Here is a 72,089-nt window from a genome sequence, read left to right on the forward strand (position 1 = left end):
CCAAGTCCAAACATGCAACTCATTTTGATGGAGTAAAAAAGATGATTCAACTTGAGCATCCAAGTTGTAACGTGGATAATGATGTTGATCAAATGCTAGCATTTATTTATTAGGGAAAAACATCAAATCTCTCTTATTGTCGTCTTTTATCGAGTCATAAGTGAAGGTTTTACACACGTTATCTTCACGTCAGTATTGCGTTGCGTTGCGTTGCGCCTAGGCAACATTGCATTCACCGATCGGACAGAAGACGTTATATACTCTTCTTCTTCCTGAAAGAGCTCAGAATTTTGGTTTCTTCTGATCCACTCCACTTCAATCCGTAACAAGTTATATACTCTCCACCCATCCGTAACCAGATGGCCGGCCACCTACCAATGTGGGGTCCGCCATTGTATGTAATATGGTAATCTTTCTAGTTCGGATAAAACGGGGTCCACCACGCAACGTGAGAAATTTTGTTTCGAGTTGTACAAAAAATAATGCTTCGTCACCAATCCAATTAGGATCCCAAGCTCTGATCCGATTGCATCTCAGCATATAATATGACATGCAGTATCATAAATTAGCCTTTATATGATCACACATATAAAACAATTAATATGAGCTAAACTATTTGTCCTAATTACAAGAAAATTAATATAACTAAGTTATATCATATATTTAATAATAGTAAATATTTCGGGCCCACTCCAGCTGAACTTACTTCCTAAAAATGGAATCCATCAAATATTTCACGAACCTTGATGCATTTCCTAGGACAAGTCACCGTGTGACAGGATGACTGGCCCACACCTGTCCACCCGTCCGACTCTAACAAACTATTATACGGCAAGCTTTGCTACGCTTCAGGCGTCGCCAAGTCGCCGCGTGATGTACGCGAACGGACGGTTCTTAACGCGCCTCCCCAAGCGGAGTCGTCGGTGGAACGACACGTGGCGAGAAATCAGCGGAGTGGTCTCACTGAGGCAATGTGCCCACCGTGTCACCAGATCCGCGTTTCGGGCCATTAAATATACGTCCCTCTTCTCCGCCCCCACTCACCACTCTTCGCCATCCTCTGCGATCCGTTGCCCCGAGAAGATGTCGACGCTGACGTTTCCCGATTCCCTTCCTTCCCCCGCCAACGACTGCGAGCAGCTTCACAAGGCCTTCCAAGGTTCGTTGTTTCCCTTTCTTCGTCGTCGATCCACACGCGCACGACAAAGAAGCTTAGGGTTTCGATTCCGTTCTCACGAACCTATAAGTCTCACGGATCCGATCCGATCCTTCACCTGGACCAGGATGGGGCACCAACGAGGGCTTGATCATCTCCGTCCTCGCCCACCGCCCGGCCGCCCACCGTCGCGAGATCCGCCGAGCCTACGCCGAGATCTACGGCGAGGACCTCCTCAAGGCCCTCGACAAGGAACTCACCCGAGACTTCGAGGTCGCCTCCACCTACCTCTGTTGCTTTCTGCTTGCGTTAAAGATCTCTCCTTTGTCGCTTATTTTTGTCGGGTTTTGGTTTGGAGCGCAGAGGGCGGTGCTGCTATGGGTGCTGGACGCCGCGGAGAGGGACGCCGTGCTGGCGAATGAGGTCGTGAGGAAGTGGAGCCCTGGAAACCGGGTGTTGATTGAGATCGCTGTGGCGAGGACGGCGGACGAGCTGTTTGCGGCCAAGCGGGCTTACCAAGCTCGATTCAAGCGGAGCCTCGAGGAAGACGTCGCCGCACATACTAATGGAGATTTCAGAAAGGTGAATGGCCAATGTGATTGTTACTTCTCATCTTGCTTGATCTATTGTTTGCTTAGTAGTGATCACACTGAAATTTGCTTCCTTGATCCAAATTTTATCTCTATTATGTTATGCATTCTCCAGAATGGCAAATGCCATGCTCTGTTTCATTGTGGGTTAAAGAGAGATCTAAATATTAACTTTCATTGTTCACTACCATATAGAGAGTGATTACTGAGCTTTTGTGCATGTGTGGAACTGGGAATTAAAGTTGACAATTTAATGTTGGCAAGTAATAATCTTCTGTAGAATTCTCTCTCTTTTGGAATTGATTCATATGTGATTTATCAACAAAGCTTAAGGATTTTAATGGATTATTTCTAGTTGTAATTGCCATTCAGTCCACCTTCAATGCTGTTGACATTGTACTAATTTCAAGGAACAATCTTTTGGATCATTTTGTTGGTGGGGATTTTAGGCATAATTTTAACAACAACAAATTAATTGGTTGTATTTTTTTCGCCTAAGTGTGATTTTATGCAATCTGAATATGCTTATCCACAGAGACATGAAGCAGTTGTTTGTGTGTGTATGTTTAGTGTGCTGCTGCATGTGATTGCGCTTCAATGTCAAAAACTTATTATTCTAATGTCTTTTCTTTATGTTTTGCAACTGGAGGGTTATTCATTCAAAAATCTGAAGAATTAAAATGCTAGATAGTGGCAGATTCAGAGAGAACTCTATTTGTGTACTCCTTTGGCTATTTAATGTCCTTAACTTATATCACTTTCTGTCTTCTTTTATGTACTCCTTTGCAACAGCAGAGTCATCCATTCATGTTAATCTAAAGAACAAAAATGTTAGATGATGCCATGCTTTAACAGAACTTCATAGATAAATTTGGAGTCTGACCATATGTATCAATACCTATTATGAATGAAAGTCTTAGAAACCAAATGTCAACAAAAGACCTCTCTCGAAGCAAGACTATTTAGGATCGACTATTTACATTATAATTCATGACAGTGATGTATATAATGACTGCTATTTCAGGTTGGCTACATGGGTGATGTAGCCATGCTTGTACAGAACTTCATAGATAAATTTGGAGTCTGACCATATGTATCAATACCTATTATGAATGAAAGTCTTAGGAACCAAATGTCAACAAAAGATCTCTCTCGAAGCAAGACTATTTAGGATCAACTATTTACATTATAATTCATGACAGTTATCTGTATAATGATGACTGCTATTTCAGGTTGGCTACATGGGTCCACCTAGTAGTTAGTTGCATATGTTTTTCATCCAAATTGATGACATATTGATGTACATGATCTTGCATTATATTGGATGCTTGTTTAATTTTTTGTGAGAAGGTTTAGAGTTCTTCAATTGTTGCACTTCTTAAACTTACTTGGTAAGTTACATGTTTTGTAGCTGCTTGTTCCACTTGTAAGTTCATATCGTTATGAGGGATCTGAAGTGAACACATCCTTGGCGAAATCAGAGGCTAAGATGCTGCATGAGAAGATTAAGGGTAAGGATTACAACCATGAAGAAGTTATTAGGATCCTCACAACAAGGAGCAAAGCACAACTGCTTGCAACATTCAATGACTACAAGAATCAGTTTGGTAATCCAATTAATAAGGTATGTACCACTTATCAGTTTGGTCATCCAATCAACACTCACTGTTTCAACGCAATCTGTCAATTTGACTCGCCTATAGCTATATACAAACAATTCTTTGCTACAAGTTAATTTTGACTATCATGTCACTTCACATTTTATTTTGACATTCTTCTACCTATTCTAAGTATTTGTGGTTCCCTTCCTATATCCATATTTTGCCATCTCCATTCATTAGTCATACAGCATATGCAAATATTTTGATTCTCTAATTATATGACCTTCACACTCTACATTATGTTTTTACTGGTCATTCTCAGGATTTGAAGTCTGATCCAAAGAATGAGTTCCTATCAGTGTTAAGGGCCATCATACGCTGCATCACATGCCCCGAAAGATATCTTGAGAAGGTTATTCGACTCGCCATTAACAAGATGGGAACTGATGAGGGGTCTCTTACTCGAGTCATAACAACTCGTGCTGAGGTGGACATGAAACAGATAAAAGAGCTGTACCATAAGAGGAACAGCGTGACACTCTATCGCGCCGTAAAAAAAGATACTACTGGTGATTATGAGGACTTCCTCCTTGCATTGATTGGACATGATGATGCCTGAGTTAGTTGTTGTGATGAATAAGGTCTTGGTGTGTGTTAGTGAGACACCACCATTATCCTCAGGTACAAATCACTTGGTGTGTGCTGAGTTGTGAACCTGAATTATGCATCAACTTCTTTCCTACTTCTACACTTGAGTTACCAATTGTGGTTCCTTTTCCAAGTCTCGTCCACATGCAAATTATTGGTACATATATGGTGGTTCCTATGAAATTGAAAGGAAGAAAGATCACAGAAACACAAATTGTGGTTCCTATGAAATCATGTAATGTGGTGACACTTCACTTTAGTCACACACCATCAACAAATTGAGATATACGGACCTTTGCCGTCTCGTAGTCTTAGTAATCAACTATGAAGAAAGAGTGGATTCGCAAGTCATCGAGGCATTAAGCTGAGAGTTCTTCGATAAGCCAAAACTACATGAATAGGTAATTATATATACATAATAGTGTAAACTCACTATAAATTCTAGCACAAAAACAAATAACATGAAAACTTGCAATACAAATAAAAACCTGTTAACCTTTGTAAGAAAGGTTAAAACACTTGACACCTTCCGTTAGTTTCAGCAAGAGGAGGGCCAAAAGGATGTTCTCTTTACACTATACAATCACCAGCTCTAGACAATCTCATAACGGCAGAATATTCTAGCAGATATATAGTCAAGCAATTGGGAGCAAAATTGCTTATTTGTACAAAACTCTTACAACTTGGTAAATAAGAACCTCCTCCACTCTTACAGTTTGAACTCCAAGACAACTGTTTCTACTGACAACAACAACAGACACTCAGCTTCCAGATTTTACATCACTTCTTCATTCGTAATCGAGAAAAGATTCGCTTGCAGTATGGGTTGGTTCGGAGGGCTGCTTCATGAGGAAGGCTGGCCTTTTGTAGCGCTGTGTAGAGAGAGCCCTGCATCGGTAAGAGAATTAGGAGAAGAAGTACTGGTATATTATTGCTAGATTAGTTAGATATTGAAACCTTGGAATTTTCAATGGCAGATCGGATGACATAGTTTGCATAAGGGTCTTGCAGTAATTGATCAAAATGGGACACTGAAAGCAATTCGATTATTATAGTGGCTCGATCATCTTCGCCAAAAGTTTTCAAACATTTTTCCACCACATTACTGCTAAATTTCTGTACAGAGAGCTGCACATACTTCCCTTCGAATTGAGATACCAGATTTGCAGTCGCTAAAGGGTTTTTAAGGTCTAGAATATACTGGACGACATAATTTCTGGAACAAAATAGAGACCTCATAAGTTTGATAATGCAATAGCAATGATGGAGCTTAATAATATAAACCAACCTAATTTATGTAAATGAAGAGTGAAGAAGACAAAAACTAAGAATAATTTAAGGAACCGATCGATACAGAAAATATAAGCAATAGATTCAACAGACTAAAAGTAATTTTGGACTGTTACTTGAAATGAGTGTTGAAGAAGAATATTCCATAAATCATTTAGATCACCAAAAAAACTTGAAATCCAGGAACAGCTCCATTCTATGCCCTAGAATACCACAACCAAGTTGACTGTCTAGGCAGCATAATTACAGAATTCCTATGCAGAACACGTTCAAAAGAATTAGATGCCATTGGGACTTCTGTTTCAGTGAAAATAAAACAAATCACATACTAATATACCTCAATTTTCAAAAATTAATGTTTAAATACCATACTACTCAACCTAACTAAAATGCAAATAATATTAACATCTCTGTTTTTTCTTACCAGCATATAATATTGTCAAGGTTAAAAGGCACTAGTTTCCAGTTCATTAAATACAACCACAATCAAATACGTTATGCTATAGACTTCAACAATTTATGGTGAAAAAGCATAACCCAGTAAATGGTCCAGCTGAAAAAGTCAATCAGATGGATAACCACTACTGCCAATAATTCTTTCCATTGGATAGTGGATATCTTAGAAGAACTTGGATAGAAAAAGCAATATGTTCTATTTCTATTTGCCCTTTATCTCAATAGTTCCCAAGAACTCTTTTCGGCATGTAAAATTGGATGGGTTAATGTGAGTAAGATTCAACATAAGGTTCAGTACACTAAGAGCTACATGCAAAAGTCCAGATGAAAATTTATGAATTTGCAGGCTTTCTCAAGAGAACACCATTGATGATCATAGGGATGTTAGTTGACAAATGGTCACTATTGAGAATAACTTACTCCACAATGCACCCAAAAAAACAAGTTATCTATACTTTGTGGCAACAAAATAATCATCCAAGATCAGCGATCAGATAAACAATGACGAGTCTAATGAAAGCATATAACCACTTTATAAATTGCCTCAAGGACTTGAGTATACGCTTGTATAACTTAAAACAGTTATGAATTATGTTACGAACTGCAGACTGCTTTAAACAGCTGATCCATTATATAAAATAATATCAGATAGCCAGACAGGTATCAAATAGAGCCCCAAAATATATGCTGAAAAACTGGATTCATCACAGTACTTTGTGGCTCATGGAGAAAGAGATGATCAAACAGAGATGAAAAGTTACTGTACAATTTCAAAAAAGCAAGTTATGGTTATAGTTTCACATGTGTTTTACATATTTCAATTAAAATTGGACGGTAAGGTTTCAGGGCAAAATATTTACCCAAAAGGATCTCGAGCAAGTTCATAGCCATTAGCAGAAATTTCTGAAACCAACTTTGCCTGATCCTCTCCAGTTGAATAAGCTATACATTTTTGCAATACACAGCAGCCATGTCGATGTGTTGCTATATCAACACAATACTTTGCAGCAGCATTGAAAATGAACTGCCACATAATATGACAGTTGAAATTAGTAAATCACACAAGAATAAATAAAACCAAGTAAACAAAGAAAGAAAATCTAGAAGCAGAAGAAATTATGAGTTTATTGCTTATGCTAATTTTATAAGCTGATAATGACAACCATGAGAGAATAAACAGATCAAAAGAGATAAATAAAAGCAGATACCAATCAAGGTACCAGCCAACTGAAAGTCAGAAATTTCAACTTTAATTTGACAAATAATACCAACTACCAGTTAATTGTATGGCCCTTTATTTATATCCTTGTTAAAGCAAGTTTACCAAATCCTAAATAAAGCTAGGAGTAACTTCTGGACAAAACTCCAATTATTAAAAAAAACATGATTTCACAAAATAAACCAAAGAAGACTATCAGAACTCTTATTACTGAAAACCAACAACTTCTCAAAACCAAAATATAAAAAAAGTAAAACTTCCTACATCAAAATAACTCAGATATATAATTCTGTAAATATCCCAAACAACCACTAAAAAGCATGGTTCGTCATGCCAACTTATATTGGGCAGTACATACGATACATACTGATCCGATAGGGGACCAACATGCAGAATATATTGTACCGAGCAATCCATAATAAGGGACCCTGTATCACCTGAAACAAGATGTATACCAACTAGAACGATCAAAATCCAACCATTAACGATCAAATTTCGATTAATACCGATCAATGACTAGGATTTGTTGAATTTAAACGATCCATTTGACTGTTTGAACCTAATCTAAGGGTTTTTTAACCCTTTCTACCCCCTCATTTTCTCCTCTTTCACACTCTTCAATTCATCTACTCTCTCAATCACTTTTTCACTCATATATTTCTCTCGTTTACACTCTCTTGAACTCCACAAAATTATGAATTGTAGATTGGATCAAGTTTGGGGGACTAATTAAGGGGGATTAACACCTAAATTAGAGAAAGAACTCTCTAATCAAAGGTATGTAGACAACTTCTCAACGCATTCAGCAACCTACTTGGTCCAGAGACATAGCAACGACGTGGACAACAATGCCTCGTTCGACAATGACAATGATGTTGGGGAGTTGATGGTCCCATATACAGAATTTGAAGGTGGTGCATAAACCGAGGAGCAATATTTTACACATGTCACTCAAGATTCAAATCATAAAGCTTAATGTGATAGGTGGTCACTCTTCTCTGAGCAACAGTATGGTTATCAATCTTATAATATGGAGCAGTAGATCAATAACAAAAGTAGAAGTGAAGACATTATTTATGCTCCACCCTAATACATGTCACATTTATACTTGCCTAAAGAGCCGCCTCAGATACGTGTGGATCACGACGATCAAACTACAACATCACCACATTGATACACCAATGGCATATAGTGTATTAATATACTATTTCCTGAGATCAATTTCAAGATTAGGTCCGACAAACATATCAAATTAATATACACAATATATAGGATCGAGGAACCCAATCCACTACCTATGGAATCCCGTCATTCTTCTTAGTGGTAAAACCAAGTATATCCATCGATCAATTACTTAATTCATTTGAATCTTAAAGCTTAAATTATTTAACAAATAATTTAACAATTTAAATCAATTCTTTATATACAATTCAATATCAACGAAAGAACGATCTAAAAAGTATCACAAAACTACTCCTCAAATCCCAAAAAAAATATATACTACTATTCTTTCCTAATTTAGATTATTTTGTTACAATTATACTAAATTTTTATTTATTTCTAACTTAATTTTTTTTCTATTTTTTAAGAATAGAAAAAAATTTAAGTTATGTACTATACGATCAACCAATCGATATACCAGAATCGATAAGACAAACCTTGCTAAAAGAATGATAATAGTTCATTTGAAGATTCCACAAAACAATCATATACCATAAAATGGCTTGAATTCAAAACGACTTATACCTACATTCATATATAAGACCCTAAGCTATTGAGCCCTACATCAACTAACTAGTTCTCCAGTAGTAAAAGTTAGAAACTAATTAACTTCCTAACATCTTCTATCTATAACTTTATATTGAAGTTTACAATATTCTTATAGTATTGCTTGTATTTTCTGACCATTCCACTGTGCATATAGATAGTCAGACACCTGTATAAAGGCAGACAAACACTTAGAATGACATACAGTTAGTCTAATTCATGCATAAACAGAATAAGATGCATTCACTTCTTGAAAAGAACAGCTAATGCTTGCTATATCAACAATCTGCCAACTGAGAAATGATGCTTGCTTCTTGTTCTGCTTCTCATTGACCATTTTCAAAATTCTTAAATCTCAGAATGATTAGGCAAGTAATTCTGTTTAGACAAACAAAAAGTTGAAGGTATTCCACTACTGGTTTCAGCAATACTTTCCCTTCCATACTCACAGTCCACCACCCAAAAACGATATCTTTTTGGAATCACTCATTGGGAACACTATATATGATTGCCTTTGTCACTGCAGGACTTTTAGATTGATATGAACCAAGAATATTGTCACTTTCTCACAGCTCATATTCCCACGGTGAAAATACAAGTACAAGCCAACCACAGAAAATTTTCAACTGTAACAAGCAAAATTAAAAAAAAAAATCAAGATTGACCAATAGTTTGCTACTCTGTTGTTTTCATACTAGTATCATTTCTCTTGTTATATTGCATATAACAAGCTCATGTTTGTGGTATACATTGATCTCAGTATATAATCAACAATAAGAATTTACCTGTGTAATGTTACACCAAATCAGTACCAATAATGTGGTCGCTAAGAGTTGACAAAGAAAGTAACAGCCAGGTTTACAAAATAGGATGCAATCAAATTTTCACTAGTAAAAAAGACAATATCCAGCTCTTATTAAATGAAATTTAATTGGGGAAAACCAAATGTTTGTATACAAGGTCAGATCATATATAGCTTAGGATGTGGCATACCAAATACTAAGAATGAACCTAAAATGCATATGATGTAACCTTCAGCTTCAGATAATCACACATAAATGTCTTATCGATACAATTTATCTTTGATGTAAATATAGATATCCTGGAATCAAAGTACAGAGTACAATACAATACTGCTGCCTCAAGTACTATGAAATCCTGCATATGTAGGGTGGTCATAAGCCCAACAATGTTATTACCTTTTCTGTGGAACTTAAATTTAAAAAATGTACAGATAGAAGCCTGTATTCTCCTCAGCAAGACTAACATGGGAGACAAACATGTATCTGAAGCATAAATGATAGAGGTATCTAAAGAAACAGGACACGTCCAATGACAAGAATTTTGATGAGAGGAGTTCCAAATACACCTAAATCCACAATTTCATACATATCAAATGCTAAGAGGTAATAGTATCTAATTGCATCAATTGGAACAATTAACAATTGGGATTGTAAGGAAACTAATAGCAATATGAACAGAACAAATGATCAAGAAATGAGAAACCAACATTTGCAATGTTCACAATAAGAGAAAATGATAAAGAATTCAACAAGGGTACATAGCAGTTAATTAAACAATGCACTCCAGTTGCTCTGCTTGAAGGTTCTTTCAAGTGACAACCATCGAAAAGAATTTTTTACACAGTATTGGATGAAGATGAACATTGATTAACAAAAATATTGAAAGGATAGAAGAATTTGGAAATACAAAAAAGACATTTGACAAATACTTTATGAAAACCATTTAAAATTTTCAGAAATAGAATAAACAAAGTCAAAGTAAATGGCAAGGTTAATGGCCAGCTAGCTATCTTAATTACATAGATAGGAATAAAGTTTGGAGTGATTAATCATGAAAATTTTTCTAGGGCCAAGTAACCAATACCTTATTGTCTTCCACCTTAAAAGATTCCAAGCAATGTTGAAGCACATGGCTGCCATTTAAGTCTTTGATTAGATCTAGAAACCCAGGTTTTATGGCTGATATGACCAGTGCAATTTGCTGCCTAGTTTTAAGGCTACCTATCAATTTCTGCACAGCCCTTGTCCTGAGAAATGAATTCAAATAATGTTATTAGAAAGTAAGGATTCAAACATTTAAACATTAGCAGAACAACTTACTGCTAGAAACCATGCATGCTAATGAAAGATCCAAAATGAAATAAATTAATATTGGTAGGCGATGAGCAAGCTGTAATTACCCATGAATGTTTAGGGAGATATTAACAAGATCAGCTGGATCTTCCTTCAACAAGAGGAGAATCTGCAGCAGTTGTTCTTCACTGCATACTTCCAGTAGCTTCTGCATGAGATAATTCCCAAAGGGATCGACCATAAGTTCTACAACATGATCAATGACACCATTAAAAATCATATCAATCTGATGCTTCCCTTCATCAAGCTTCCGCTGCAAGGATCGACACCCGTGTTGATCCTTTGCAATATAGTATGTACATCCTTTGACGCCCATCAGATTATCATACTTCAGTGGAAGAGTCAGAAGCATACTTTGTGCATGCAACTGTCCATCAAACTGTGATCTTTTAGTCCCCTTCAGGTTATCAGTCCATTGGTTCCTCACGTAATGGAGGCCCTTCCCCTGTATAACTAAACTGTCATCAGATCCAAATGCCTCCATGTTCCTAGGGAGCCTCACCGACTGAGGTCCTACATTAACAGGGGGCGACTTCATTGGTCTATTCAACACCTGATAGCTGTGATGTAACTTTGAGGCATCCCAGTTGGAATCTACTCTAATCTTCTCCGACGAGAAGTAGACATCAGAAAATGGGTAAGGACGATTAATAGGGGAAGCAAAACCTCCACCAAAATTTCCCTTATAGTGAGAATTTCTTCCCAGAGTACCACCGCCAACCAATTCGGTTGCTCCATAAGGGAAATTCTCAAAATATGGGTCAACTAAATCTGCATCTACAGGGCAATGCTGCTGCAACTGAGACAAGTATGGTTTCTTATCTACATTAAACATCAGAGAGTTTGGAAGAAGGGAATGGCAACAAGCACCATAACCACGCTGAACAAAGCTTTCCATCGGTACATCATCGCCATAATCATTCTGGAACAGAGAAGGGTTGGTTGAGATGTTCTGTTCCATCGACGCCGACATCGGTCGATGACCAATTGGTAATTTTGGATCGACTCCGAGGTGGACATTGTTAAGCTTGTCGAGCAAGCCAAATTCCAGGAACATCCGGTCCTGCGAATCAGTGGGCGTGCGCTGTCGAACGACTTCATCGACGACCCGGGAGAGCCTGCCGGAGAGCAATCCCGACTCCGACGACGACGATGACCCCTCCGAGGGAGGGGGCGGCAGGGGCGGGAGGCATGCAGGGCTGCCACCGCACAAACACCCATAGCCATGGACATCACGAAGCCCATGGAAAGGCGATGATAACTCGTCGAGGCCGGCAAGGTACAAACCATGGGTAGCGTGCATGTCACCGTCGCCGCCACAAGCATCGCTATGGAACAGACGATGATGGCGACGACGACAAGGATGCTGATGATAAAGACGAGGGGATGTAGCACGGGGGATCTCGTTCAACAGCATCTCCATCTCCCTCTCTTCTTGCTTCCCCATCCTCATGGCTTCTTTGCCGCCCTCCTCCTCCTCCTCCAGCATCTCCTCCTCCGAAGAGCCCAGAAACCTATCAGAATCGATCAAGAAAGGGGATGGGGAAGGCGAAAGAGGAAATCGGGGACGGCAAGGGGATCGGGAGGAAGGAGATGGGAAGGGTCGGGGTATTGCATTAGGATCTGCAGAGCACAAAGCAGAGTAGGAGAACACAAAGGGGTAGGGGGGATACACACCGAGGGGTTTTATAGCGGCTTTATATATACGACTGGGAAACAAGGCATCATCGGAAAGGGAAGGCGGGGTTTTCTACACTGTAACTCCACCACAGCATTATTCTTCTGTATAAGCCCCACAGCGAACGCTGACTTTCTTACTTGGGGGCATTTTTGTTTTTTGTTTTGGGAAGTTTTAGGAGATAGGGAAGACGATGTTTCTGTTTCTTGTGGATGAGGAACGGTCAGGTCTAAGTTACTTTCCCTACTAATTAGCAGCAATATATGGTGGGGTGGTTATACTTGACTCGTTCTCTAGTGGAAAATTACCGGATATTTCTGAGATATTTGGGAAAAATCTGAGCTGAGTTGCTGAAATATTTGAAAAACCTTGTTGATAGCATATATTTATTCAAGTTATATTTTCTTTTATAATTATCATATAATTTCACACGTAATCTCTTTATCGAGTGTGAGTCAATCATATATATATATATATTTCCTGACACAACATTACATATATATTCTCCATCAGATCCCTAATTCCTTGCTTGTTTATGCCAAATAAATCATCAAGTAATACTCATCCTAAATCTTGCTTCCTTTACTAATATAAACGATTCTTGGATTCATGTATCAAGAGGGAAGCTGTAAGGAAATGATTTAACTCATTTGTGTCACTTGCAACATCATGGCTAAAGAACATTAGGAGTTGTTTAATTGAGGGCTATTCCTGAGCAGACCATAATGAACAGTAGTAAAATTTTCATAAAAATCTCCTTAAATTGTGCAATAAAAATATCCTTTTTAGGAGTCGTTAAACTTATTCTTAAGGATGTGATTTTGCTGTTGTACTCTTTGATTGTTCAACTTGCAAAGCAACAATATTTGATTTGTGGGGATCACTACTCTCTATATGCACCCAAAAAAAAAAGAAGGTAAAGACTGATTTTATTGTTAAGCCCTCTTGATACTAGCAATCTCAAGTAGTGTGTGAAACAACATTATTAATTTGAGACATTAGTATTCCAAATACAATAAGTAACTTATTGACATATCTGAACATATTATGCTATTTGCTAATCTTTGCATGCCTATTTAACCACATGACAGATAGTAATTAATTTGCTGTTGATTTTACTACACTACTTTCAAGATTGTAATTACTTTTCTTGAAGGTAGAATTGACAAAAAATGTTGTGCTTGTTTTTAAGATCAACATAATTTTTAGCAGCCATGCTACTTTCAATTAGAATCTCTTGTTTAGTGCTCAGAGTTAGCATTGCTGTGCTAAGAATATATCTGAAGTGTTTCATACATAATGCTGCTTTTGAGAAATTTAACTGAATTACTAACTATAACTCATACCCCATTTAACCATATCCACTCAAACTTTAATTGACTCTTGCCATCTCTTTTCATTCTCATCCAAGCTAAGATTAGATTTTTGTTTGGAGTTTCTGCTCTTGATTCCATGAGGTTAAATTGTCTGAATCAAACTAATTAGAAGACTATCTTTGAAATATATCAACAACAAAATTTACCTACATTTAAATTTTAGTGATCATATTAGAGAATGCCCATTTCTTTTTCTAATACTTTCACCTTGATCATCATGCATGCCATAGGAATCATGATCCAAACCAAGTCAATACATGAAATGAAGATTATTCCAAGCCACTAATCATCAAAGGTTGATTATAATATCCAAACCACTTATCATCAACAGCATAAAGCTCTCCTAAAACAGTCAAGGTAAGGAACTTCGAACCCAAGCATGGAGGCCACCATTAGAAAAGAGGGTAACATGTCAGAGAAGACAAACTGCAATAATCTGTTTTAGCTTTGCCATACCAAGTGTTTCTCTCCACGGAGCCTTGTTGTGTTGATGATGTCATTGCCACTCATTTTTCCCACTTAATGGGTACGAATTTTCTCAGCTGTTTTCACCTGTAATCTTCGCCATTTTAAACACATGCAGAGCTCTAGAGAAAAAGAAAAAAAACTTAGGATCATAAAGTAGTTGCAGAAATTGACTCAAGCACAATGGAACTGTTATTCAATCATTAAAATGACAAGCTACTGAAGCGGAATCAATCGTGCTTCTAGCTATCAATAGAAGAGATTCATGTAATCAAACACAGTTCTAAACAAGGATGCTAACACTAGTTGAGCATAAAAAATGTATTCAGCATGATGATAGATGGGACGTCAAAATTAGAACTAAGAGCACAAAGATATATATCCAATCTACATACACGAAGTTGGATATATTGTTAAGAATATAAATTAAGATCATATATCATCTATGGACATCGATAAAATTTTAAGATGGCATTAGAGCAAAAGGTCCTGAGTTTGAATTTTCAGCCAAAAATACTTGTAATGATATCCTGATTAATACAAATTTATGTCATCTCATCCACCATGAGATCAAAAATATTAATGTTATTCGCACAAAAACAAATCTAGAAACTGAATATCAACAAACCCAAATATCTATAATCCAAGAGTTGAGATGATAAAAATTTCGCCTAAACTTGGCTCTCTTATATATGACCATATCCAACTCTCTGTGTTGACAACATGAATATGAGTCCCATGCAAGTCTCCTTGCCATAACAAATGAACGAGCCAAATACATTTTCAGCATGTAGCTGAAGTTAAAAGGAACCTCATTCAAATAGTCTTTGCTAAATTAGATATTAAAAATAAGTTGTCAGGATCAAAAATAGCAAGCTAGAATAAGACATCTTTTGCAGAGCTAACACCAAAAGATACATAAGCATTGTGCATGGCAACGTAAAAGACAGTGTACATATATTTAGAACAAATAAAAACTCCCTTTGTTTGTGAGTTTCTCAGAGTGGTTTTTCTGATGTCCTTGTCAATTCATATTTAAATTCCATGCTTCTCACAGCCTAGGTGGAACTTCAAGAGGAGCGAAAATGCCATGTCCACTTAATTTTATGCATTTTGCACAGATAATTGCTTCTTCAATCTGTTCTCTGACTCTGGAAAGACCCACTTAGGTCCTGCTGCTTTGCTACCTCATCAAGTGAAGTTAGCTTTTTATGAGAAGCAATTTCATTTGGCACTGTGAGATCTAACTAATTACATATATTGTTTGTTGATTTAGAGAAAGAAGCACATTATTAGTGCCAAAAACTTTTGGATTATTTGATCATTCAAAGAAAAATTAGGAGCTTGATTTCATTAAGCAAGGAGAGCATACTAAAAGCAATATTAATTAATTGAAATATTTTTTTTTTATAAACGCATCACTAGAGAATTCACTAGAAAATACCCAAGTAGTTGCAAATACAATTAACAAATTTTTGTTGTTCCAGTAACATATATCTACTTGGTCATGGAAGCAAAAATGAAAATTACTAAAATGAGAAACAAGTCTGAAGATAAAAATCAGGGTTTAGAGATTTTTCAGCACTCAGAACAGCAACTAATTTCATTGTGGGTTTAGATGTGAAGTTGGATAGGAGACCATGGATAAAAAATGTAATACTTCTGCCCTAAAACTGCTTTCTGAGTTTATACAATGAACTAAACTTTGCTACTTAAAAAATTAACAAGATAACTACTGCATCTGTAACCTAGTCTAATAGAGCATCTGATAAGGAGCAATTTAGTTTATATGTTACTTGAATAAATTTTATTAGTTTATATGTTATTTTGCACATGTCATAAATTATCATATGACAACATCTACTCAAGGCAAAGAAAAGGGAAACAAATGCAAAAAAGAGTGGAAGAAATAAAATTTATTATTGATCGAGGATTATAAATTTTGATGGAAAATTTTAAAGATTTATCTCTACTATCAAATATGGAAGTCTATCAATCAAAATATCGTCAAACAAAGGAAGGTTATCCTTCAAATCAAGTCAAGAATATTATCTTCTTCGTAGAAAGCAATAGATCATATATTTAAGTTGATGCAATTGTAATTTTTATTATACTATGATTTCCTTTTTAATATTGTGCACGAGCCTATAAAAAGGGGTTAGAATATTATAATGCATGAAATAGAGATGAATCAATGAATCTTATTTTTGTTCGAACTTGTGTGTGAGTGATGCGATGTCACAATTATGTTTTCGATGATATGATTCAATCGCCCACGTATCGGAGGTGCAAGGCCTTCATCTTGATAGTTATCTCTTTCTTTTTTCAATATTTTTCGGCTACTATTTTTCTATTCTTTTTCTTTTTGATTCCTCTATTATCAATAACATTGTTACTCATCCTACATTAGCATCTTCAATGTTAGCCCAAAAAAATGACACTATCAATCATTTCTTTTAATTAGGGACCTGAGCAAGGTTTGCTGAGACGAAAACTGATAGAATCAAAACATTTCATAAGTTAGATTCTACATATAGAATATATACATGCATATATATGTATTATTACGAGCGTATATGCTTTTGCATTATGCACAATATCAACCATGTTCCTATTCTAGAACCTTCATGCAGAGAATGAACAAAGCACATACGATTCAATACTGATAGGGAATGTCCCCACACCAACTGCAAAGCAACACCTGGCAGCCACAAGGAGCTGATGTGGAATGACCCAACACGTGTCCGAGGGGGAGAAAGGCTGACTTGGCAGACGGCGAACGATTGACTTCGTGCCGCTCGGACCGTGCAGGTCGACCCGTGTTGTCAGGAGAGCATACGGGTCGGCCACTCTCACCGTCATGCCGAACAAGGACAACGGAAGGCATTAACGACCCATGCATTTTCGGATCGGCCCCATAGGTATAAAAGCCGACCCCCTGACCCACAGATGGGGATCGAACTCTTTTCACCACAAAAACCACTTACTGACTTAATCATCGGAGGAGTCGAGTCAGGAATCCCACTCCCGACGTCGACCTGTCATGTAGGAACGTGGCGTAAGAGGCACAACTCAAGGCCCCCCTCAACTTGGCACCGTAGACGCAACAGGGGCGCAAGAGCCAATCCCCGATCCAACTTCATTCATCTAACCTCCTTGCCCTAAGAATCCTCGTGGATGACCTTGCACTTTCGGGACAGGACCAAGCCATACCGATCTCCAGGTACATAACAAATACCTAATCTTATTCCGACATGAAACTTAATGCATTATATGTCATCCAAAATGAGGCACCGCCTAGAACAACTTAATTAAAAGAAAATCCCTGCAACAACATTTGCCGGATTGTAGAAATGGAAAGGCAATTGCCCCATTCTTGGGCAAAATTCTGACTAAGATATATCATTCCTTAAGCATCTCAAGTCCACGAAACTACAGATTACACATATGAAAACTGAAGCGAATTGTGAAGCAATGTACTCCATCTTTTGAGTCGATTGAAACCATACATGTCAAAAGTCTCGTTGAGCAGAAATCTCCAGAAGTTTTTAGTACAAATATATAGGATATAGCAAAAATTAGAGCAGAATGTCGAAGAATCGCCGAGGAAACGCCTTTTAGTTTCACAGGATTCTGCATCAAAAAGGAGTCAAGACTGGATACAACCAGATCTCACCTCTTCAGGACGCTCTCGGCCGCCTCCTCGGTGACCTGCCCCCCCCGAGCAGCACCTCGTGGACCTCATCCGACAACTGCAAACGTCCTTGCCAGAAAGAAACAACAAAAGAGTTGGAGTACGGTCTGCGATCAGAGACCAAACATCAAGAACTCAGTACGACAACCACAGGATTTCCGCGGGACACGAGACGTACCTGGTGCGGTCAGCGGGAAGCAGGCGCCTCCGATCAAGTCAGCGGATCATCCGTTGAGGCCCGCGGCTTCCTTGTCGGAGCGCTCGTCTCCATCGTCTTCCTTCCCTCCCTTCTCTCCCTCCCCCTGATCTCTCTATTTCTTATCCACAGCCGTAAAAAGACGCTCTGTTGTCTAGTGTGTGCGTGAGAGAGAGAGAGTGAGAAAGGACTCACGACAGATCCACCTCTTTCTCCTCCCACCCTATACAGTCACTCGCGGAGCCTGCGATTCGCTTCGAGGTCGAGGGGGTGTTTCTTTTGTGTTAGATCACCGGTTACCCTACAATGTCGTGACAACACCAGAATTTGGGGATCCTAATTCCACGTAGTTCCAATTCACCCGCTTCCGCACACTCTCCTGATCCCGTGGATCCCACTTCTCATGCCTTATTTGAGGGCGCCAGGTCAAGTTCCCACAACGTCTCATATACAATACTATATATATATATGTATATGTATATATATAAACATACATATATATATATATGTATATGTATATGTATATATATACATATATACATATATAAATACATATGTATATATATATAGGATATATAAATGAATAAATTTAAATATTTAAAATTGAATGAATATCGGAACGTGGCCGGGAAGACAGAATATGATATGAGTAGATGCTTTGTGGTGGGGTCATAATGTTGAGGAACAACGACAAGGTTGCCTGTTGGGATAATTAACTTTTTCTTTTGTTCCCCAACAAAATCCCTGTGGATAATTAATTCTTTTTGTCTTTAGTTGGTGTCTTTTCTCGAGAAGAAGCATCAAACTTTTTTGGTATTCCAAATAGATGTTATTTTTTACACCCACAGATTGTACATCTCAGTGGTCTCAGATATCCAGTGGATATCTTACTTGCCATTAGAGAAAGATATCGCATCGTTAATCTTCTTCACTAGAGTTAGTCAATAGGTGTTAATGGTCCAAGTATTAAGATTATAAATAATTAGATCATGTCTCACTTCAAATCTAAGAAAAGTCATGCCTAATACATAGTCCAAGATATCTATATTTCTAACTCTGGTTTCTTTTTATTTTTTTAGGTAAATAATTTATCAAAATTTTATTAGCTAAGCTAATTAATACATTTCAAAATATGTCGGATGAGGATTTAAGTTTTTAATCTTTGATAAGTATATATGATGCACATCACTTAACCAATGTTTTAGATATAAAAATATAATCTTTAGGTCTAGTACCATCATCAAAAAAATATTATTTAAAATATATCTTCTTGAATTTTTTTAATAATCTACATTAACCCTTAGCACCCTATTGTTTTAAAAAATAGTGTAATTTATACATCATAAATTTTATTTCTATACGGTATCATATTTCTTTTTTAACAAGTCACCACAACAATTCAATTCAAGCTTGCAAGGAAAAAAGATTTTTAATTTAAATTTTTTTCAAATCTTAATGTCTCTCTTGATAGATTATAAGATCACTAACTTTTTTGACAATCGATCACATTCTAGGATAAACCTTTATGCTCTTCAAAGATATTATAATAAACCTTTATGCTCTCCAAAGATATTATAATAAACTATCAAAATTTTTACCAACTAAACTAATCAACAAGAAATGAATTATTATAAGATTTAAATAAGAGGGAGAGTTTTGGTTCTTAAGCCGACTCTCTTTTTCCTTCCCTAAAGGAAACGAGAATTTTCTATCATATACAGTATTTTTGTTCCAAAAGGTTGATAATAAAATATAATATCTATTATATACTTAGTGCGAGGTCAAATTTTGATTGTTCATCTAACTTAAAAAGATTAAAGATGATCTAGTCCCTTCTGAATGTCATAAGCTTTAAGAATATTATAGTAAAAAAATATTACTTTAGATTGATAAGTGGGAGAGCATAAAGATTTATCCTAGAATGTGATCCTTCTTTTAAGTCATCAAAAAGGACTTAAAGATAATTAAAAAATAGAGAATATTTAGCTATAAAACTTAGAGAGCATTCAAATATCTCTTTTTGTTCAAATAACATAGAGAAGACAAAAATTAAAACCTCATATGATAAATTTTATTCTTAAAATATTGATTAATGGTGGTACACCTGAACTACTTATAGGTTATATGACCCAAATCCATTTATCCTTATGTTAAGGGTTCTAATAAAAAAATTATATATAAAAATAGTAGTTTGATTGTGGTGTACTTGACTAAATTATTATTTTTTAATAACAAAGATAAGAATGATATTGATGTAAAGAGAAAATAAAGATAATATAATATAGTAAGGATATGTTCACATAGAGACAAAAAGAGATAGATCAAAGCCTATGAAACAAAATCAACATACAAAATAGTAGTATAAAGTAAGGCCTCATCAACAATCAGAATTAGAGTAAAAATCCCATAAAACGTCACCCCACGTGTTTTACTTGTCTTTTAGAGTGTGCGATGCTTTTCCGTATTGAGTTTAAGGTTGAAAAATGCATAATGTTAATCTTCCACCTTGGAATTATTAATCATATCAATACTTGTAAGGATATCATATCTATTATAGGTTATCATGATTATGAGACTATAAGTCATGATAGAAGGCAAGATATAAGAAGAAGCCTCACCTATTGTGGGAACCTTGATATCATATATACTAATGTGAAAATAAAAGAGACAATTTGCTTAGGATTAGATGGCTCAGCAATCACCGGCTTAATATATCAACATATAGTTTATATATATATATATATATATATATATATATATATATATATATATATATATATATATATATATATATATATATATATATCATCTTTTATCATAGAAGTCATTAGCATAGAAAAACCAATATCACGTTGTGTAGTTGGTACAAAAAGTAGTGAAGGGACCATCGTTGATGAAGGTGAGATAGGATTTAGGATCCATTTAGTTGTATGTTTCCTATAATTCATAATAGTATGTCCAAAAATATTATAAAGGAAAAATTCTCATCAATTTTTAATTATACTCTAGCCTTACAACATAGTCTTTAGCATTATTAAGAGAAACGCAAAGGACATTAGAGAGATTTAAAGCAGTGGAAATCTCTAGTCATACTACTACAAATCTAATGTACTCCTTAGTACTGGTGAGTTGATCTATAAATAAAGGCCTCTGATAAATTTAAGAGTTTGAGGAATGTTAACTATTTTTACCATATCAAAATGATAGAAAAATCAATCTTCTGAATATCATATTCCTATGGTTGAAAAGATAGAGTTTGTTCTGAATATACTATAACCCAAAATTAAGCACTCTTGTAAGATAATCTCAGTCCCTAAAGTAGAATTAAAAAAAATCAACATTCAAAGAGAACTTTCAAGGAATCAAACAGTTTTCACGAGGTATGAACCCAGTTTTTAACTGAGGAAAGGCATGAACCAGTCGTCTCACTTATATTAAAAGTTAAAAACTTTATCCTATAAATTTTGAATATGACAATTGATTTAATTGATAAAGATCTAACCTATTGATAGTAGAATTATGTTATCGAATCTTATCCTAACCACTTATTTTTGAAAATAAAATTTTTGTAATAAAAAATAAGTGGTATATTTTCTTATCTATCCTCTAATAGTTATTTTCATGATTACATTAATTAGATGAATGACAACTAAATGGATCCTAAATCCTGTCTCACCTTCATCAACGGTGGTCCCTTCACTACTTTTTGTGCCAACTACACGACGTGATATTAGTTTTTCAACGCTAGTGACTTCTATGATAAAAGAATATATATATATATATATATATATATATATATATATATATATATATATATATATATATATATATATATATCAACTGTATATTGATATATTAGGTTGGTGATTGCTGAGCCATCTAATCCTAAGCAAATTATCTTTTTTATTTTCACATTAGTATATATGATATCAAGGCTCTTACAAAGGTGAGGCTTCTTATTATATCTTGCATTCTATTATGACTTGTAGTCTCATAGTCATGATAACCTCTAATAGATATGATACCATTACAAGTATTGATATGATTAATGATTCCAAGGTGGAAGATTAACATTATGCATTTTTTAACCTTAAACTCAATACAGAAAAGCATCGCACACTCTAAAAGACAAGTAAAGCGTGGGGTGACATTTTATGAGATTTTTACTCTAATTCTGATTGTTGATGAGCCCTTGCTTTATACTATTACTTTGTATGTTGATTTTATTTCATAAGCTTTGATCTGTCTCCTTTTATCCCTATGTGAACATATCCTTACTATATTATATTATCTTTATTTTCTCTTTACATCAATATCATTCTTATCTTTTTTATTAAAAAATAATAATTTACTCAAGTACACCATAATCAAACTACTATTTTATATATAATTTTTTAATTTGAACCCTTAACCTAAGGATAAATGGATTTGGGTCATCTAACATATAAGTAGTTCAGGTGTATCACCATCAATCAATATTTTATGAGGTTTTAATTTTTGTCTTCTCTATGTTATTTGAACAAAAAGAGATATTTGAATGCCCTCTAAATTTTATAGCTAAATATTTTTTTATTTTTTAATTATCTTTAAGTCCCTTTTGATGACTTAAATCTATTTTATCATGAATATTAGATCGCATCTAACTGCAAGTTCCAAGAATTTATAAGGCATAACGACTTGATAGATATTATAAATTATTAATAAAATTATCATATTAGTGATCTTTAGGACGAATTCTGGAGACTTTTCCTCACTAGTGTCTCTCTTTTTTCTTAGTTCTAAAATACTTTATATTAGAAAGATCCATATGGTGAGCTAGGTCAGTTACAGTATATATATATATATATATATATATAGGATTACAATATTTTTATAAATATATCAAAAATATTATAACTGTCTTTAAAAATAATATAAAAATTAAGTTTTTTTTATATTTTAATTTCTTAACTAATAAGAGTACATATTTAAGACTGCAACAATGATAATAACAGTTTGTCTCATATTTTGAGTCATTGTTACACAATTATTAAAAAAATCATATGTGAAAAAAACATCATAACTAACATAAAAATTAAAATTTCCATGTAGGTTTTGATTCCCAAGGTAATAAGAATACCTATTAAACATGATAAAATATTATAAGTTTTTATACTTTGAGTTATAGTGTTTTTGTATTTTAAATTTTTACTTGTAGTTACAGTATTTTTGTATACATTTACAATATTTTTTGATGTTTTTGTGAAGATATTCAAAATATTATAATTTTATTTAAAAATATCATAATTAGATCGATTTATTTATGGACCGGTCCTTCCTATCCGGTAAAAGCATAATTCACTTGATGAACAATTTTTCTTTTCTATAAAGAAAATGTATCACTTAATGAGCCCTAACCATAAAAATAAGTTGTAATTCATGGAGTTAGAGCTATAATTACAATACCTAATTTATTTTTGTTGAATCCACCCCCTCAAGCAAACAAAACCAAAGAAGCTAAGAATAATGTTGTGAGGAAAAATAGCTACAAATGAAAACACCTCCACCCAACATTCCAAAACTCAATCGAATCATAATGTCTTTTTGTCTCTTTCAAGATCACATAACTTGATAAATACTCGACGGCAGCTCTTTCTTGTGCACTGTGATCAAAACAAGGACAAGATAAAACCATGTACACATTAGAAGGAAAGAGTGTGTGGTATATATGGTTACCACTGATGATGGTCGAGTGATGCTGCAAAGACCATCTTCTCCTCCTCCTCCTCCTTCACTTCCTCTCAACATATTGCTACTTGTCATCCTGGAGAAAGAATCCATTGCAGATCTCCTTCCTGCATGGCTTTAGCTATCTCTGATCGCCATAGTTTCTCATGATCCCCTTCGATCGGTCGTCTTCTGCATTCTCCTGTCCTAGTTCATCAACCCAACTTGAAATATTGGTTCCACCGCTCACCTTCAAGCCTTCTGTCGCCATGAGGCTCCCGAGACCTCCCATGGCGTAGCCCGAAGGCCCTTGCGCCCTAGCTACTGAGGAGGGCAAGGAGAGGGAACCGTACTCGGGTGTGGTTTGTGATTGGAGAAGGTGCTGGGAGATGAAATCATCAAAGACCGGCAATTCGCGCCTGCTGGTGGAACTTGGAGTAGCACTACTCGAAGAACTTGTCGCACTAGTGTTGATGGGTACGTTTATGTTGGCAAGAGTACTCCTAGCGATCGAGGCGATAGCGTGATCGAAGAGCAAAGTGGAGGCGGAGGAAGAAGACATGGGAGGGATGGAAGAAGAAGGAAACTTTTGGGCAGAGGGCCTAAGGAGGTAAGATGGGACGGCGGCCCCCAAGTTGAGGAGGTCGAGCCGAGGGCGGGGGAAGGGAGAGGCAGCAAAGGGCGGCGTCGGAAAGCCGGTGAACTGCTGCACCATGGCTCGGAAATTGGAGGTGTCAGTGGTGAGGACGGTGGTCGGAGCTCGCCGCGACGCCCTCGACCGCTTCTTGGACCCTCGTGGGGCGGCGGCAGAACGATCAGCTTGCAATACCGGTGGTGGCTGTAGCGACGACGGACTCGCTGATGCTGACGACCGTATGCCGTCGGTGGTGGTGCAAGTGGAGTACGATGACATAGAAGACGGTGGGATTCCTGCAGGCCACGTCGAGTCGAACTCCGGAGGCGGGAGGGGGAAGGAGGCGAGGTAAGGTGATAAAGGATCGAAGATGGAGGAGGAAGAAGGGTGGTCGTGTTGGAGAGTGGTAGCGGTTGCTGCCGGCTGCAGCCGTGGATGCAGCGGTGGGAGGTTCAAGAAGGAGGAGATGGACTCACCTCGAGAGTCGCACTCGTCGTTGTCACCGCTGGTCGAGGACTGCATGCTGCCACTGTTGGTCGAATCCATGTTCGATGTATGCGACTAAAGATGTAGAAGAGAAAGAGAGAGAGAGAGAGAGAGAGAGAGAGATGATGTCTTGGGTGGTAAAGAAGAGGTTGAAGAGTCGTCTGTTAAGGGAGGTGGAGAGAGAGAGAGAGAGAGGGAAAGAGTTGTTTGTTCTACTTTTTCTATCTTTCCATGGATCTCTGATGGGTAGGAAAAAAGCTTAATCATTTTGTCTTGGGTTGGTAAGAGGGAATGGAGGAAAGAAGTAGAAAGGAAAAAAAGGGAGGAAAGGGTAGAGAGGGAGAGAGAACTTCCATCCCAAAGAGAGGACAAATTGAGCTCACAGTTCCACTACAAAGATCCTCCACAGATTTCAGAGGAGGTGGGCCAACCAAAGTCTTAACTTGCTATAAGATTATATAGAAATGATGAGGTAAATTAACGAGGGTTTTGATGATAATATATGGTTGATTGATCCAAAATGAGATTGAGAGCAACAAGTGAAGTGATAATACATGTGATGCTTCTATTACCCATAGTTAATTACTGAGCGATAGTTAATTACCCATAGATAACATTACATATTACTTTATTTTATTTGCTTTCTCTCTTATTATTATTTTATTATTATTATTATTATTATTATTATCATTATTATTATTATTATTATTATTATTATTATTATTATTATTATAAGAATGATGCTTCTATTTGAATTCAGCATGTCACTTTTCTCGCTGAGAACACAAAATTGGAGTTTTGTACCTTATGTGGACAGACAAGAAAAAGAGCATCAAGCATGACATGATTTAAGAAAGGTTTTTGTTTCCGTTGTTTGACTTTTTCTATCTCATCTCAACATTAAATGTCTCTTCTATGCGACATTTACTTTTCAAAAGCATCGAGCGACCATTAACACTTTGTCTCCAATCCAACCATGTTTTTGCTTTTTTGCCACTAATTCGTTGTTAACTCATCCATCACATGATTTCTTTCTTCTGTTCTGCTTGGAATGCACATGAAATGCAATTTGGTAGAATTTCCTATTCTATGCTATTTCATTTCTCATCCTCAAATCCATATTTTCTGTTAAATATAACCCTATTAAATAAACTATATATTTTTCTAATCAATATCCATCGTGAGTTCAAATATTAGATTATATAAATATAATTTATAGTATTAAAAATATTTATTTATAAACTAATTTTTTTTTTTTCTTGAAGAAGACTGAGGTTTAATTAGTTTCTTTAAGAACGAACAGATTTCAACGATTTGCAAACTTAATATTAGTGACGACAGATCAGTGAGGTGGGTTTGGGTTGGTGGAACTATTTTGGATCAGCTCCACAACTTGACATGATCACGTTTCCACCACCATATCCCAACCCTTCTTCCCAACTCCTCTGAGTATTTGTTGAACCATCAACAAGTTTGTTGCACCCATCAAGCAGAATTGCATTGGAATCATCATCAACATTGTTATTACTATCATCATCATCTTCGATCACTTTTTAGATTGATGATTATAGGTTGGTGTGGCACAAAGATTGATGTACAAATGTCACTTCTTAGGTCGGGTCGGACGTTTTCATGCTGTTCGACCTTGCTTCGGACACGATCGTTTGCATTGGGGGGCCGTTTGCATTGGGGGGCCACTAAATTGACCTAAATCAAACTTTGCTTGTTGCAAGTCAAGGTTCCCCACGTACTTTTCTCTTTGTCAATCGCCTCGACTTGATGTAGGGCTGAGATGAACGAAGGAGGTGAGTCGGACATCTTTAGAGTTCGATCACACGATGGGATGAGAAATGAGAGGCAGAGGATGGAGCTATATTCGATCACGATTCAAACTGAAACCAGTTTGAAATTGAACTGGAAACGAGTTCTATCGTTTTCGTTCTTAGAATTTGAATTTCCCTCTAAATAACCAATATGACGCTTCTAATAATTTAATAAATAATTAACTAAAAAATATTTTTAGAAAAAAAAAAGATAGACAGTTAAATCAGAATCCGGTTCAATTTCAATTTCAATTTCAAATTTGATATAATAAATTTATAGATTTTAAAAATAAAATCAGAACCGTTGATTCTAAATCCATATCAGGACCAAATATATCTGATCTTATCTGTGGACGAGAGCTGAATCGATCTCTCTGATCACGAAGTTAGCTCGGGCCTGAGACACCGAAACCGGAGAGGAAGTGGGGAGAGAGAGTCAAACACCGGCCAACACCGTCGTACAATCCTCCACGAGCCTGTAGAAAAAATATTCTCCGAAAATTCCTAATTCGAAAAATATTTTGTACGGCTTTTTGTCGTCATACGCCAGTTTGGATCCAGTGGTCAAGTTTCTTGCGTCGACGGTGAATGGACAATCTTGCCCCTATCACCACCTCTACTGTTCTACCGTCTGCGGCTACGGGCTATCTACCAAGTGTCGGAGTGACAGTTAGACCAGCAAATGACAGACTCTTGCGCGTGCGTAGTTCGAAGACCGTTCGTCCGTGGCCATTCTTCATGTGACGAGCGTCAAGACAGCTTACACCTGCTGCCAGACACCTGGAAGTCGTCACTTTCGCCGCCACTTAGCCCACGACTGGAGACAGAAACATTGCTGGTGAAGCATAGAAAGCAATGGTGGGTGGCAGGGCACCCACTCGACATCCACACCACGAAACCACGTGCCAAAGAGGTGCGTGATACCGTGGAAAAGTCTGCACGAGTAGGCAGTAGCTGTCTTGGGACTGCGTGATCTTGACCCGCAACACCGAGTCCGCAGACCAAACCAATCGGATTGGCCATCGAAGCAGCAAACAGTTGTCTGAGATCAATCTCCAGATGCCTTCGACTTGTCTAAGTTCGTGGCTTCCACGGTGTCTTTCTCGGACCAGTTTTGTGTTGTGTTGTGGCACTGCCGTTTTATTTTCTAACGTTACTTTCGATCGGTTTATGAATAGGGATACAAGTTTGGTTGCACGAGGAAGAACTTGACTTTGGGTTAGAAAAATATATCCAATATTTGACCTTTTGAACTATCATAGTTTCAAAACGATTCCCGTTCTACCAAGGAACTGAACTAAATTGGATTCCAGGTGATTTCGATTTTAGAATAAGAATCGATGATTCTGATTTTGATTAAGAAATTAATGATTCTGATTCCATTTCTGAACCAAAATCAGGTTCCAATTAGTTGTTTATTAAGTCTTGGAAGAGTAGACATTTGACCATTTAGATTTTTATTTTTCTAAAGGGTTCCGATTCTAATTTCAAATTTCAAGAACGAGGAACCAAACCGGTGACCCAGTTCAGTTTTGATTTGAATGTTGAATGATCAAATCTAACCCAAGATATAAAATATCGATTATCACTTATCTCGTATCACACTTTAATTCGTGGATAGAAAACAATTGACCGGTGCAAAAGATAATATCAAGGTGTGTGTAATTTTTTTTTACATACATATATGTACCTTAAGTACTCATTTATTACATAATAAAATATAATATTAGTTTTATGATCGATGGTTTAACGAGAGAATATTATTTGACAGGTTAACTCGGCATATCTAAGTATTGAGGAAAAATGTCATTGACATCTTGGGCAGTTCGACATGGTCAACTCTCGTGTGCATAGGAATGTTCGAGATCTCCTTGAGGTAAAAATATTATGCTCCCGAAATGGATTCGAGATGACATCTAGGTGGTTCGAGACACCATCTGTATCAAGACCGAGGATACGAGAGGTTTTCTGACCCAATTCCTCTGACGCTCAAGTTAGTACTATGAAGTCCCTAAATGTATATTAGAGTAGTTTTCCTCAAAGGAGTTACCTTTCTCCTTATTTAGAATATATTTTTATACTTTTGAAAGAGGAGAAGAAAGTTTGTGATTGTCTTCTTTTGTCATAAAGGAGGATTGGTCGACGTACTGAGGATTATATTTCTTAATAGAAGTTCGAGCATCATGCTGAAAGGATTGGATATTGTGCCAAAAGTTTGGATGTTATGAGAAAGTCACATAATGATAGATCAAGCGATATGTTGAAGGAAAGGACGATGTGTCAAAAGTTTGGAGGAAGTGCCGGAAGATCGATGACATGTTGGAATGGCGTACAATGTACTAAAAGCTTCGTAATTATTTCAGATATGTGGTTTATGTGGTTAGATTATAAAGTCTTGATCGAAATATTTCTGGGTCAAATTGAGTTGATATTGAGTCGAGGCCATGCCAACTTATTAAGAAAGCCAATGAGCTTAAACTCGAGCTCAATTCGGTCCATTAAAAGACCAAACTAGTGACCTAATGCAGGCATGGGTGGTGGTACTGCCATGTCACAAACTTAGCTGGTTTTGCCTAAGTCGTGTGGCACCCTTGCGTATCCGTCCGCAAAGGTTGGCCTCCCCGAAACCTCCTATAGTAGAGAAAATATGTTAGAGAAAGTGCCTCACTCGAGATCTATAAGCAATTATTTTAGTAAATACTTTATAACCAATGTAAATTACAAATAAAATTTATAAGCTCTGAACGGTCGCACAACAAAGAGTCCAAAATAATCCACTACAAATCGAAATCCCCACAAGTACCCACATGATACAACCTTTGTTTGCAAGCTTAGGACGATAACCAAAACCAAAGAAAATGGGGCTGTTAAGCTTACTACCAACCCTTTATATGCTATGCAAAGCATAAACAAAATCAAAAGACACGGACATACATAAGCATTACATCGAATACCCCATTTATAATTTTGTCCGTGATATTCTCCCCCACTTATTCCTTCGATGTCCTTGTCGAAGCCCTTGCTGATGTTGCAACTCCTTGCCTTTGCTGAGTCTTTAATCTTCTGGTCCAACTGCAATGCGCCTCTTGGCTCCCAATTGCTCTCCATTGTTGTTGTTGAGTAGTCAAACTTTTAATCCTCTATACTGCTTCAACTCGCCAATGACTCTGATTTTAGTGTGAGGTTGGCTGAGTTGTGTTGATTACTATTGGTTCCTATATATCCTTTAGATAAAGGAAAAGATCATCCTTAGTATGCGCTAGTCTCTCAAATGTCTCATGCCGCTTGAATTGGGTGGATGCTTGTTGGAGCTTTAACGAACATCGCCTCCTAAACTTTTGAAGTTTTTGGGTCATTCCTTCATAAAATTTGCCTATCGACTCTTCTCTCACCTACTTGTCACTTTCAAGTAGGTTCGTATCACTTTCGTTTTCGATTGACATTCCATTGGGAAATGAAACGGATAATCTACTCTTAGTAGCACTGATCACCATTGGTGATGATTTGATAACTATTGTTTTCCAGTAGATTTCTTTGAAGGGTCTTTGAACCTATGTAGAGCTCCTCTACTAGATAGAAAAGAGAATTGAGATACTCGATTTCGCCCATTCTTTTAAGAATTGAGAAGGCAAAGGTTACTTGACTTCGTCCGCCTCCTCGAGGGTTGTACTCCATGCATTGAGCTGATTATTAGCCTTCACCTGCTCTTTGTTTATACTTCTAAAGCTCTCAAAGTGTTTACACTCTTTGTATTGAGTTAGTTACTGTGATTCACCTTCTCAATGCCATCGAACTTATGGAATGTAAGAACTTTTTACCCCAACTTGAAGTGAGTCTCTAATAGCTTTACTCACCTATAAGATTGTACTGTCTTCTCCATCATCTTTGTCGCCTACTCTTTTGAGTCGGAAAGGTATAACACTACATACTACATACTTCATTCCTTGGTCGAGCACTCTTGCATCAACCCGAAGTCCTCCACTTTCGGCTATCTTGATGAGAAGCTCGTTGACACCGGTCTTACGAAGTTCCCTGGCCTCTGCCCTTCAGTCTTGTCTCGATACTTGGAGTTTGCCTTTGCATTCTCCATCTCCTTAGCCCATTTCACGACCAAGCGCTTTCCCTCAATGAGAGCAAGGGATTGATGACTCCACGGAAGTCCCGTCTTTACGGTACCATGGTGCTACCATGCCCATAGCCATACTATCTATCGCCTTGCATCTACATTCCTTTCTTCGTGATTGGTAGATCTGCCTATGCGGTACTATAACACTCCTTCGAGTCCATATCCATTCTAACCAATGCTTGGTTTTGGGTAGCTAAGCCCCTTTGGACTCATTGTCACTTCCTCGCCCCTTTCGACCAACTACTTTAACACCTCTATGTTCTCCAAGGTTTCCCTTGGTTGATTGAAAGATAGACTGCAACTCCCATGTATGGCCTTTGCCATCATGTTGTAGGGTTTACACCGATTCTGTTTTCCTTAACTTCCTTGGTAGTAACGTTTGCTATCTCTCTTAGGTTTTAAACCAAATCGAGAGTAACCTTGCCATGATACCAACTGTTAGGATCGAGTCAGCACTGAGAGAGGGGTGGGGGGGAGGGGGTGTAAATTAGTGTGTACTTAAAAATCACGTCGAGTCAAAAAGTCCTAGCGGCACCACCACCTATACTGGGCGATACTACCATATGTAGCACTGACACTAAATGGTACCATCACTTAGTCTGACGATATCATCGCCCAGACTAACGGTACCACCGCTTGACACTAGGCGGTACCATTGCCCAGTCTGATAGTACAACTGTCTGACATAGTCTCAAAGACTATGTCTTAGAGACTGAGCCTCTGGTGATGGCACCATCGATCCTTGACCCAACTTTTGGATTACTAAATGAGCCTTTCTCTTGGCCTAAAATAGCTTTACTTTGGGCCTAGTAGGCCCTTAATTGAGTTGGCCTAATTACATTCTAAACAAACTCATTTAGACCTAATCTAACTCGATTTAGACAAATTCTTACAAAGCATAAATCATATGTTGTCCGGTATGACATTGGTTCTTCTTGATCGAAACTAGTCCTACATCACTTAAAACGCAGATTAAATCATAAACGCTATCAATTGGTTTCATCATCAAAATTCGAGATTCAACAAAGGTCTCCTCTTCCAAAGGCATTGTAAGATTTGGGAATAAAGGAAAGTTAAGCCCAAGATTTATTGGACCTTTTGAGGTCCTTGAGAGAATTGGTTCTGTCGCTTACAAGATTACATTGCCACCATCATTGTATCATATCCATGTTATATTTCATGTTCCAATGCTTAGAAAGTATATACTTGATCCTCCTCATACCATTAAGTATGAGCCGATTGTGATTGATAAAGATTTGTCTCATATGGAGGAGCCTACTCACCTTTTTTAGGGAGGAATCGAGTCATCCATCTAGTTAAAGTAGTTTGGAGGTATCATTGAGGAAACAACCTGGGAGCTAGAGGAAGAAATGAAGAAAGCTTATTCTCACCTTTTCGTCGAAGGAGGTATAATAAATTTAGAGGACTAAACTTTTCTTTTAAGGAGAGGAGAGTGTAACATTCCTCAGTTTTGAAAATTTTGTAAAGGCTTGTTTGTAATGTAAGGACTTATTTGTAAATATGAGGATTATTTAATAATTTTTTATATTAAATAATTTAATATTAAAATTTTTTGGCTAGAGACCTAAATATGAAACTTAGAAATTGATATGATTTATCAAAGATTTATATTAAGTTAAAAAAAAATAGAGGACATATGTCACAAGAACTTAAGGATGGTGCCACCTATGTTTGTTCTATAGATGACACCTAAGTTTCTTTTATGCATGCTTGCCACTTTACAATCCTTATATTAGCCAAACCTAATGCAATTAGAGAAGAAACTAAAAGAAAACTTAACAAAGGAGTTGCAACTAGCATAGGCTCAAGAAGATAAGAAAAGAGGAATTGAAGTAGTAGAAGAAGAAGCTTGCTTTGGCTTGAGGTTTTACATCAATTCTCCATATTTGGGAATCAAATTTTTTAAGACAAGTGTTCTAACCCCTTCCTGTAGAAATCTTGATATCTGATTTCATCTTACTTCTGAAAATTTTGGAAGATTTTGACTTTATACATTATATTTCTATCGTTTGGGAATAAAACTATGAATATGAAATTTTTTTAGATTTGACCTTTCTATATTTTTCTAGCAATAACTTTATGCAACTATTTTGGATTTAGGAGAAACCAAATTTATCCGAAATTAAACTCAAGCTCTTTCTTTTGACACCAAGATTAACAAATTTAGAGTCTAATTACCTATCCAAACTATTATTTCAACTAACCCAGAAAAATCTGTAACATAGAGATTATTGATTCTAACCTTTCAGTACTCTCTTGCTTATAACCCTCTATTAGAAAATCTAATATATATGAAAAATAATTTATTGGAAACTATACTCATATATCTTTCTATGTATACTTGATTTGAAAAATTTGGAGTATAAATGCTTATTGAAGTATATATTCTAATCAACTCTATGGATTCTGTAAAACAGAGATAATATTCTCTGACCTTTGGTTACTAAACTATTTATAACTCTTTGTTCGAAACTCCAATTCATATAAAACTTAATTTATCTAAAACTAGATTAATACATATTTTGAATAATACCTAATTTGTGTAATTTAGAGTATAATTAGTTATATAAATAATTTAGGTAATGTGCCACTCAAATTCTATCAAAATTGAGCTTTAATCGATTTCACCTATTCTTGTTTCATTTCTTTGGAAATTGATTTATGCTAAAATACTTCCTTCAGTTGAGCTTTACATTATTTCTTTGAAATCTTGTATACTTTTATCCTTCAATTATTTGCATACCTGAATATATTATGTAAACTTTATATTTGTATCACAACGTTTCGTATAGGCACATACGTTCTGTTGTTTCACATGTGCTTATGATATGTGCCAATTTTGTTATTCACAATATCATTTTATACTATAGTGTTTGTGGGATAATATGAACCTTTGCTAGAAATGGTAAAGGGAGTTATGCTTAGAGCCTGTGATGCTCTATCGGCCCCTTATGACTTTACTCAGACATGGGTGGATAAAGCTCCCAAACGTGGGAGACTTATGTTTGGTAGTCATTCAGAAATGGATGAACCATGTTATGTTATGATCCCACTTCATTATTTATATGTTTGATATGATATCCAAAGGTTTGGTTATGTGTTGCTATGCGCGCTTGGGATAAGATGAAACGAATGCAATGTCATATGTGACATTTGAGCTTTTGTTTCATATTTAGTTTTTGATATGCTCCGAAATATTTATTTGTCTTTGATATGCATTGAAATATTTCATATGCCATGGATATACTCCAAAATATTCCTTATACCAATGATATACTTCAATTACCTTTCCTTAATTGTTATGAACAAAACATGCTTCGAACGAAATGATATTATAATTCTGCATTCGATGAGTGACTATCTATGAACTCTTATATCCCTACCTTGTAATTTGATACCTTATTTGTTTGAAATTGTCCTCTTTGCCATGGATATGTTAGTTGCTTATTGAGTTTTAAATGCTCACTCTGTTACTATATAAAATTTTTAGGAAAACTTGTTGCTCGCTAAAATGTTTAAATTGGACTGAGGTAGTGAAAAACTAGAAGATTTTGGGGCAAATAATTTGTAGTTGATAGGTTGTTAATGTATAAGTACATTTTGTGTGTAATGAAATATTAACGACAAATCTGGATTGATGTATCTTGTAAAAGTTTTGAAAAGTACCTTGTATGTCGAGATTTTAGGAATGTTAAGTTTAATTTGTATAATGATATAAACATGTGGTACATGTTAGTTTTATGATTGTATAGATTCTTGTGGATTTATGATGTGGTTATGGTTTAGTTGAGTTGGTTTTGGATTTTATGAATAAGTGATGTGATGTATGATTATAAATTGCACAGGTTTTATGAATTATGGATTATATGTTAGGAATGAGTCGACACTAAGAGGGGGGGGGGTAAATTAGTGCAGTGGTAAAAATCACGGTTCTAAAAATTTCTTTCGTTTCATACGATAAAACCGATTTCGAAAACTTGCTCAACTTGAAAGCATATTTGTAAACATGTTGAAAGCAGTTAGCAAGTAAGGAGGTTTGCAGTAAGATAAATTGCACAAGAAAAAAGGCAAACCGAATTTTTATAGTGGTTCGGTCGTCGTGACCTACATCCACTCCGCTGATTCCTCTTCCATCGAGACCACCGGCATCCACTATCGATCTTCCTTTAATAGGCAAAGATCAACCTCCTTCTTACACCCCTCTTCTACTTTTCATAGATTTAGGAGATAACCTTTACAAGCACACACTCTCTAAACAAAATTTTAAGTTTAAGCTAAAGGAGGAGATTTCTAAAGATATTTCTACGGTGTTTTCTTACTTTTAAACTCTTTATGCTTGTGTTAGTTAACCAGGGATGAGAGGAGTATTTATAGGTTTCAAGTTGATTCAAACTCAGAGCCTAAAAAGTCTTATCCCAAGTTTCCTGGGTACTGGCGGTACCACCATAGTTCCTGGGCGGTACTACCATCGTAGGATCTGCTACTAGGCGATATCACTGCCTGACAAGGGCGATACCACCGTTGGAAGCATTACTGCCAGTGGTACCACTGCCCAGATTTCCTAGGGTGTTGTTCCCCAAGCGGTGCCACCGCCGACCAAGCTTTCAGCACCCTGGTTGGGCCTTGAATTCAGTCCAAACCAGTCCAACTTCGGGCCTAATTGGCCCCTAATAGAGTTGATGGGATTACCTCCCAATCCTAACTCTAATTATATGCTAACTACGATTCCTAAGACATATTCTAAGCAAGATAAGTCCGGTTTCTTCCTGCGAGCTTCCAACGATCTTCCGGCGAACTTCTGACGATCTCTCGGCAATTTCCAGTGGACTCCCGGCAAGCTCCTAGCACGACGATCTTCTTGGTGAGTTCTGATGAGCTTCTTTAACAAGCTCCAGGACTTCTCGGCCAATTCCGGTAGAACTTCCGATGAACGTTCGGACTTCCGACGAACTCTCGAACTCCTAACGAAATCGCGTTCTTGACTTCGGGACTTCATTTTACTTTATGCCTCACTATCGTAGTTAATCATGCATGCATAAAAATGTTGAATCTCGTATTTTGATGATGAAACTACTTGATATATGTTTATGATTTAATCTGCGTTTTGAGTGACGCAGGATGCTTCGATCAGGATGAGACAATTAAAGCAGGAAAATCATGTTGTGCCGAAGGAACATGTCAGAAGATTGGACGTCGGGCCGGTGGATCGGTCGGCGTATCGACAGAAGGCTTCGGGCCGTGGATTCGGGCATCGGGCCAAGAAGAGCGGGTATTGTGCCAAGGATATCGGAGTTGCGGAGTCAACTGGCCGATTGGGCAATAGGCTGCACGAGAGGACGATGCGCCGAAGAATCGGACGAAGCGTCGAGGGACCAATGACATGTCGGACAACTTGGTTAATTGCTTAGGATTAATTGTCTCGATCAAAGTTTTGATTTGTTGTGCAGGATTAACTACGATGAGAGTAAGACAAGCAGCAGGTGTTGCGCCGGAGTCAAGATCATGATCACGTTGGGAGTTCGAGAGTTCGACGGAAGTTCGGACGGTCGTCGGAGGTTCAGCGAGAACAGATTCGAGAAGTCCAGAAGCTTGCCAAGCGAAGCTCGTCAGAACTCGCCAAGTGGATCGTCGCAAAGTCCAGGAGTATGCCGGATGTCCGCAGAAGGATCACCGAGGGTTTATCGGATGATCGACGGAAGTTCGCCGGAAACTCGCCGGAAGAAGCGACTGACGCATCGGAGCATAGCTGCAGAAGTTGTCTTAGAGTTAATCGTAGTTAGCACGATAATTAAGCTTGAAAATGGGAGGTGATCCCATTAGCTTAATCTTGGGGCAATTGGGCCCCTGAAAAGATTCAAATTGGGCCGAATGGAGCGAACCATTCGGACCCTGATTGCACCAGGCGGTGCAACTGCCTAGGACAGGAGGTGCAACCGCCTGGGCAGCGGGACTGGGCGGTGCAACCGCCCCAGCCAGGCGGTGCAACCGCCCAGGCCATGTCTTCCAGCAGGACTGAGCGGTGCAACCGCCCCAGCCAAGAGGTGCAACCGCCCAGGGCTCAGTCTCCAAGCGAGACTGGGCGGTGCAACCTCCTCTGTCAAGAGGTAGCACCGCCAGAGCTCAAGTTTCGAGCTCTGCCAAGAGGTGCAACCACCGAGCTCGGTCTTCAAGCTCTGGCAGAGAGGTGCAACCTCTTTGGACAGGTGATGCATCGCCTGAGCTCGGTCTTCGAGCTCTGGCAGAGAGGTGCAACCACCTCTGGCAGAGAGGTGCATCAGCCTGAGCTCAGTTTCGAGCTCTGCCAGGTGATGCAACCACCGAGCTCAGACTTCGAGCTCTGCCAGGCGATGCAACCACTGAGCTCAGTCTTCGAGCTCTGGCAGAGAGGTGCAATCGCCTGAGCTCAGTCTTCGAACTCTGCCAGGCGGTGCCACCTCTCCAGTCAAGAGGTGCAACCGCCTGATCCCGGAATTCCGGGATGTGATCGTTTTGAGCTCCAAATTTGAATTGGGTTGGGGCCTATAAATACCCCACCCATTCAACACTGAAAGCAAACAGATCCACACCGAATTCTTGATCTTTTCAGTGATTCTAAGAGCTCAAATTTGTGTAAAGTCCTAAAGTTCTCCTCCTTCTGTTCTTTAAGTCTTGAGTTGTAAAGAGAGGAGAGAAAGGATCTGTAAAGGTTGTCTCCTAAGCCTGTCAAAAGGAGAGAAACTGTAAAAGGGCAGTTAGCCTTCGCCCATTGAAGGAAGGCAGCTAGTTGACGTCGGTGACCTCGTCGGAGGAGGAAGCCAAAAGTGGAGTAGGTCAAGACTGACCGAACCACTCTAAATCTCTGGTTTGCTTTTACCTTGAGCACTTTATCATTACTGCAAACCTCCTACATTGCTACTGCCCTCTGCGCCTTTACGAACGAGTTTCTAAGCTCTGATCTTTCAGAATCTGCATTCAAACGTAAATCGTGTTTTCGTACGATCTTCACACTGCAGTTTACGCTTACATTCGGATTCCATTTATAACTGCAAATTGCTTTCTACGTAAAACGCTTTTCAAGGTTCAAAACTGCTTTTAGACGCAAAACTACATTTAGACGTAAAATTACGTTTAGACGTAAAACTGCGTTTAGACGCAAAACTGCGTTTAGACGTAAAACTGCGTTTAGACGTAAAACTGCGTTTAGACGCAAAACTGCGTTTAGACGTAAAACTGCGTTTTGACGTAAAACTGCGTTTGGACGTAAAACTGAGTTTAGACGTAAACTGCGCTTAGACGCAAACTGCGCTTAAACGTAAACTGTGCTTAGACGCAAACTGCGCTTAGACACAAACTGTGTTTAGACGCAAACTGCGCTTAGACGCAAACTGCGCTTAGACGCAAAACTGCGCTTAGACGCAAACTGCACTGTGATTCTGCTTTTATATCGAAATCATTTTTTATCGGACGAACGCAGCTTTAGCTTTTAAATTGCTGTAAGATTTCCGCTGCACTAATTCACCCCCCCCCTCTTAGTGCTCTCGATCCTAACAAAAAATACACTTCGATCTAGACAATTATTACTAAGCATGAATCATATTGTCCGGCATATCACTGGTCCATCGACGCTTCATCTGATTCTTCGGCGGATCGTCCGATCTTGGGGCCTATTGCCTAACCAGCCTGCTGATCTCCATAACTCCGATATCCTTAGCGCAATATCCACTCTTCTTGGCCCGAAGCCTTCTGTCGATACGTCGATCGATCCTCCGGCCCGACGTCCAATTTTCTGACACGTTTTCCTCCGGCCCAACATAATTTTTCTTTCTTTAATTGTCTCTCCCTGATCGAAGCATCTTGCATCACTCAAAATGCAGATCAAATCATAAATACTATTAATTAGTTTCATTATCAAAATCCGAGATTCAATAATTTCTCCCTTTTTGATGATGACAGAGTTAACCTTAACTCCCGGAGTTTAAACAAACTCCCCCTATCAAAATGCCATATTGATAGAACTCTTGGATTTAAAAATCCAAGTAACATGTTATCATAAACTTATGCATAACATCATACTTCTCCCCCTTTGTCATCAACAAAAAGGAGAAGTTCAACTATCAAGTGTTTGAGATATAATGTCTAACATTGCATTTATCATCATGCAATTTGTAAGCTAGAAAATTTAGCAAGTGCTACATCATGCAAGCTATCAAGTTTTAGATATGCAAGATAGTAAGATAGCAAGTTTACAACATATAAGCTAGCAAAATTTTTGAAAGTAAATGTAAGGTAGCTTTCTTGTTGAAGTATGTAAGCTAGCAATTTTATATCACTTTACAATATGCATAATCACCAAATCATTATTAATTTTAAAGATGTGCAGCAAATTTTGCAAGTTTGTATTTTTGCTTCTTAAGATAGGCAAGCTAGTGATGTTCAAGATAGCAAGCTCTTTCTTCTCTTTTGAGAAGTGCTATTTTTGCTTCCTTTGCAAAGTGCAAGCTAGCAAAATTTTATATTATTTTATAATATGCAAGCTAGCAATTTGGCAAGTGTTACTTCTCTTTTAAGTATGAAGGCTAGCAAGTTTTTAAAAAATAATGTAAGATATCAAGCTAGGAGGATACAATGTTTTACATGAAGCAAACTATTGTTAGGATCAAGAGCACTAAGAGGGGGGGGGGGGGGGGTGAATTAGTGCAGCGGAAATTTTTCAGCGATTAAAACGAAAGTTGCGTTCGTTCGATAAAAACGATTTCGATGTGAAAGCCGATTCTAAGATTACTCTAACTTGAGATTAAGCGAGATGATGTTAAAGTAGATCTATGAAGGCAGTTTGCAGTTTATGATGGAAAGCAGAATACAAGCGCAAACTGAAATGCGACGTTCGTACGATAAAAGCTGATTTACGTCTAAACGCAGATTTAGAAAGTTCTGAACTTAGAAACTTATTTGTAAGATCGCAGAAGGTAGTAAACAGTTATGATTGAAATCAAAACGTAAACTAAAATATGATGATCGTACGAAAAAAGCCGATTTACGTCTAAACGCAGTTTCGGAAAGTTCTGAACTTAGAAACTCGTTCGTAAAATCGCAGAAGGCAGTAAGCTATTGAGAAGTTTGCAGTGAAGGTAAAATGCTCAAAAGGAAATGCAAACCGAGATTTAGAGTGGTTCGGTCAATCTTGACCAACTCCACTTTTGACTTCCTCCACCGACGAGGTCACCGACGTCAACTAGAGGCCTTCCTTCAATAAGCGAAGGCCAACCACCCTTTTACATATTCACTCCTTTTGACGGGCTTAGGAGACAACCCTTACAGAAGTTTTCTCTCCTCTCTTTACAACTCAAACTTTGAAGAACAGAAGGAGGAGAACTTTTGGTCTCTACAACAATTTTGAGCTCTAAGAATCACAGAAAGATATCAAGATTTCGAGTGTTAGTTGCTACCTTTCAGTGCTGATTGGGTGGGGTATTTATAGGCCCCAACCCAGTTAAATTTGGAGCTCAAAACTGTCAATTCCTGGAATTCCGAGATCAGGCGGTTGCACCTCCTGACTAGGGCGGTTGCACCGCCTGGCAGAGCTCGAAGACTGAGCCTTTGGGCGGTGCCACCTCTGTCAGGGGCAGTTGCACCTCTCTGCCAGAGCTTGAAGACCGAGCTCAGGCGATTGCACCTCATGACTAGGGCGATTACACCGCCTGGCAGAGCTCGAAACTTGAGCTCAAGCGGTGCCACCTCTTGTCAGGAGAGGTTGCACCGCCCAGTCTCGCTCGGAGACTGAGCCCAGGCGGTTGCACCACCTGGCTGGGGCGGTTGCACCACCCAGTCTCCCTGGGAGACTTAGCCCAGGCGGTTGCACCTCCTGGCTTGGGTGGTTGCACCTCCTACAGTAATCAGGGTCCGAATGGGTAGATCCATTCGGCCCAAATTGGATCTTTCAAGGGCCCAATTGCCCCAAGATTAAGCCAATGGGATCACCTCCCATTACCAACTTAATCATTATGCTAACTACGATAAATCCTAAGACAATTTCTGCAGCTTGCTCTGGTGTGTCAATCGCATCTTCCGGCGAACTTCCGTCGATTATCCGATGAACCCTCGGTGATCCTCCTGCGGACTTCCGGCAAACTCCTGGACTTGCGACGATCCACTTGGCGAGTTCCGACGAGCTTCTTTGGCAAGCTTCTGGACTTCTCGGATTTGTTCCCGCAGAACCTCCGACGACTGTCCGAACTTCCGTCGAGCTCTCGAACTCCCAACGTGATCATTGTCATGACTCCGGCGCAACTCCTGCTGCATGTCTTACTTTCATCGTAGTTAATCCTGCACACTTATCTCAACACATAGATTAGACAACAAATGACAATTGACTTCATCATCAAAATCCAAGATTCAACAATCTCCCCCTTTTTTATGATGACAATCAATTGATAATGGAGTTAACCTTAACTCCCCCTATCTATGTGCCATACTTGAGATAAGTCATTCTTGAATTTTAAAACCTTATAAATTCAAGAGACATATTCCCATCATGATTCCTATCATGATGTATCTTCATTTTCAAATTTTACATTACAAGTTTGAATGATGGTAATAGTAGCAATTCATCATATTGTAAGATATCAACATGTAAAGCTGTGAAGTAAGATTTTGATATCATTACATGATGCACACATTTCTTATATTTTAGCAAGTGTTGCATTTCTATATATGGCATCTTTTCATATATCTCTTGATGATGCAGGCATGGCATAATCATAGCATCAGTGTTTATAGCATCAAATCAATTCATATATTTCTCCCCCTTTGTCATCAACAAAAAGCATGGTAGATGTGATACCAGGAGAACAATATAAGCAAGTTATCAAGCATATAAAGGAAGGCATGATAAGTATAATGCTTTGAATACTTCTTTTCCTTGTATGTTATAATTCTTTGTGCATGAAGGAGGAAAGTCATTTTATCAAATCCATTTTGGAAAAAATATTTTTCAAAAGAGTGTGTTTGATTTTTGTCATTCCAGCTGTTAAGCAAGTCCGAAAATGAGATGAATTCTTTCATGCATTCGGACCAGATTACGCTATAAAAATCAAAGCATTTCAACACATGGCAATCAAGTGATTTGATCATTCAATAAAGTCCGAAAAGTAATTTTAACTAGTTTAAGTATTCGGACACATCAACATTCCTAATTCTCTTCTTATAAAATCAAATTGTTCTTATCAAAACATGTCAGCTAGTTGATGTTTAGTATTAATGACAATGACTTATCAACTGCATTGGTATATCACTTTTTCAAACTATATTTATCATGGAAATCAAAGCACCAGGTTTTCAAAACTTTTCGTTTCAATATAAAATACGAGATAACCATTTAGTTTATATTTACCACAAGGCACAGGGCATATATTTACCACGATAGATGTTTATAACTCTACATATGCTCAAAATAAATCAGGTAACCATATCAAGGATCAAGTCAAAGCACATCATGGTGAGTATCATAACGAGTTTACAATAACAACAGATGATTGTATTCATACAAGCTCATTCATGAGGTGGAAAATTAAAGTGTCTAAATTGTTGAATCTCGGATTTTGATGATGAAGTCAATTGTCAATTGTTTGTCTAATCTATGTGTTGAGATAAGTGTGCAGGATTAACTACGATGAAAGTAAGACATGCAGCAGGAGTTGCGCCGGAGTCATGACAATGATCACGTTGGGAGTTCAAGAGCTCGACGGAAGTTCGGACAGTCGTCAGAGGTTCTACGGGAACAAATCCGAGAAGTCCAGAAGCTTGCCAAAGGAGCTCGTCGGAACTTGCCAAGTGGATCGTCGCAAGTCCAGGAGTTTGCCGGAAGTCCGCAGGAGGATCACCGAGGGTTCGTCGGATGATCGACGGAAGTTCGCCGGAAGAAGCGATTGATGCACCGGAGCAAGCTACAGAATATGCCTTAGGAAATAATCATAGTTAGCACATTGATTAAGTTAGAAATGGGAGGTGATCCCATTAGCTTAATCTTGGGGCAATTGGGCCCCTGAAAGAATCAAATTGGGCCGAATGGATTAAACCATTCGGACCCTGATTGCTGTGGGAGGTGCAACAGCCCAAGCCAGGAGGTAGCACCGCCCAGGCTATGTCTCCCAGCGAGACTAGGCGGTGCAACCGCCCCAGCCAAGAGGTGGCACCGCCCCGGGCTCAGTCTCCGAGCGAGACTGGGCGGTGCAACCTCTTCTGTCAAGAGGTAGCACCGCCAGAGCTTTGCCAAGCGGTGCAACCTCCCCAGTCAGGTGGTGCAACCGCCTGAGCTCGGTGTTCGAGCTCTAGCAGAGAGGTGCAACCGCCCCTGACAGAGGTGGCACCGCCCAGAGGCTCAATCTTCGAGCTCTGCCAGGCGGTGCAACCGCCCTAGTCAGGAGGTGCAACCGCCTGATCCCGAAATTTCGGGAATTTACAGATTTGAGCTCCAAATTTGAACTGGGTTGGGGCCTATAAATACCCCACCCATTCAGCATTGAAAGCACAGAACACACACTCGAAATCTTGCTGTCTTTCTGTGGTTCTTGGAGCTCAAAACTGCTAGTTCTCCTCTTTCTGTTCTTCAAAGTTTGAGTTGTAAAGAGAGGAGAGAAAACTTCTGTAAGGGTTGTCTCCTAAGCCCGTCAAAAGGAGTGAATCTGTAAGAGGGTGGTTGGCCTTCGCCTATTGAAGGAAGGCCTCTAGTTGACGTCGGTGACCACGTCGGTGGAGGAAGCCAAAAGTGCAGTAGGTCAAGATTGACCGAACTACTCTAAATCTCGATTTGCATTTCCTTTGAGCATTTTACCTTCACTGCAAACTTCTCAATAGCTTACTGCCCTCTGCGATTTTACGAACGAGTTTCAAGGTTCAGACGTAAATCTGCGTTTAGACGTAAATCTGCGTTTAGACGTAAATCTGCATTTAGACGTAAATCTGCTTTTTCGTATGATCATCATATTGCAGATTGCGTTTACGTTTTGAGCTTTACCATAACTGCACACTCTCTTTATACTCCTGCTTAAACTGTGTTTTATCTAATCAAGTGATTTACGAATCAGCATTTAGACGTAAATCAGTTTCTTCGTACGAACGCCGGATTTCAGTTTCCGTCGATATTCTGGTTTTCATCATAGCTGCAAACTGCCTGCATGGTTTGACTTTAACCTTACTTAGTATCAACTTTCATACAGAAGTTATTTTTATCGTTCGAACGCAGCTTTCGATTTTAATCGCATAAAGTTTTCCGCTGCACTAATTCACCCCCCCCCCCCTCTTAGTGCTCTCGATCCTAACATAAACAAGGAGTCAAATTGACGATGAATTTGCTGCAGCTCAGATAGGATTTGATCTTGTCGTTGTTCAAGCCGTTCTTGTCTTTGTTCGAATCGGTCCATCCGAATCCCAATATCTTCGACAGATGATGTATGAGTTTGCTCAAATGAATGTGTTTCCTCAAAGGGACAGATCGGAGGAGATTGGGTACCCCTAAATACTGGTGTTTCCGGTTCTAGTTCAGGTTAAGGGGGATCAGTTCTTCTTGGCATTCTAACCTAGTTACCGTTTCTATAAACACATCTTAATCGATGAAGTATATTTTTATTAATTATGCTAAATCTATCTACTTTTATTACTTCTTCTTCCGGTGGTATTAGAATATCGTAGGCTTTCATTATTCTAGTTATTATACCACCATATGGGAGCATCATGTCTTTCTTAGATAGTTCTAACATGTTTTGTTGGATAAGATAACCAAGACAGATGTCATGTTCTTTCATGATCAAATACATAGTTCCTAATTCTAATTGGCTTACTTCATCATGATGGTATTGTTTAGGAAGAATGATGCTAGTTAGGATATGATGAAGTATCTTAGTGTTTAGAGGCAGTAGATGTTCACAACTTTTAGGAACAAATGCTAAGTTGGGATTGGCAAAAATTGTTCCTAGGGCTTCAACGTATGTTGTTCCAACAGTTTCATCATCCCATGATCCTCTAAAGTAAAGTTTTCTACTTTTCATGGGAATGCCTATCATGTCGCAAATGAATCTATCCGTAATTGAGATGTGTTGTCCTAAAAGATAGGTGGACATTCTTTCTTCTTCATCTACTTGTATGTTGTTGTAAAATAATCTAACAAGTCTTGGATAGATGGGTTCGTTAATTTACAAAATTGGAAGTAGATCTAAGTTTGCAAACCATTGGATTGTCTCTAGGTCTCTTAGTTCATTTAAGTCTATATATTTTCCCTTATTGACACTCCTAAGTTCGAAAGAGGAAAATTTTTCAGCATGGTATTTTGAATCGAAAAGGATGAGATCAAAATCTTCTACTAATCTCCTCTTTCCTTTGTCCCTTGAGGATCTTCTAGATCCCATAACTACTGCTGTTTAGAACAATAGTGATGAGCAAGAGTAAATGAATCAAAAAACAGAGTTTAAGGGCTTCTTAGAGAGTACCTTAGTGATATCTTCAAGAGAGGGAAGGATTGTTGATGCTTTGATTCGAAATGAGGGGTTTTTGGGATGCTAAGATGGGAGAAATGGGGATGGAGGAGGCTTGGAAGAGCAGAGGAGGGAAGTGTCACGCCCCCCTTGAATTATCACATTTAGGAAGTGTGACCCTGTCTAAAATCAATAATATTATAATTCATCGTCAATTCAATCCAGGATCCAATCTAACAATTTGAGGATACTAAGAATCATTCAAAAATCAATATTCACAATTCATAAATATGTACGTTACATAAATCATAATCCACTTCACTTAGAGATTCACAAAATCCAAAGGCAACTCAACTAAACATCAACCACAACACAAATCCATAAACATAGAAGTATATACAATCACAAAAAGATAATTATTTACCATGAGTTCTTATCCTTATACAACTTAAACTTATCATTCCATACACATGAGCGGTCCTTTAAACTTTTACAACATATAACTATCAACAGATCCTTAACATTACATCAGAAGTAAAGTTTACTATACAACAAAAACCATCATCCAACAAAATTAGCTCAAAAATCTTCTAGCCTTTCACTGCTTTAACCCAATTATAGCTTTTCAGTGCGTGACAAGCTACCCTGAAAAATTTATATAGCAACGGGGTGAGCATAAAGAGCTCAGCAAACGTCTAACATATCCATGGCGATAGGAGAAGTTCAAGCAGGCTTAGTATCAAGTTACAAAAGTAGAAATACAAGTGTTCATTTGAAGTCATCTCATTTGATATAAAATCACAAAGGTTTACCTCATTCAAAAACATGCATTAGACATAATAATAGGAGAAAGGAAATTGGAGCATTTCATTGGCAAAAGAAGCATTTAGGCATGTATCAAATGACACATGAAGCATTTAGGTGCATATCAAAGGCATAAGAGTGTTTGGGGGTATAATAATGACAAACGAAACATTTCAAAGTATAACAAGTGAACCAAATAATAAACACAAGCTTGTATGTCATTTTTGAGGTAGCATGCATTCCATTTTTATCCAAAGCATAATATGAACTCATAAACAAAGATTTGGATATCATATCAATAAACATAGAGGGCGCTGTGGGACCACATACATAATGTGATTCATCCATTTCTGGATGACCACCAAGCATAAGTCTCTCACGTCTGGGAGCTCCATCCACCCACGTATGAGTGAAGTCAATGGGGCCGGCAGAACAATCGCGGGCTCTAAGCATAACTCCCTTTACCATATCTGGCAAAGGTTCACAATATCCCACAAGACACCAGAGTACAAAAGGGTAGTATGAATAATAACATTGACACATATCAGAAGCACATGCGGAACAACGAAGATATGCATGTGCCTTTATCAAACAAGGAAATGCAAACAAAGCATTACATAATAAATTTCAGTTATACAATAATTTTAGGATGAACAATACAAGAACTTCAAAGGACTAATATAAAGCTCAATTGAAGAAGAATTTAGCGGAAATCATATTTCCAATAGGATGAAAATTGAATAGGCAAAACCCAACAAAGTTTTCAATTCTGATAGAATTTGAATGGTACATTTCCTGAATTGTTTGAGTGACCAAGCATACTCCAAATCTCTAAAAATAGATGTCATTGGAAAGCTGTATCAATCTATTTTCGGATGAACTCAGATTTATAATTTTTTGAGTTCTTAACAGGAAGTTACAACAAATAGAGTAAAGGAAGGTCAGAATTGATCATCTCTATTTTGCAGAATTGATAGAGTCAATTTAAATAGATGTTTCAAAAGGCAAACGTAGTTCAAAATTACTAAATTAAATGTAAAAAGAAAGATATGTGAATCTATTTTCAAAAGAACTAAGCTTTGTATAATTCAGAATTTTCTCTAGAGAGTTATGAGCAATTTAGTAACAGAAGGTCAGATATTTCAGTCCCTATTTTGCAAAATCTGTAGGGTTAATTGAAACAGAAGTCTTAGTAGGCATTTAAACTCCAAATCATTCAATCTTAGTGTCAAAATAAAGATATTTGAGTATAATTTCAAATGGATTAGGTTTTTCCTAAATCAGAGTTTAGTGCTAAAAGTTAGATCCAAAACAATGTATAGAAGTCAGATTACCGAAAAAAATTTAGATTCATGGCTTTGTATCAAAAGGAAAGAACGGTTTGGTACTAAGCTAAAATATTTTGAATTATGAAGAATTAAAAGGAAAACAGAGATTAGGAATTTTGTAGGAAGAGGTTAGAACACTTGCCTTAGATGAGTTTGATTCCCAAATATAGGGAGTTGATGCAAAACCTCAGACAAAGTTTCCTCTTCTTCTTCTTCTTCTTCTTCTTCTTCTTCTTCTCCTCAAACTAACGTTGGCTGAAAAGTTTCTTTTTAATGGTGCCTTAAATTACTTAGGTTTGGCTCATGCTAAAATAGTGAGGTGGCAAGCATGCATAGGGTTTAGGTGTCAACTTTAGAATAAATGCTAAGTGGCTCATCCTTGTTAATGACACATGTCCTCCATTTTATTTTATTTTTTATTTACTCGATTCTGAATATTCTATAAATCATCTCAAACTTTTAATATTTACTCTTAGGTCCTTAGCCATAAACTTTAATATAATATTATTTAATAAAAAAATTATTAAATAATCCTCATATTTACAAACAAGCATTTACTAATTTTTTTATTATTATTTTTAAATGGGGGATGTTACACTCTCCCCTCCTTAAAAGAAAATTTAGTCCTCTAAATTTGTCATACCTCTTTCGGTGAAAAGATGAGGATAAGCTTTCTTCATTTCTTCCTCTAGCTCCCAGGTCGTTTCATTTGTAGAATGATGCTTCCAAATTACTTTAACCAGAGTAATGATTCTATTTCTTAAGATCTTCTCTTTTTTATCAATAATCCGAATGGACTCTTCCTTGTAAAATAAGTCTTTCTCAATCACAATCGGCTCATACTCAATGACATGAGAGGGATCAGGTATATACTTTCTGAGCATTGACACATGAAATATATCATGAATATGACACATCGATGGTGGTAAGGCAATCTTATAAGCGACAGAGCCAATTCTTTCAAGGATCTCAAAAGGTCCAATGAACCTTGGGTTTAACTTTCCTTTCTTTCCAAATCTTGCAACGCCTTTGGAAGGGGAGACCTTTAGGAATACAAAATCCCCTACTAGGAACTCGATATCTCGTCTTCTGTTATCAGCATAGCTCTTTTGTCGACTCTGAGCATCCTTTAGCCTTTTTATGATAACCTGAATCTTTTCAGTAGTCTCTTGTACTTTATCTGGTGCTAACAACTTTCTATCACCAACTTCCTCCCAACATATAGGCGTTCTGCATTTTCGCCCATACAATGCCTCATAAGGAGCCATCTGAATGCTCGAATGGTAACTATTATTGTAAGTGAACTCAATAAGAGAAATATCTTTATCCCATTCACCTCTCCAATCCATAACATAGGCTCTAAGCAAATCCACAAGTACTTGAATTGCTCTTTCAGATTGACCATCGGTCTGAGGGTGATAGGCAGTGCTAAACTTTACTTTGGTGCCCATAGAATCTTGTAATCTCCTCCACAATCTAGAAAGAAATCTGGAGTCTCTATCTGAGATAATCTCCTTCGGGACACCATGAAGTCTTACTATTTCATCAACATACAAATCTGCAAGCTTATCAAGAGAATAAGTCATATTGATTGGTAAGAAATGTACAAATTTGGTTAACCTATCAACAATGACCCAAATAGCATCGTGCTTTCTAGAGGTTCTGGGTAGTCCTGAAACAAAGTCCATAGTAATGCATTCCCATTTCCATTCAGGAATATCTAAGGGCTGTAACAAACCTCCAGGTCTCTGGTGTTCTGCTTTGATTTGCTGACAAGTCAAACACCTTGAAACATATATTGCAATCTCCTTCTTCATGCCTTTCCACCAATAATGACTTTGGAGATCTCTGTATATTTTTTGTGCTACTAGGATGCATAGTGTATTTTGAATTGTGGCCTTCGTTCAAGATTTGATTCTTGATATCTAAGTCATTTGGAACACATATTCTATCCCCAAATCTCAATAGGCCATCATCTGAAATTTGAAAATTCAACTTCAATCTCTTTTCAACTTCATTCCTCAAGTATATTAAATGTGGATCTCGTAGTTGTCCTTCTTTAATTTGTTGAATGAGATCAGTTTGCACCTGGATAGAGGCCATCAACATTATTGAGTCTTGCCCTTTCCTTATTACATTCGAATCATAATTTCTTTCTAATAGCTTCCATTGCTTCACAACCAGACTAGCCATAAAACTTGTAGATTTTCTACTAAGTGCGTCAGCTACAACATTTGCTTTACCTGGGTGATAATGGAGGGTACAATCATAATCCTTCAGAAGTTCTATCCATCTTCACTGCCTCATATTTAACTCCATCTGTGTAAAAATGTACTTTAAACTCTTGTGATCAGTAAAGATATCAAATGTCCGCCCATACAAGTAATGTCTCCAAATCTTTAGAGCAAAGATGATTGCTGCAAATTCCAAATCATGAGTCGGATAATTCAATTCATAATTCTTTAGCTGCCTTGAAGCATAAGCAATTACTTTCCCTTCTTGCATCAAAACACATCCAAGGCCCTTTCTTGAAGCATCAGTATAAACTACAAATCCTTCATTACCACTTGGAATAGTGAGAATAGGGGCACTAGTTAATCTTCTTTTTAATTCTTGGAAACTTTGCTCACAATCACCACTCCATTTAAATTTCGCATTCTTTTGAGTCAGTTTGGTAAGGGGATGAGCAATTTGAGAAAATCCCTCCACAAATCTCTTGTAATAACCTGCCATGCCCAAGAAACTTCTAATTTCTGTTACATTTGTTGGCACTTCCCAATTAACTACTGCTTCCACCTTCTTTGGATCAACAGATATGCCCCTTCCTGAAATCACGTGGCCTAAGAAAGCAATTTCCTTTAACCAAAATTCACATTTGCTGAACTTTGCATATAGCTTCTTTTCTCTTAGTATAGATAATACATCTCTCAAGTGTTTATCATGCTCTTGATTACTTCTTGAATATACTAATATGTCATCAATGAATACAATTACACAATCATCTAAGAGTGGCTGAAATATTCTATTCATCAGTTCCATAAAAGCTGTAGGAGCATTAGTCAAGCCAAAAGGCATAACTAAAAATTCGTAGTGACCATATCGAGTCCTAAAGGCTGTTTTTGGAATATCCTCCTTCTTGACCTTCAACTGATAGTAACATGATCTTAGATCAATCTTGGAGAATACTTGTGCACCCTGCAATTGATCAAACAAGTCATCAATCCTGGGTAGGGGATACTTGTTTTTTATGGTCACTTGATTCAACTGTTTATAATCAATACAAAGCCTCAACGTCCCATCCTTCTTCTTAACTAATAGCACTGGAGCACCCCACGGTGAGACGTTGGGTCGAATGAAACCCTTATCTAACAACTCTTGTATTTGCTTCTTCAATTCCTCGAGCTCGAGTGGTGCCATTCTATAGGGAGGCTTAGATATTGGGGCTATCCCAAGGACCAAATCAATAGCAAATTCTCCCTCTCTATCTGGAGGTAAACCAGGCAATTCGTTTGGAAATACATCAGGGAACTCTTTGACCATTGTAATTTCATTTAGGTGAGTTTCTTGATTTGAATGCTCCTTTACACACACAATGTAACAAAAACAACCCTTCTGCATAAGACGATAAGCTTGAAGTGTTGATATCAAGCAAGGAGGCAAATCATGCCTAATACCCTCAAAGTAAAATATAGGCTGATCTGGTATGCAGAAAGTAATTATTTTTGCATAGCAATCAATACTAGCATGATAGGAAGATAGCCAATCCATGCCAAGTATAATATCAAAACCTTGGATTTCTAGGAGTATCAAATTGGCAAGGAGTTCATGTTCTCCAATAGAAATCAAACAAGATGGATAAACCAGATTTGTAGTCAAGGAATCCCCAACAACAGTAGTTACGTGTAGCAAATAATCCAGTAGTGTAGGTTGAATGCCCAAGTGACAAGCAAAATATTGTGAAACAAAAGACAAGCTGGAGCCAGGATCAAACAAAACTTTTGCATTTCTATTAGAAACATGTAGAATACCTTCAACCACTGATTTAAAGGCTCTGGAATCTTGTTCTGTGATAGCATATACTCTAGCATGGGCTGTCGCTTAGGGAGTAGCGGCTCTTTCTTCTTGTTTAGTGGGCAGTCTATGACTTTATGATCTAACTTTCCATAGGCAAAACAGGCTCCAGTCACCTGAAAACACTCACTAGTTTCATGATTACGTCCACATTTTGTACACGATAGAGTTCTTTGCGATGGAGTTCCTTCCTCAAATCTAGGTACCTTTACCTTCTTGTTACTTCTTTCTGCTTCATTTCCTCTCTTACTTTTACCAACAAACTTATCCTTGCTATTCTTGTCCCTGATTTCTTGGATCTCCTCCAAGTCTTTTTCAAGTATGAAAGCTCTTTCTACTACATCAGTATATACTTGGAGTTTTAAAACTGATATCCGGCTTCTTATTGCCGGCCTTAATCCTCTTTCAAATCTTCTTGCTTTCCTATATTCATCATCAATCATATGTGTGGCAAATCTAGAGAGCTCGGTGAATTTAGACTAATATTTGGCTACTGTCAAATTTTCCTAGATGAGATTCAGGAATTCCAATTCTTTCTGCTCTCTTATACAATCTGGAAAATATTTATCATTGAACTTTTCTGTAAATACCTTCCAAGTGATTGGCTCCTGTCGAGCTTCAGAAATCCTCTTCATGGTTCGCCACCAGTGCTCAGCCTCTCCTTCTAGCATGAAGGTAGCAAGAGAAACCTTCTTATCATCTGAGCAATTTAAAACATCAAATATTTTCTCCATCCGCATCATCCATTGTTCTGCTACCTTTGGATCAGGCTCACCACCAAAACTGGGAGGACTAAGCTTCTTAAACTGTTCAATTCCTAACCCAGTCTGGTTTGAATTCCCACCTTCATCATTTCTTCCTTGTCGGACTTGTTATTGCATTACTTGTGTCATCGCCTCTAGAGTTTTCATAATTCCACTCAATTGATCAGAAGTAGACGCAATAGGAGAACCAGATGACCTTGTCATCCTTGCTTCCTAAAAATAACAAAAACAAAACTTTTGACCAGTCTCTAAATATAAATCACTAAACCTCAAAATTTATTACACATCTAGCATATCAAAATTCTTAGAAATCCTCAAATCATGCTCTGATACCAACTCTGTCACGCCCCCCCTGAATTATCACATTCAGGAAGTGTGACCCTATCTAAAAGCAATAATATTATAATTCATCGTCAATTCAATCCAGGATCCAATCTAACAATTTGAGGATACTAAGAATCATTCAAAAATCAATATTCACAATTCATAAACATGTACGTTACATAAATCATAATCCACTTGACTCAGAGATTCACAAAATCCAAAGGCAACTCAACTAAACATCAACCACAACACAAATCCATAAACATAGAAGTATATACAATCACAAAAAGATAATTATTTACCATGAGTTCTTATCCTTATACAACTTAAACTTATCATTCCATACACATGAGCGGTCCTTTAAACTTTTACAACACAACTATCAATAGATCCTTAACATTACATCAGAAGTAAAGTTTACTATACAACAAAAATCATCATCCAACAAAATTAGCTCAAAAATCTTCTAGCCTTTCACTGCTTTAACCCAATGTCTGGGAGCTCCATCCACCCATGTCTGAGTGAAGTCAATAGGGCCGGCAAAGCAATTGCGGGCTCTAAGCATAACTCCCTTTACCATTTCTGGCATAGGTTCACAATATCCCACAAGACACCAGAGTACAAAAGGGTAGTATGAACAATAACATTGACACATATCAGAAGCACATGCGGAACAACGAAGATATGCATGTACCTTTATCAAACAAGGAAATGCAAACAAAGCATTACATAATAAATTTCAGTTATACAATAATTTTAGGATGAACAATACAAGAACTTCAAAGGACTAATATAAAGCTCAATTGAAGAAGAATTTAACGGAAATCATATTTCCAATAGGATGAAAATTGAATAGGCAAAACCCAACAAAGTTTTCAATTCTAATAGAATTTGAATGGTATATTTCCTGAATTGTTTGAGTGACCAAGCATACTCCAAATCTCTAAAAATAGATGTCATTGGAAAGCTGTATCAATCTATTTTCGGATGAACTCAGATTTATAATTTTTTGACTTCTTAAGAAGAAGTTACAACAAATAGAGTAAAGGAAGGTCAGAATTGATCATCTCTGTTTTGCAGAATTGATAGAGTCAATTTAAATAGATGTTTCAAAAGGCAAACGTACTTCAAAATTACTAAATTATATGTCAAAAGAAAGATATACGAATCTATTTTCAAAAGAACTAAGCTTTGTATAATTCGGAATTTTCTCTAGAGAGTTATGAGCAATTTAGTAACAGAAGGTCAGATATTTCAGTCCCTAGTTTGCAGAATCTGTAGGGTTAATTGAAACAGAAGTCTTAGTAGGTATTTAAACTCCAAACATTCAATATTAGTGTCAAAATAAAGATATTTGAGTCTACTTTCAAATGGATTAGTTTTGCCTAAATCAGAGTTTAGTGCTAAAAGTTAGATCCAAAACAATGTATAGAAGTCAGATTACCGAAAAAATTTCAGATTCATGGCTTTGTATCAAAAGGAAAGAACGGTTTGGTACTAAGCTGAAATCTTTTGAATTATGAAGAATTAAAAGGAAAACAGAGATTAGGAATTATGTAGGAAGAGGTTAGAACACTTGCCTTAGATGAGTTTGATTCCCAAATATAGGGAGTTGATGCAAAACCTCAAACAAAGTTTCCTCTTCTTCTTCTTCTTCTTCTTCTTCTTCTTCTTCTTCTCAAACTAACGTTGGCCGAAAAGTTTCTTTTTAATGGTGCCTTAAATTACTTAGGTTTGGCTCATGCTAAAATAGTGAGGTGGCAAGCATGCATGGGGGTTTAGGTGTCAACTTTAGAATAAATGCTAAGTGGCTCATCCTTGTTAATGACGTATGTCCTCCATTTTATTTTATTTTTTATTTACTCAATTCTGAATATTCTATAAATCATCTCAAACTTTTAATATTTACTCTTAGGTCCTTAGCCATAAACTTTAATATAATATTATTTAATAAAAAAATTATTAAATAATCCTCATATTTACAAACAAGCATTTACTAATTTTTTTTTTTAAATGGGGGATGTTACATGAAGGGAGTGAGTTGGGGTCGGTGTCACCGCCGGCCCTAGCTTGGGTTAAAAAGGGGCAGAGTTGCGGGCGGTTGCACCTCTGGCTGGAGCGGTGCAACCGCTCGCAACATGTGACAGCTGGAGGTGCTACCTCCAGCTGGGGCGGTGCCACCGCCTGCAGGCGGTGAGCACTTGTTCTGATCAGTGTGATCTGATTTGAGAGTTTTCTGTCTTGAGGAGAATTTTCATTCAGAGCAATCAACTTTACTTACGTAATTACGTAAGAATTTTTTATTTTAAGATAAGGACTTTTGCACGATCAAGATAGATTTTTAACGTGCATACTCTCAATATCATACACGTGTTTGTGATAGTTTCTTCAAGTTGGTAAGTCTTGCAAGTTCATGAAAGACTTAGTCACTTCATAATATAGAGTTAGATTCGAAGGTTATGAACGGATGAAATTGATGGGTTCGAAAATCCAGGGGATATGTGAATTTGAGAATCATATGTTTCTAATTCTGAAAAGTCAAATAAGGTTGTATCTAAGTCGCATTTGTGATTTTAAATTTATAATCTCCGTCTGTAATTTAGGCTAGAGAGCATTGCGAGTTCCTTTTTGGATCTTGGGTTATGAATGTCGAGAATCAAGGAGCAGAATATTATTTCTTGCTCCAGCCTAAAATTTTTATGTTTTTAATATTTTTACAGGAAGGGATAATTTTTAGGTACCCATTTGCTTTTGGGTGCCTCACAAATAGATCTACATTGTTTATCATGTTGCATAGCATTTATCATGGTTCCTTTAGGAACCCAAATCAATTTGTTTGGACTAATTTTCTTGAATGGACAATAATACGTCTTGTGTCCAAATTTGCAACAAAAGTTGCATTTGTTTTGGTGTTGAACATGTAGGATGAGGCCTTTTATGAAGGTGGTTGGATTTTGGTGAGGACTTCTCACAAATCCAATTCCACTTCTTTTGGGAACGTGACCCTTGTTTGCAAGGATCATGTTTAATGACTTGCTACCAACCTCGAATTTCTTCAAGGTGTCTTTAAGTAGCAAGTTTTCTTTTTGGAGAGTTTCTAGATCATGACATTTGATACATGGATCTAAACTATCATGATATTCAGTTTTTAACTTATCAAAATCACAAGTAAGACTATCATGCTCCTTTTTTAGCTATTTATATTTTCTATTGATAATCTTGCATTCATCAAATAAGTCATGGAAGACATTTAATAATTCATCGAAAGATAAATCTACATCTAATAAATTTGTTACCTCCTCTCCGATGGCCATTAAGACATAATGAGCTACTTGCTCGGTGTTGGACTCCTCTTCTTCGGACGCGCTCGAATCATCCCATGTTGCTTTGAGCGCCTTCTTCTTTGTTGTTCTCTTTTTGGCTTGGGGACAATCACTCTTGTAGTGTCCCAGCTTTTTGCACTCATAGCAAATAACTTGGTCCTTCTTGGGTTCAAGTTTATTTTTAGTGTCATTCTTAATCTTGTTTCTTTTAATGAATTTTTTAAAATTTCTTGTTAGAAGTGCCAAGTCATCGTCACAATCCTCATCACTTGAGTTTTCTTTCAAGTAGTCTTCCAAAGTTCTAAGTGCCATATCCTTCCTGTTCTTTGGAAGGATGTCTTCTTGCTCTTCATGAGCTTTGCAAGTCATCTCGTAGGTCATTAATGACCCAATTAGTTCTTCAAAAGGGAAGTTGTTTAGATCTTTCGCCTCTTGAATAGCAGTGACTTTAGGATCCCAACTCTTGGAAGGGATCTTAGAATCTTATTTACGAGCTCAAAATCCGAAAAACTTTTTCCGAGTCCTTTTAGACCGTTGACGACATCCGTGAAACGGGTAAACATGTCGCCAATAGTCTCACTTGGTTTCATCCGAAAAAGTTCGAAAGAGTGTAACAAAAGATTGATTTTTGACTCTTTCACTCTACTTGTGCCTTCATGAGTCACTTCGAGTGTGTGCCAAATATCAAATGCGGTTTCACAAATCGAAACACGATTAAACTCGTTTTTATCAAGTGCACAAAATAAGGCATTCATAGCCTTTGCATTAAGAGCGAAAGCCTTCTTCTCCAAATCATTCCAATCGATCATTGGAAGAGAAGACTTCAAAAAACCATTCTCGACAAGATTCCAAAGTTCAAAGTCCATAGAAATAAGAAAGATCCTCATTCGGGTCTTCCAATAGGTGTAGTCCGTCCCATTAAACATGGGTGGACGTGTAATAGAATGGCCCTCTTGGTTTCCGGCGTAAACCATCTCTCTTGGGTTTCAATCCGTTTGAGAGTTAACCAAGCTCTGATACCAATTGTTAGGATCAAGAGCACTAAGAGGAGGGGGGGGGGGGGGGGGGGTGAATTAGTGCAGCGGAAAATTTTCAGCGATTAAAACGAAAGCTGCGTTCGTTCGATAAAAACGATTTCGATGTGAAGGCCGATTCTAAGATTACTTTAACTTGAGATTAAGCTAGATGACATTAAAGTAGATCTATGAAGGTAGTTTGTTGTTTATGATGGAAAGCAGAATACAAGCGCAAACTGAAATGCGACGTTCGTACGATATAAGCCGATTTACGTCTAAACACAAATTTAGAAAGTTCTAAACTTAGAAACTTATTCATAAGATCACAGAAGGAAGTAAACAGTTATGATTGAAATCAAAACATAAACGTAAATTGAAATATGATGATCGTACGAAAAAAGCCGATTTATGTCTAAACGCAGATTCGGAAAGTCCTGAACTTAGAAACTCGTTCGTAAAATCGCAGAAGGCAGTAAGCTATTGAGAAGTTTTTAGTGAAGGTAAAATGCTCAAAAGGAAATGCAAACCGAGATTTAGAGTGGTTCGGTCAATCTTGACCTACTCCACTTTTGGCTTCCTCCACCGACGAGGTCACCGACGTTAACTAGAGGCCTTCCTTCAATAGGCGAAGGCCAACCACCCTTTTACAGATTCACTCCTTTTGACGGGCTTAGGAGACAACCCTTACAGAAGTTTTCTCTCCTCTCTTTACAACTTAAACTTTGAAGAACAGAAGGAGGAGAACTTTTGGTCTCTACAACAGTTTTGAGCTCTAAGAATCACAGAAAGATATCAAGATTTCGAGTGTTAGTTGCTACCTTTCAGTGCTGAATGGGTGGGGTATTTATAGGCCCCAACCCAGTTCAAATTTGGAGCTCAAAACTGTCAATTCCCGGAATTCCGGGATCAGGCGGTTGCACCTCCTGACTGGGGCGGTTGCACCACCTAGCAGAGCTCGAAGACTGAGCCTCTGGGCGGTGCCACCTCTGTCAGGGGTGGTTGCACCTCTCTGCCAAAGCTCGAAGACCGAGCTCAGGCGGTTGCACCTCCTGACTGGGGCGGTTGCACCGCTTGGCAGAGCCCGAAACTTGAGCTCAGGTAGTGCCACCTCTTGTCAGGAGAGGTTGCACCGCCCAGTCTCGCTCGGAGACTGAGCCCAGGCGGTTGCACCTCCTGGCTGGGGCGGTTGCACCGCCCAGTCTCCCTGGGAGACTTAGCCCAGGCGGTTGCACCTCCTACAGTAATCAAGGTCCGAATGGGTAGATCCATTCGGCCCAAATTGGGTCTTTCAGGGGCCCAATTGCCCCAAGATTAAGCCAATGGGATCACCTCCCATTACCAACTTAATCATTGTGCTAACTACGATAAATCCTAAGACAATTTCTGCAGCTTGCTCCGGTGCGTCAATCGCATCTTCCGGCGAGTTTCCGGCGAACTTCCGTCGATCATCCGATGAACCCTCGGTGATCCTCCTGCGGACTTCCGGCAAACTCCTGGACTTGCGACGATCCACTTGGCAAGTTCCGACGAGCTTCTTTGGCAAGCTTCTGGACCTCTCGGATTTGTTCCCGCAGAACCTCCGACGACTGTCCGAACTTCCGTCGAGCTCTCGAACTCCCAACGTGATCATTGTCATGACTCCGGCGCAACTCCTGCTACATGTCTTACTTTCATCGTAGTTATCCTGCATACTTATCTCAACACATAGATTAGACAACAAATGACAATTGACTTCATCATCAAAATCCGAGATTCAACAACTATATGAAGTACATTTGCATCTTCTCTTTGGATGTGCAAGCAAGCAAGTTATTGCATCTTCTTGACTTGTGCAAGCTAGCTAGCAAGCTAACTATCTCCCCCTTTGTCATTATTAAAAAGAAGGGAAGAATACAATTTTATATCTCTTTTTCTCTTTACATCAATTTCTAAACCTTGACAAAGGTAAATAGCATAGATGAAAATTCAAGTCATGAATGTCAAAATAATTTTTCATCATGAATATTTCTAAAATATAAAATGTATGATTCCAAATCATCATTCAATATTCCAATCATTATTTCAATCATAAAAAATGAAAGATCAAGTCTAAAATTTAAGAGATCAAGATCATAATCCGAAAAATGCATAAGAAGAATTTATGCATTTGGAAGATCTTACATGTCTAAGTTTATCATTTAAGCTAGCAATTTTCTTTCTCCCCTTTGTTATTGTAAACAAGAAGTAGAGTGGAAGAATACAAATACATGTTAGATCTTACACATTATATGTCATGGAAGATAATGATATCAAATCATGAATGCCACAAGACATCATTTATTTTATCAAATCTCTTTTCTTTTTATAAATAGCAAAAAGAAACATAGGAGATCAAATGATACAATATCTTGATTCATGCATAAGAAATCTCAAGTTATAAATCTCGAAAAATCAAGAGAAAAATCATTCAAATTCAAATCGTCAAATCAAAATCAATTTCAAGAGATTCTAACAATAAAGATAGGTTCATTAGTCTCTCCTTTTTTAAAAGTCGATAAAGTAGAGAAAATTTTCAAGGAAAAAGCTTTCTTCTTTTTAGTGATTCAATTCATAAGATTGATTTAATAGATGCATGCCTTTTTCATTTTTTCCAAATAAAAACATACATCAATGTTTAGGATCGAAAAGTAAATTTCATCATAAAAACCATCAAGACCAAAAATGTATAACATATTAAACATAAGGCTTTTTTAAACAAGAGATTTGATTTATCATTTTAATTCCAATGATAATATATTTTCCTTTTTATGTGTTTCATTTTAAGTGATTGATTTCATATAAGCATACTCAAGTTTTTCGTATGAAAACCATACATCAACATTTAAAATGAAAAGATAAAAAATCATTAAGATCAAAAAGTGTAACACATAATTCCAAAACATATGATTTCAAATCATTACTTCAAGTCCTCGTCCATATAAATCATCAAGTATGATACAAATATTCATTTTAAAAACATTCATCATGATAAGGCATACAAGCTAAAGAAAATATAAAGCATATTCATCAATCATGGTTTCATTGAGCATAAGGCATTTTCAAACAAAATCGAAAATCAATACGAAAATCATCAAGATATACATTATTTCTTCTTGAAAAACATACATAGGATTATCATTAGATTTAAATCTAATATTTTATTCCTTTAACATAAAATATGTAATTTTTATTATCATTTTCAAAATTACTAGCATGATAAGTATGATCCTATTTTATTTGTACATTTTTCATTACATCATTAAACATGCAATTTTTAAAAAGAAATTTATTTAATTTCTTAAACTAAATTAAAAATAACTCATGAATAACATCAAGTAATTTCAAAGTAAACTAAGGGAGTTTCGTTTGAGTTATTTACCTCATTATAGAAAGCCGTTAAGGCATAGTTTGCCATCTCGCCTTTGTTGATTTTCTCCTCGTCTTCGGAGGAGCTCGATTCATCCCAAAGTTCTTCCCTCTTCTTACGTTTATAGCAAGTAGTTGTATTCTTTTTGTTTTTTAATTTTTGTTTCATGAACTTTTTAAATTTCATAGTGATGAGTTCAAGTTCATTATCACTTGAGCTTATGCTCGAGTGGTCTTCAATTGTTCTTAGTCCGAAATCCTTTATATTATTTGGAAGGTTGGTTCTCAAGTTCTTCATATACATTGCACGTCATTTCATAGGTCATTAGAGACCCGATAAGTTCTTCGATCAAAAAAATATTTAATATTTTTGATTCTTGAGTAGCCATTATTTTTGAATCCTAATTTTTAGAAAGCGATCGTAAAATCTTATTAACGAGTTCAAAATTAGAAAAATATTTGCCAAGAGCTTTTAAACCATTGACGACATCCGTAAAATGGGTGTATATGTCTCCAATGGTTTCACTTGGCTTTATTCGAAATAGTTCAAAATCATGCATTAAAAGATTTATTTTAGAATCTTTAACTCTATTAGTACATTCGTGTGTGATTTCGAGAGTGTGCCATATTTTGAAAGTCGTTTCGCAAGTAGAAACCCGATTAAACTCAGTTTTATCCAAAGCACAAAATAGAGCATTCATAGTTCTAGCAGTTAAGGAAAATGTCTTCTTCTCCAAATCATTCCAATGGTTCATTGGAAGAGAAAACCTTTGAAAACCATTTTTAACAATGTTCCATAAGTTCAAATCCAAAGAAAGCAAGAAAACTCTCATTCGAGATTTCCAATATATGTAGTCCATCCCATTGAAAAAAGGAAGGACGAATGAGAGAGTGACCATCTTGAAAGCCGAAAAGAGTCATTTCTCTTAGGTGTTAAACCAAATGAGAAATACGAGGCTCTGATACTAACTGTTAGGAATGAGTCGACACTAAGAGGGGGGGGGGGGGGGGGGGGGGGTGAATTAGTGCAGCGGTAAAAATCACGGTTCTAAAAATTTCTTTCGTTTCATACGATAAAACCGATTTTGGAAACTTGCTCAACTAGAAAGTGTATTCGTAAACATGTTGAAAGCAGTAAGAAAGTAAAGAGGTTTGTAGTAAGATAAATTGCACAAGAGAAAAGGCAAACCGAATTTTTATAGTGGTACGATCGTCGTGACCTACATCCACTCCACCGATTCATCTTCCGTCGAGGCCACTAGCATCTACTATTAATCTTTTTTTAATAGGTGAAGATCAATCTCCTTCTTACAACCCTCTTCTCATTTTTACAGGTTTAGGAGACAACCTTTACAAGCACACACTCATCTCTAAACAAAATTCTAAGTTTAATCTAGAGGAGGGGATTTCTAAAGCATTTTCTTACTTTTAAACTCTTTGTACTTGTGTTAGTTAACCAGGGATAAGAGGGGTATTTATAGGCTTCAAGTTGATTCAAACTCGGAGCCTAAAAAGGTCTCATCCTAGGTTTCCTGGGTATTAGCGGTACCACCATCGTTCCTAGGCAGTGCTATCACCGTAGGATCTACTACTATGCGGTACCACCACCTAACAGGGGTGGTACCACTGGTGGCAGCATTACCGTCGGTGGTACCACCACCCAGATTTCTTGGGGTGCTGTTCCCCAAGCGGTGCCACCACCGGCCAAGCTTTCAGCACCTTGGTTAAGCCTTGAATCCGGCCCAAACCAGTCCAACTTGGGCCTAGTTGGCCCCTAACAGAGTTGATAGGATTACCTCCCAATCCCAACTCTAATTATGTGCTAACTATGATTCTTAAGACATATTCTAAGTAAGATAAGTCTGATTTCTTCCAGCGAGCATCCGACGATCTTTCGACGAACTTCCGACGATCTCTCAGCAATATTCCGATGGACTCATGACAAGCTCCTAGACTTCACGACAATCTTCTTGGCGAGTTCTGACGAGCTTCTTTGGTAAGCTCCAGAACTTCTTGGTCAATTCTGATAGAACTTCTGACGAACGTCCGAACTTCCAACGAACTATCGAACGCCCAACGAAATCGCGTTATTGACTTTGGGACTTCATTTTGCTTTATGCCTCGCTATCATAGTTAATCTTGCACACACAAAAAACACACTTCAATCTAGACAATTATTACTAAGTATAAATCATGTTGTCCGGCATGTCATTGGTCCATTGACTCTTCATCCGATTCTTTGGCGCATCGTCCGATCTTGCGGCCTATTGCCCAATCGACCAGTTGAACTCTGCAACTCCGATGCTCGAATCCATGGCCTGAAGCCTTCTGTCGATACGTCGATCGATCCTTCGGCCCGACGTCCAATCTTTTGACACGTTTTCCTTTAGCCCAACATGATTCTTCTTGCTTTAATTGTCTCTCCTTGATCGAAGCATTCTTTGTCACTCAAAACGCAGATCAAATCATAAATACTATCAATTGGTTTCATCATCAAAATCCGAGATTCAACAATCTCCCCCTTTTTGATGATGACAACCAATTGATGATGGAGTTAACCTTAATTCTCAGAGTTTAAACAAACTCTCCCTATCAAAATGCCCTATTGATAGAACTCTTGGATTCAAAAATCCAAGCAACATGTTATCATAAACTTATGCATAACATCATACTTCTCCCCCTTTGTCATCAATAAAAAGGAGAAGTCCAACTATCAAGTGTTTGAGATATAATGTCTAACATTACATTTATCATAATGCAATTTGTAAGCTAGAAAATTTAGCAAGTGCTACATCATGTAAGCTATCAAGTTTTAGATATGCAAGATAGTAAGATAGTAAGTTTACAACATATAAGCTAGCAAAAATTTTGAAAGCAAATGCAAGATAGCTTTCTTGTTGAAGTGTGTAAGCGAGCCATTTTATATCACTTTACAACATGCATAATCACCAAATCATCATTAATTTTAAAGATGTGCATGATTGCAAATTTTACAAATTTGTATTTTTGTTTTTTAAGATAGGAAAGCTAGTGATGTTCAAGATAGCTAGCTCTCTCTTCCCTTTTGAGAAGTGCCATTTTTGTTTCCTTTGCAAAGTACAAGCTAACAAAATTTTATATTATTTTATAATATGCAAGCTAGTAATTTGGCAAGTGTTACTTCTCTTTTAAGTATGAAGGCCAGCAAGTTTTTGAAAAGTAATGTAAGATATCAAGCTAGGAAGATACAATGTTTTATATGAAGCAAGCTACATGAAGTACGTTTGCATCTTCTCTTTAGATGTGCAAGCAAGCAGGCAAGTTTTTGCATCTTCTTGATTTGTGCAAGCTAGCTAGCAAGCTAGCTATCCCCCCTTTGTCATTGTCAAAAAGAAGGAAAGAATATAATTTTGTATCTTTTTTTCCCTTTACATCAATTTCTAAACCATGACAAAGGTAACTAGTATAGATGAAAATTCAATTCATGAATGTCAAAATAATTTTTCATCATGAATATTTCCAAAATATAAATTGTATGATTCCAAATCATCATTCAATATTCCAATCATTATTTCAATCATCAAAAATGAAAGATCAAGTCTAAAATTTAAGAGATCAAGATCATAATCCGGAAAATGTATAAGAAGAATTTATGCATTTGGAAGATCTTACATGTCTAAGTTTATTATTTAAGCTAGCAATTTTCTTTCTCCCCTTTGTATTGTAAACAAGGAAGAAGTAGAGTGGAAGAATACAAATACATGTTAGATCTTACACATCATGTCATGGAAGATAATAATATCAAATCATGAATGCCACAAGATATGCTTTATTTCATCAAATCTCTTCTTTTTATAAATAGAAAAAAGAAACATAGGAGATCAAATGATACAATATCTTGCCTCTGCAAGAGTTCATGTCCTTCACCTCTATCCAAAGAAAGCTTTGTGCCTTTGCTCCATATTCCATCTTTTATGTCGGCTCCCTTCATGTGTCTTGAAGCTTTGTTAGGATCAAGAGTGATACTAAGAGGAGGGTTAAATTAGTGTAGTAAAAAAATTACCCATTTCAAAAGTCTTCGTTTCGATTAAACCTGATTCCGACGAAAATTGTTTAATAAAGATTTTAACTTGAAAGCGTATGAGAGCATAGAGAAAGCAGTAAGAAGGTAAAGTAGCTTGCAAGAAAGGTAAATTGCTTAAGATGAAATGCAAACTAGAATTTAGAGTGGTTCGGTCGTTGTGACCTACATCCACTTTTGGATTCCTTCTCCGTCGAGGTCACCGACATCCACTAACCTAGTTTTTGGGGTACTGGCAGTATCACCGTCATTATTGGGTAGTACCATCGCTTGACAGTTGACACTGGGCAGTACAACCGCCTGACAGAGCTCGGACACCGAGCTTTGGCGGTACCACCGCTTGATAGGGGTGGTACCATCGTTGACAACATTAATTACCGACGGTACCACCACCCAGTCTGGGCGGTACCACTACCTAGAACACTTGAGAGACCGAGTCCCAAGCGGTGCCACCGTTGGCCATGATTTCAAGTGCTGAATGGGCTGTTCAATCTGCCCCAATTCAGCCATGTTAAGGGCCCCTGATTGAGTTAGTGGGATCACCTCCCAATCTTAACTCAATTAAAGTTCTAACTATGATTAAGACAAGAAATTAGTCCAGTATGTAAATTTTATACTCGGTAATCCTCCGACGAACTTCTCGGTGAGTCTTCCGACGAACTCATGGCGATCTTTCGATGAACTCTCGGTGATCTTCCGACGAACTCTCGGTGATTCTTTCGACAAACTCTAGACGATTCTTCCGACGAACTCTTAGTGAGCTCCCCGTACATCGTCCAAATCTTCGACTTTGGCCCATCATTTGCTTTATACCTTACCGCTATCGTAGTTAATCCTACACACTTATCTCAACACATAGATTAGGTCAAACAATTTACCAATTGATTTCATCATCAAAATCTAAGATTCAACAATCTCACCATTTTTTATGATGATAACAAATTGGTGAAAGAGTTATTCTTAACTCTGCCTATCTATATGCCATACAAACTTGAATTCACAACCTTGAATTCAAGCTTTGATCGTTATTAGAAATCACATGCATTTGTGCATTATCATAATTTCAAGTTATCAAGATATTAAATGCACAATCACTTCATGCATGATAAAATATTTCGGCATAGCCTTTCATCACTATTTGCATGAAATATCATCATTATTGCAAAAGTTCACAATATTAAGAATTCGATATTGCATCATTGCATGGTAATATTAAAAATTCTTAGCGTTAAAGAGATCACAACAGAATAGAAATTTTTAGCACTAAAGTAAGCACAAAATTTCACTATCAAAGTAGTAAGCATGGAATTTGACCATCAAAGTAAGTAACGTAAGATTACAACATAAAAGAGAGGGATTTCATCCACTTCTCCCCCTTTGTCATAAAAAAAAAAAAAGAAGAAGACATATACAACTATTAAGGTGACAAGTCAAAATGTCTAAACAAGGTATTAAGCTATCGATAAATCTACTGCAACTCAAATAAAATTTGATCTTGATGTTATTCAAGTCGATCTTGACATTGTTCAAATCAATCCATTTGAGTCCCTATATCGTTGATAGATGAGGGAGGTGCTTATACAACTAGAAGTATTACCTCAAAGGGACCAGTAGGAGGAGATTGATTATCCCTAAATATTGGTGTTTCAAGTTTTTAATCAGGTGAAAGGGGATCAGTCCTTCTAGGTAATCTAGTTCATATCCCATTTCCAAATATACACCTTAATCATCTTAGTATATTTTTATTTATGACATTAAATCTATCTAGTTTTATAACTTCTTCGTCAGGTGGGATGACTATGTCATATACATGAATTAGTCTTGTGATCAGGCCACCATATGGAAGCATCATGTCCTTTTTCGATAGTTCAATCATATTTTATTGTATGAGGTAGCCAAAACAATTTTCATGTCCTTTCATAATCCAATACATCGTTCCTATTTCCATTAAGTTAACTTTATCATGATGATATTGTTTTGGAATTATAATACTTATCAAGATATGATAAAATAATTTGGTGTTGAAAGATAGTAAATGTTCATAGCTCTTTGGAAGAATAGACAAATTAGGATTACCGAAGATTGATTCCTAGGGCTTCAGAATAAGTGGTCTCAACTAATGCTTCATCCCATTGGCCTCTAAAATAACAACCTCTTTCTTTCACCGTAATTCCTATGAGACTACAAATTACGCTATCCGTAATAGGTATATTATGTCCTAAGAGATACGTGGAGACCCTATCATTTTCATCCACATACAGATTAGTATGGAACAATCTAACAAGTCTAGGATAGATAGGTTCATATTTTTGAAAGATTGGTAGGATATCTAGATTAGCAAACTATTGAATATGATCCAAATCACTTAATTCCTCTAAATCAATATATTTACCCTTATGAACATTTCTAGATTCTATGGTTTGAAATTTAAGGGCATGTTGATTGGAATCGAAAAGTAGTGAGTCATAGTTTTCATCTAATCTCCTCTTCCTTTTGTCCCTTGAGGATCTTCTAGAAGTCATGAATACTACAATTATGAAGATAAATAAGAGGTAAGAATACATAATGCAAAGAGGTAATCAATTTGGTTTAGGGATTACCTTTATAGTTTTTCCTTCTTGTGATCACCAAGAGGGATTGATCCTTGATTTAGCAAAAAAATAGGGATTCTTTGAGTTGCTAGAGAAAGAGCAAGAGGTTCAAGAGGTTTGGAGCACTTTGGAAAGGGTAGAATGAGTTAGGGTCGGTTCTACCGCCGGCCCTAGCTTGTTCTTTATATAGGGTAGGTTGCGGGCGGTGACATCGCTAGTTGGGCGGTGCTACCGCCTACAACTCGTGACCAGCTGAGCGGTGCCACCGCCTAAAGGTAGTGAGCACTCCTTGCATTGAGGTGCAGTGCCGACATTGTGTGGTTCCTTCTTTGTAAGATTTTTATCATTATGAGATGCAGACACTCATTTACACAAACATCATAAATTCTATTCTTGTAAGAGGAGAAAATTCGCACCATAAATTCATGCATCATATAAAATTTGTACACAAACATCTTATAAAATTCATATGATAAAGTTTATATGACTCATTACGCACATTATAAGTTCATGATTTAAGTGAATGATCTTGTAAGATAGAATTCGATAAGAAAATCCAGAGAAAAATTTAAAGAGGAGCTAATGTATCCGAGAAATTTAGCATTCCTGATTCTCTTCTTATAAAATTAAATTGTTCCTCAATTAAAGGTTTTGTAAAAATATCAGTCAATTGATGTTTCGTGTCAATAAATTCTAAGATTACATCATGATTATTAATATGATCTCATATAAAATAATGCCTAATGTCAATATGTTTAGTTCTAGAGTGCTGAATAGGATTTTTCGTTAAACATATTGTACTTGTGTTATCACACTATATATATATATTCTTAAGGTGAATTTCATAATCTTCTAAAATATTTTTCATCCATATAATTTGAGCACAGCATGCACCTGCTGTAATATACTCGGCTTCGGTTGTGGATAATGCAACCGAGTTTTGTTTCTTGGAAGACCAAGAGACAAGTGCATATCCTAAAAATTGATATGTTCCGGATGTGCTTTTTCTATCTATTTGGCAGCTAACAAAATTAGCATCGGTATAACCAAGAAATTCAAAATTTTTAGATTTTAGATACCATAATCCTAGTTTAGGAGTTCTTTTTAGGTATCTAAAAATCCTTTTGACAGCTTTTAAATGAGACTGCTGAGGGTTAGATTAAAACCTAGTACAAAGTTCTATGCTAAACATGATGTCTGGTCTAGTGAGGTATAGTAAACTACGTATCATACCCCTATAAGCTTTTTGATCAAAGCTTTCTCTCCCTTCGTCAATGTCTAACTTAGTGGAGGTACTCATCGGAGTATTAATAACCTTTGAACTATCCATTTCAAATCGTTTTAGCAAGTCTAATGCATATTTTGTTTGACTCATAAAAATGTCATCATTAAGTTATTTGATTTACAAGCCTAAAAAGAAAGTTAATTCACCCATTAAACTCATTTCAAACTCTTGGTTCATACTTTTGGCAAATGATTTGCATAAAGATTCATTCATGGAACTGAAAATAATGTCATCCACATAAATTTGAACAATAAGAAAGTTATTTTTAAAATTTTTAATAAATAATGTGGTATCAACCTTGCCTTTAGAGAAATTATTTTGGATAAGAAATGAGCTAAGTCTCTCATACCAACCCTTGGGGCTTGTTTTAATCCATAGAGAGCTTTAGTCAATTTAAACACATGATTAGGAAAATTATCATTCTCAAATCCGGGAGGTTGTTCTGTTAGGATCGGAGCGGCACTAAGAGGGGGGGGGGGGGGGGGTGGGTGAATTAGTGCAGCGGTAAAGTACGATAAACTTTTGACGATTTAAACACTTTCGGAAACTTCGTACGATAAAAGCAACGTTTCGTTTGAAACCATTTCGATTGCGTTTTAACTTGAAGGGATACATAAGAAGGAGACAAAGAAGTAGAGCATCAAAGTGAAGATGGTTTGCAGTAATATAAATGACAATAAGATAAACGCAAACGGATTTATAGTGGTTCGGTCATGCGACCTACATCCACTTGCGAAGCCTTCTTCGATGAGGCTCCCAATTTCCACTATCAAATCACTTTGAAGGGGAAGGACAAATACCCTTCTTACAACCTTTTACAAGTGGTTCACTCTCTTACAAATTTTCAAAGAGAAAGGAGGTGAACACTCAAGCAATTGAAAACAAAAACTTGCTAAAGACTTTGCTAAGACTTTTATCTCAATCTCTTGCTTCTCAAAGGTTGTAATCTCAGCTGAGAATTGAGGGGTATTTATAGGCCTCAAGAGGATTCAAATTTGGGCTCCAAAATTTGAATTCTCTTTGGTTCTCGATGCTGGCGGTGCCACCGCCTATCAGTGGCGGTGCCACCGCCTGTCAGTGTTTGACACTAACAGTGTAATGGCGGTGCCACCGCCCAGTCCAGTGGTGCCACCGCTTAGTTCTCGGGTTCTAGGCGGTGCCACCACCTACACTATTTCAGCTCACTGGTTGGGCTCCAAACTTGGCCCAAACCAGTCCGAATTCGGGCCCAATTGGCCCCTACTTGAGTTATAGGATTAATACATAATCCTAACCCTAATTAACATGCTAACTATAAATTTAAAGACATTTTCTAAGTTTTTACAAAGTCTGCAAGTCAAGACTTTTTCCGACGAGCTTTCGGCGAACTTCCGACGGTCTTCCGACGAACTCTTAGAAACCATTCTACGGACTCCTGGCAAACTCCTAGACTTCATGATTTGATCTTGGCGAGTTCCAATGAGATTCTTCGGTAAGCTCTGATCTTTCTCGGTGAGCTCCACGAACTTCCAACGAACCTTCCGGCGAGCTTCCGAAAAACTCTTCGGCAAGCTCCCTACTCATTCTCGGCTAGTTCCAACAGCATTCCCGACGAACCTTCGGACTTTCGTCGAACTCTCGAACTCACAACAAATCCTTCGCGCTTGACTCCGACACTTTGTTTCGCTTTATGTCTTCGTCGTTATCATAGTTAATCCTGCACACACAAGCCAAAACTCTACTCCGATCTAGACAATTATTACAATGCGAATTGACATTCTGCTGCCCGGCACATCATTGGTTGGCGCTTCGTCTAATTCTTCAGCGTATCGTCCTCTCTTGCGGCTTGTTGCCCAATCAGCGGTTGACCTCCGCAACCCTGATATCCTTGGCGCAATTTCGCTCTTGGCCCGATGCCCGACGTCCGAAGCCTTCTACCATCCAATATCTTGACGTGATCTCCTCCGGCGCAACATCAATTCCTCCTGCGTCAACTGTCTAATCTTGATCGAATAGACCTACATCACTCAAAATGCTTTTAAACATCTAAACACAATCAATTAGTTTCATCATCAAAATCCGAGATTCAACATGTTCAAAATAAACTTCTTCAAAAATAAAGCAATTAAGAAAAATACTTTTAACATCCATCTAAAATAACTTAAAATTATTACTACTAGCATAGGCAAGGAGCATCCTTATGGCTTCTAATCGTGCCATAGAAGTGAAGGTTTCTTCATAATCGGTACCTTCTTATTGGTTGAAACCTTTGGCCACTAATCTAGCCTTGTTTCTAACTACGATACCAAATTCATCTTGCTTATTTCTAAAGGTCCATTTAGTACCAATAACTAAATGGTCATTTGGCCTCAGAACAAGCTTCCAAAACTGATTTCTCTCAAATTGATTCAACTCTTCTTGCATTGCAATAACCTATGAATCATCTTTCAATGCCTCGTCAATGCATTTATGTTCAATTTGAGAGAGAAAAGCGGCGTTGGCATAAAAATTCTTAAGAAAAGAACGAGTTTAAACCCCTTTTGATACATCTCCTATGATTAGCTCCTTAGGATGAGCATCCACATACTTCCATTCCTTGGGTAAGGATATTTCAGAAGAAGATGCATCCAAGTTGCTATATAGAGAAAGGGTTTCATTTAAATTCAAAGCATCAAAATTAAGATCATCATCAAAATAATTTTTCTTAACTCTGAAAACTTCATTAAAAATAACATGAATATATTCTTCTATAACCAAATTTCTTTTGTTAAAGATATGAAAGGCCTTAGAAATAGAAGAATAGCCAAGAAAAATCCCTTCATCGGATTTTACATCAAACTTTCCTAAGGCATATTTTTCATTCATGATGAAACATTTATACCCGAGAACTTTAAAATATGAAACATTAGGTTTTTTGTTGTTCCACAACTCATAATGAGTTTTGGAGAGTAATGGTCTTACTAGAACCCTATTCATGACATAGCATGTCGTATTTATGGCTTCGTCCTAAAAATATTTGGGTAGGCTATGTTTGTTTAACATGGTTCTAGCCATTTCTTGTAAGTTTCTATTTTTTTCTTTTTACTACTCCATTTTGTTGAGGATTTCTTGGAGTAGTGAAATTATAGTTGTATCCACTAGATTCATAAAATTCTTGGAAATCACGGTTTTGAAATTCACCACCATGATCACTTCGAATTGATGAAATCATAAAACCCTTTTCATTTTGAACAAGTTTACAAAACTTAGAAAAATACCTAAAGCAATCACTTTTGTGTGCCAAGAAGTAAGTCCAAGTGTATCTACTATAATCATCCACGATGACAAAGGCGTATTTGCTACCTCCTAGGCTTGATGTAGCAATTAGTCCAAACAAGTCTATATGAATTAATTGCAATGGTCTAGAGGTGCTTATTTGATATTTTGGTTTGAAACTACCGTTTATTTGTTTTCCTAGTTAACATGCATCACACACATTGTCTTTAACGAATTTAATATGAGAAATTCCTCTTACAAGTTCTTTAGATGAGATTTGAGAGATTAGTTTCATGCTAGCATGACCTAATCTCCCATGCCAAAGTTAAGCATCGTCATTCAAAACCAAAAAATATATTTAATTACAGAGATC

The 72,089-nt window shown here is 37.3% G+C and overlaps 3 protein-coding genes and 1 long non-coding RNA gene across 5 annotated transcripts; 1 reads left to right on the forward strand and 3 right to left on the reverse strand.

Moving 5' to 3' along the window:
* The first annotated feature begins 1,000 nt into the window (after nt 1-1,000).
* Nucleotides 1,001-4,095, forward strand: LOC135619449 (annexin Gh1-like). Its single transcript, XM_065121460.1, has 5 exons — nt 1,001-1,159; nt 1,284-1,429; nt 1,520-1,738; nt 3,158-3,370; nt 3,670-4,095. Exons 1-5 carry the CDS (start codon nt 1,084-1,086, stop codon nt 3,964-3,966), a joined length of 951 nt encoding a protein of 316 aa, XP_064977532.1. The 5' UTR covers nt 1,001-1,083; the 3' UTR covers nt 3,967-4,095.
* Nucleotides 4,096-4,559: 464 nt separating this feature from the next.
* Nucleotides 4,560-12,741, reverse strand: LOC135619450 (putative pumilio homolog 8, chloroplastic). Of its 2 annotated transcripts, XM_065121462.1 has the most exons (5): nt 10,931-12,734; nt 10,615-10,777; nt 6,602-6,765; nt 4,953-5,211; nt 4,560-4,883 (listed from the first exon to the last, which is right to left on the reverse strand). In XM_065121462.1, the coding sequence occupies exons 1-5, from the start codon at nt 12,370-12,372 to the stop codon at nt 4,776-4,778; spliced, it is 2,136 nt and encodes a 711-aa protein (XP_064977534.1). In that variant the 5' UTR covers nt 12,373-12,734; the 3' UTR covers nt 4,560-4,775. The 2 variants fall into 2 exon arrangements, with proteins under 2 accessions (XP_064977534.1, XP_064977535.1); XM_065121463.1 differs by lacking the exon at nt 4,953-5,211 and having other exon boundaries at nt 10,931-12,741.
* Nucleotides 12,742-14,173: 1,432 nt separating this feature from the next.
* Nucleotides 14,174-18,556, reverse strand: LOC135619451 (uncharacterized). The gene is made up of 3 exons (XR_010489395.1): nt 18,275-18,556; nt 18,079-18,165; nt 14,174-14,524 (listed from the first exon to the last, which is right to left on the reverse strand). It is a non-coding gene; the product is annotated as an uncharacterized LOC135619451 (long non-coding RNA).
* Nucleotides 18,557-23,691: 5,135 nt separating this feature from the next.
* Nucleotides 23,692-25,453, reverse strand: LOC135619452 (uncharacterized serine-rich protein C215.13-like). The gene is made up of 2 exons (XM_065121464.1): nt 24,008-25,453; nt 23,692-23,934 (listed from the first exon to the last, which is right to left on the reverse strand). The coding sequence occupies exon 1, from the start codon at nt 25,176-25,178 to the stop codon at nt 24,141-24,143; it is 1,038 nt and encodes a 345-aa protein (XP_064977536.1). The 5' UTR covers nt 25,179-25,453; the 3' UTR covers nt 23,692-23,934; nt 24,008-24,140.
* Between the last annotated feature and the right edge of the window lie 46,636 nt (nt 25,454-72,089).

This window comes from Musa acuminata, chromosome BXJ2-8 (genome assembly GCF_036884655.1).
Source record: "Musa acuminata AAA Group cultivar baxijiao chromosome BXJ2-8, Cavendish_Baxijiao_AAA, whole genome shotgun sequence".
Lineage (NCBI taxonomy): Eukaryota > Viridiplantae > Streptophyta > Magnoliopsida > Zingiberales > Musaceae > Musa > Musa acuminata.

Coding starts and splice junctions, on each gene's coding strand:
- LOC135619449 (XM_065121460.1), top strand. CDS start 1,084: ATGTCGACGCTGACGTTTCCCGATTCCCTTCCTTCCCCCGCCAACGAC. Junction 1,739..3,157: donor CTAATGGAGATTTCAGAAAG/GTGAATGGCCAA, acceptor CATGTTTTGTAG/CTGCTTGTTCCACTTGTAAG. Junction 3,371..3,669: donor TTGGTAATCCAATTAATAAG/GTATGTACCACT, acceptor GGTCATTCTCAG/GATTTGAAGTCTGATCCAAA.
- LOC135619450 (XM_065121462.1), bottom strand. CDS start 12,372: ATGCTGGAGGAGGAGGAGGAGGGCGGCAAAGAAGCCATGAGGATGGGG. Junction 10,778..10,930: donor ATCTCCCTAAACATTCATGG/GTAATTACAGCT, acceptor TTCATTTCTCAG/GACAAGGGCTGTGCAGAAAT. Junction 5,212..6,601: donor CTTGCTCGAGATCCTTTTGG/GTAAATATTTTG, acceptor ATTTTGTTCCAG/AAATTATGTCGTCCAGTATA.
- LOC135619452 (XM_065121464.1), bottom strand. CDS start 25,178: ATGGATTCGACCAACAGTGGCAGCATGCAGTCCTCGACCAGCGGTGAC.